A 72,089-nucleotide genomic window follows, 5' to 3' on the forward strand; every position below is an offset into this window, starting at 1 on the left:
GCCCAAAAAAAGCTGACCTTTGTTTATTTAGATTTAAAAGGCTGCCCTAACCCAAAGCTAACTCTGAATGATGTATAATTAAAAACAGTACAATATCTAAAAGCAAACAAGCAAAAAGCAAAATATCACCATGTAATAAGGGGAACCACTTATCACAATCAAAATCAACAAAACACTTCAAATGGGCATACTACCACCTGTCCCAGAGTTTGGGAGACAAATGTCTAAAGGCTTGCAGGGACAGGTCAGACTTGAAACCCAATTGCAACAGGTCCTGATAATCCATTTCTTCCAGGGTCTTCTGAGCTGTAGTCTGACCATCTTCTAAAACGGAAAAATTTAAGTCTGGGCAAAAATTGTTCAGAACTGTTGGGTCTAGTAATATCTTTCTGGGGTAGCACCCCAATGCCTACTTCAGGGCAGAGAGAATCACCACACTCTCAAGCATTAATTTACCACTGAATATATCCAACCACACATTACCTCCAAGGAGGTAGTCACCAACTAAGAGGAATAGGGATCCAAAGGCAGGTGACCAGGCTAACAGACCCAAAGATTCTGTACACTTCAGGATCAAACTTCAGGTATCACAGAAGCAAACACTTCCCAGATAACAAGATAGGGCCATGCCTTGGCCAATTCAATAGGACCTGCTCAATTGGAGTCTAACTCAGAATGCATCTAAACAACTTTGTTTCCTCTGAGTCCATTAGCTGCCTAGGATGAACTAATTGAATGGGAGGAAGAAGGCACCACCAGCAAGCTGAAAAGCAACCAGAGAGTCATCTGACAATGGCAAAGGAGTGATGGTAATGCCCCCTGCCTGTAGTATATCATATTACAATTGTCCTGAGACAAAAATCAGATCAAGCATGTAAACCCACTTGTGTTGAGCTATCAATAAATACCTTAGGTAAGATCGATGGCTTCCATGGTGGTCATGAATTACTCAGCAGCACCAGGCTTTACACTCTGTTGCAGAAAGTTAAAGTCTCCCAGAACTATCACTCTTGGCAGCTTCACTACCAACTCAGTGATGGAGTCAAGCAACTTAAGCAGGGATGTCACTAGCAAGGAGGCTAGTATAGCAACAATAAAACCAATTGCTGCCTACAGCCCAACTTTAACTACAGGGTCTCACACCCTGTTATTTTCAGCACAGAGTTTCTGAAAGCTTTTAAAGCCTCCTGGATGACAACTGCTACCTCATCCCTCACCATCCAATGGTGATGAGCTTACAGGCTAATAGTGCCTTTTCTTAGATGCAAATAACAACAACAACAACAACAATATAAGCTGATCCAAACCTTGAGATATTCAGAACATAGAGTAACTCAGATAGATAGCTAAGTTCACATGTCACATGTAGTTTGTTGAGTTTAGACCAAGCTACAATGGATTTTAAAATGAGGTTTATGGTTTATCATGTGATTTTATCATGGTTAAACAGCTCATGATTTAACCTGAAGAGTCTACCAGGTAAGTATTTCATATTTGTTCTGCAAAAATCCAGATGACCTCTAGATGGTGTTAAAGAGTTAGAGTTCCTGTAGATACTCTTGTGAGAATGTGTAAATTCCATTTTATCTCTGAGACTGTCTGCATAATTTTTAAGAAAACGAAACATGTCCAAATTTATTTGCAAGATATGTGATATGATACAGAGCTGATTTTAGACCAGATGGTAAACACAATTGATTGTGAGTTCTTCACACATAACCTTAGTTGTGAAAGTAAAATTTCCTTGTGGCATGTTCCAATCAAGGGCAAATTGTATCTCAGGAATTTTTCTCACGCAAGTAGCACCTCCTGCCTGATTAAATACCAATCAGATAGAAATACACTGATAATTGGATAGCATCATTCACATTTAGTCAACACCCCCATGGGATTGCATCATTGAAAACCTACTACTACTTCGCTGTCTGTCAAAGAGGCCATTGAAAGGAGATTAACAACAAATGAAATCAGCTAAAAACACACAACTTCAGCAATGCCAATTTCACACACTTTAAGCAAATTGCTGATGCGCACTCTTTGTTATAGTATGGTCCCTCAGTACATATATTTTCAATTATAGATGAAACAACTGTGAACTATTTTAGTTAAATGTATAGTTTACAAAACAAAATGCAGGTAACAGAGGAAGTAAATATATCTTGCAGGATATATACCAAATACTATAATGCTGGTTCCATTTGAAGCATGATTTGTTTTAAATCTTTTTTCACTCTCAGGTTGCTGGTACAGCTAGAAACTTAGATGAAACATTAACTCAGAACCTCCAGACACATCTATTCAAAACCTGCTTTATCTTCAATGGAAATTAATGGGAAACTAATTAATAATCTGAAGAACTCAATGCATGGCAAACACCTTTATTGATACTTTAAGGCTATAATCTTATAAACACTTACATGGGAATAAGTCCCAATGAAATCAGTGAGGGTCACCTCTGAATAACCATTGTACAGTAAGATGGAATGATAAACACAGATCAATGTATCAGTGATCAGGACAATTAAGGAACAATTAGTGGTAGGTCTAAGCTGGAAAAAATATATAATGGAGAATTGAAATGCTTAATAAATAGCTGCTGTTTCAGAAAATAAATATTTTATAAATTACAGCTTTTCTACATGAGACAATACCATAATGAAATGCTCACCCCAAATAGCCCCCCCCCCCAGTATATTACTAATACACCCAATGCACATTTTGAGGTAATAGCTATAAGATGCAGGGAAGCAGAATAAAACTACATTAGTTTTTTATTCTATCTACACTATCTATCTATCTATCTATCTATCTATCTATCTATCTATCTATCTGATACACATATTTGATGTATGTGTGTTTTCTGGCTCTAAAGCCATAATAAAGATTAAGATTAAGGAACTAGTGTAATTTATGAGTCAGCAAGCTAATAGCATTGCCTATTTATGGCAACCATTTTGTTTTTAAAATCCTGGGCAGAAAGTAAAATCACTAATACAGCATGTAACCCAACCTGGTGGGTTAAAAACAGAATCCTTGATATATGCTTCCCCAAATTAGGAGTACTTTGAAATGCTTGCAAGAGCTTTATGTGGAATTAATACAGACCACAACCACACAGCACCTTACTCTAGCATCATCCAGAGTGGTTGGAAAATACTGCAATTCCACGGCATTTGGAAGATGGGGAAATGGAAATCCACCCTAAGGGCAACACTAGGAAGAGAGTTACTGATAATTCAATGAGGTGTGAATAAGAGAAAGGACCTGCTGCATCAGACCAAGGGCCTACAGTATCTAGTTCAACATGCTATGTCACACAGCAGCCAACCAGATGCATTCAGGAAATGCATAAGTGTGGAAAGAAGAACAATGCAGTAGCTCTTTCACATTGTTGCTCTCCAGCAGATCACAGGATGTATCAAGAGATGTACAGTGGGTGAATTTTGTTCACATATTTAGTTTTAATATAAACTTGCTTAGTTCATTTCTACTTTCACATTCAAGTAACAAATTGTGCTGCCCATATTAAGCCAATTCAATGAAATTGTTTTAAGATCAAATAGGAGAGATGAGCAGACCTTTCTGGATCCCATAAACCACTTCCAGTTCAGAAGATTAATTTCCAGAAAACTGCCAGATTGCGCCCAGAAAGTCCATAGCTGGCATGGCCGAGAAGTGGAATGGAACACGCCTGAGTTTTCAAAATGTTCTGTTCCTGTAACAGTTAAGTGAACCCACCCCTTCAAAAAAAACCTTCTTGTCATTATTCATTGCATAGTTCAATTATCTGTCTCCACCTACAAGAGAAATGGGCTTTCCATTTTTTTTCTGTTTCCATTTTTTTTTGGTTTTTTTGTATGCAGAGAGAAAAACAGCAAAAGCTGACCATATTAGTGTATCAAAACATGTCTTATGCATTTATTTATGTCATGTTATATAATATAAGCACCTACATTTAAACCAGTCTACTTAACAAGAGGAAGCACTTGGGTAATAAATCTTAGTTAAACCTGCATCATATAGAATATTTAATTTTTACTTTAAAAATGGAAGTATATAAAGATACTGGATCACTAAAAAAAGACAAAGGACAAGTATGGTTATGTACATCCTTTGAAATAAATAAGTCAGAATGCGCAGAAGCATATATGAAGCATCTCTTCTTCAATCATTAAAACTGTCCTGTTTCATTCCAGGCTCGTGCAGCTATTTCAGAAACTACTTCCAGCCAACTTCTCATGTGTATTCAGCACATATGCACTTTGTTTCTATCTTTCCCAGTCTGGGGCAGCTTCCAAAACAGCCATGCAAGTCTTGAAAAAGATTTAGCTGCCTAAACAGTTCAGAACAAAGTCCTTTGCGTGCACTTCTGTGCATTCCAAAATACCTTTTTTCAAAGGTTTTAAACAATCCTGGTAGCTTAGCCATGTTGGTAATGGGAGGAAAAATTCAGAACTGTGGATAGATGAATGCTTTTATCAGGAACAACTAAAACGTCACAAAAGAGAATTTTAGCTTTCTGAATTATCCAGTGTAATATCACAATAAATCAGGGGTCTCTAATTCTCAGCCCATGAGCCTACAGCAATACTGAGGCAGTAATAGCAGGAGCTTTGTCTAGCCAGTCTTGTCTAGTTTATATAGATATATTAATGCCTCCAAGTCATTCTTGGCTCCTGGAGACTGCCTGGACTAGTCCCTGCCATTTTATTGGCAAGATTTTCAGAAGTGGTTTGCCATTGTCTGATTCCCAGGACTGAGAGAGAGTAACTGGCCCAAAGTCACCCAGCTGGCTTCATGCCTGGTAGAACTAGAACTCACAATCTTCCAATTTCTAGCCTGGCGCCTTAAACCACTATACCAAACTGGTTCTCAGTTTATACAGGCTGTTTATTATTTCTAATAAATCCTTCTATTATTTCTCCTTGCAAAAGAAAGCTATATCTCATGCATGTTCTTTCTCTTTCACACACAAATGTAGCTTTTTTTCCCATTTATCAGTGGTCATTCAACTAGTGTTCCCCTTCCTTGCTCTTAAAAGCACAAATTACTTCGGATAATGATAGCCTGGTTTATTGTACACACTTTTATTTAGAGTTATCCATGCTTAGGGAGTTCAGTAAAGGTAAAGGTAAAGGTTTCCCTTGACGTAAAGTCCAGTCGTGTCCGACTCTAGGGGGTGGTGCTCATCTCCATTTCTAAGCCTTGGAGCCGGCGTTGTCATAGACACTTCCGGGTCATGTGGCCAGCATGACTCACGGAATGCCGTTACCTTCCCGCCGAAGCGGTACCAATTAATCTACTCACATTTGCATGTTTTCGAACTGCTTGGTGTGCAGGAGCTGGGACGAGCAACGGGAGCTCACCCCGCCGCGCGGTTTCGAACCGCCGACCTTCCGATCGACAGCTCAGCGGTTTAACCCGCAGCGCCACCGTGTCCCTAGGGAGTTCAGTACTGACATGAATATCACATTTTATGTGGAAGTTTCACCTTCCAGCAAGGCCTCAGCACAGTGGTTCAGAAGTGAGGATTGCCCGCAGATAAATTTCTTCTTTGGAATGCAGTTTATTCCTTCTTCCTTTAAGTTCTCCATGGATCCTATTTATTTTTCAGGGAGAATATGTAATAATACTTCTGTGGATGTTAGTGTGCTCAAAAAGCACTGTTTGGAAATGGGTTACACCTTCCTTAAAACTGCTGATGAAAAACAGGCTGATGAAATATCGAACTGGAAGGTCAGAGAGGTGTAACAAAATTCATTTGTGGATAGGACAGTTTCTTAACTTCCCTAATCTCGTATTTGCTCATTCATCCAGTCAGAAAGTATGCATTATTTGGTATGTTTAGATTTACTATTTCTCAGTTTAAGCATTTAGTCAATGTGGGAATTTAAATAACTGTGGAAAATCCCCATCTGGTTCAGATCTGGATTTCATACATATGATATGTAGCTAAGGTAGGGCAGGGTAAAGGGTTTTTTATTTAATAGATTTAGATGTAATGGCATATTCTGATGCTTTTCATTTTCTTTGTGTTTGGCTTACTAGTGACTAATATCATTGTATGAAAAGACTTCACTGTTGCGGCCCTCAGATTAATGCAGCACTTGGAACAATTTTTGTTCGAGGTTCCTGGACAGGATCTTGTCCACAGCTAAAAGACAAATTAATCCATCATTACATTTCACTCACTTACTCTGCCAAATCTGGACCACCAAAATACATAAGATTGTTCCAGATTTCTTAGGTAAAATTGCTATACTACACTCTCCAAGGGATTCAACAATTGCTTCTAACAAATTAATTTCTAGGAGTCAATAATCTATGAGCTAAATCTGATTTTCTTTCTATCCAGATACTACCTATTAATGGGCAGCATCCTCCATACTCCCGCAAGCAGAAGTCAAGAAGCAATGATGAAGTAGTGCCTCTGTTATCAAACGTAAGTTACTGGTAGGCCATATCCTATTGTTTTTACATCTACTATTTTCGAAATAGTAGTTAGAAAGATGAATTTTTACCTTTGGTCCAAATTGTTATGGAATGTCTAACCTATATACACAATTTTAGACAATGTACATCTCTTTTTCTGGCAATACATAAGTGGCCACTCAACTCTAGAGTGAAGTCCATTGTTCTTATCACTTAAGACTAATAGCAGGATCAGTATACTGCTGCTTGCATATACCTTTTCTTATACATGCATATAACTGTTTCACAGGTTTGCAGCCCCAGTACACAACTACATGACTGACATTCATAATCATAATCAACAAATTAATCTTAACAACTTATCTGTGCATCAGACAAAAGATACTTAGAAACTAACACACTAACCAGAGCTAACAAGCTGCTTTTTAGAGGAGCCTTGCAGAAAGAAACAGCTTAAATCTGACCATTTTTTAGGATAAAAAGAAGAGGCTTTAGTGCACTTTAAATATAAATGAATTTCATGAGAAGTCTGTAATACCAGAAGACAGAAATTGAGATATAGAGTAAAAAAGGCATTGCTAAGTGTTATTGAAAATGTTATATTGCAAAAATATAATTGAGAAAATGATTTAGATTTATCATGATATAAAACTTCAGAACTTCATCTGTATGAGAAAGACAACAAGCCAGTGCCAGGTAAATGTCCTGGGGAAACAATTCCACAACTGGAGAACTGCCCTACTGAAAAGCCTCTAAAAGAAGACATCAGTCATCTCAAGCTTGGGAGATGTGTTCTTGTGGTCCCAAGTAATGAAGGCTTGTTAAGATCCAAACTAGCATCTTGGGCAGCTAGACAGAAATTAAGACCAGTGAAGATGGATAATAAAAGCTAATATTGTACACTCCTAGCTCCTACACTCCTACAGCTATATTCTGAACTGCCTAATGTCTCTGGACTAGACACTGAAGGAGGACAGAGGGTATAAAGTAGTCCCATTCTTTAAAGCAGCCATAGGGGCCTCAAATTTCATTTTCATAGCCCTCAGAACTTCTTTGATCAGAAAAAGTGATAGCACCGCTGCTTGCATGCTGAGGTAAGGAACAGATGAAAACTATTACATAAGCTAAGTCTACAAAATTTGGGATCCAGAAATCCCTATAACCACTGGATGGTGGCAAAGAGATACAGAAATTTACCTTTCTGCTGCCTTCTAGCATTCATCTGATTTTTGTAGCCCAAATTTGGTAGGCCAAGTGTAAGCCATAAAATAGGTTTATCACAGGTTTGGGGGTTTCTTTGTTTTAAGAAAAAAAACTTCCTCTAAAAGTCCACTCTTATTCTCATGTGTGATATACTCCCATCCATTTTGTGGCTGTCTGTCACCCAAAAATGTTAATCATGGTTCTTTGGCCCCAGAAGGTTTCCTGTTCCTGCTAAGGAGCATTGGACTACTCAGAGTACAGACCGTCTTATTGATCTGTCCAGAAAATAACATAAAATAGATTCCCAGTGTACAAGCATGAAACTTACAATCAATCTACTCTTACCTGGCATTCCATCTATGGCCAGTGGCAAACTAAATGTGCCTGCTAACTGGGTAAGAGACCAAAGATATCAGAGTGAAATTTCTCCTGATATTCAAGTGGCTTGAAAATTCAGGTAAAATGAGAAAAGAGAATATTTAAGTAGCTTCACTGGGTAGCATTTGATTATCGAAAGGATATAAGGCAGTCAGATGATCTAATATTCTAACATATGCACTTCTCTGCTTACTTCACAGCATGAACAAAGGAATGGACTGAATATAGTTCCACTTGCAACTATAAATAAAACATTGCTTAAGGTATAAATGCTTGACTTTGTCACCAACAAAATGCTGTCCTTTTAAAATGGTTATGTATGTAAATAGGACAAGTTTTTAAAAAGCAATGTTTTTATTAATAATTCAGACAGAGAAGCCCACGTTATTCCTTCTACTCCATGGCTGCCTGTGTTTATTTTACCTGACTTGCAATGAACCAGCAAACCTTTATCTTACATCTCACATTCAGGGTAAAGCATTCACAACCATTCATATAAGAGTTAGGGTACTGAAGATTTCATGGAAATTTTCATGTGGCATACTTGAAATGTTGGGAGACTTAGTCCCTGTCCAATTCAGCCTTTCTAACCAATCACAGACCAATTCCTGAACTACAATTTCTATCATCTATAACAGGCTGGAAGATCTGGACAGCAGCAAGATGGGGGAGATTGGTTTCCCTCAGGATGAAATAAAATATGTTTTTTTGGCACAATAAGCAATTGTGTGAATGCCTTTCAGCCTCTAAATGGCAAGGACCTGATACAGATGAGATCTTCTTGAGAGATTTATGAAGCTGCAACTCATTGTCTCCCTCTGTAGCCCCAGCCTGGCATAGAGGCTGCACTCTTGTTTGGGCCTAAATGGCTCTTCCCAATCTGTGATTCTGTTTGAAGTGAAATCGGAGCTTTTTTCTAATGGAAATAGCAGTTGTTGGAGGGAAGAACTATAGGAAAATGAAGCCTTAAGGTCCAGGTTCCCTCTCGTCACCTGCTATTTAAACTTGAATATTCATTTACTTACAGAGACCTAAAAAGGAGAAGGAGCATATTTACCCTCATTCCTGTGAAGCAGCCTTCACAAACTTGTACCCTCCAGTTGTGTTAGGATTACAGTTAACAGAAGTCCACATCACCAGTCTAAAGAATATACTGCCTGTAGTTGTGGAAGGTGCAATTCAATGCAACTGGAGGGTGTCAGATTGAAAAAGTTGTTCCAGGATAAGAGACCAGCTTAACCAACAACATATCCCTTGAACTGACATTTTCCAATGTCTACACCAGTCTGAATTCTGCTGTGGTTCCCACTTGCATCTGCTTGAGAGCCATAGCTGTTTGCAAAGACTGCCTTTGTAGACCTCAGCATCTGGCTGCAATAAACTGACTGAGAGGTAGAAGGGAGAAGCTAATTATGAAGAACAGACATGACTCACTGAAAGAAGACCATTCAAAAAAGGTCTTTCCTGGGTTGTCCTGTAATTTTTTCTAAATTGTTCAGTCTGCAGTCTATTTTGAGCTATTTGGTGTGATCCAAAATCCTTCAACACAAATCATGACCATAAGATAAAATGTATAAGGGAAGGGGAGGGTGCCCTGCTACCCTTTAAATACTTCATCCCTTACAACCCACATTTGCAAGGAAAAAAGAAATAAATGCTATCACAGTAGAGAGGAATTTCTTTTAGTCATTTTTTTGTTTAATGTTGAAAGTATTCATCCAGCTTTGATCATCCCACGCAGTCTATCCCAACTTTATTCTCCCCACCCCCCAAATTCCTGCTTTGTACTCTTGATAAAATGATAGGATATATATAAAAACTCCTTGCACATGTTCAAGCTGGAACTAATAGAAAGGAATGATTTATTAAACAACAGCTGTATAAATTATTTAGGATCAATCAGACCAAAATCATTAAGGTTGTCTTGCATACCATGGTTTGGGGTGGAAGGGGACCCTTCTTTTTGTACTTAAACTTTTTTGACAGGTCTTTATGAGGAACAGTTTTGCATTAGCTCCTGATAGTCTGTCCATTTTTTATATAGCTCTGGAACCAGATCTGGGCTGCAAAAATCTGGATGACCACTAGATGGCAGCAAAAAGATATAACATCTTAAAATCGTCTATATCTTTGCAGCCCAGGATTGGTAGCTTTGCGCACATCCCCAGTAGCAGCTTTCTATTTCTATCTGAAAATCCACAAGAAAGTTAAGAATCACTGAGCTTCAGTATAAACTGTTCTGACAATAACAATCACATGGCAATACAGAGTCAACAACAAATTATCAAAACACCAAGAATAATCAAGTAAGCAGCAAGTAAGTACAGATCACAGAACATAACAGGAAATAAATTATAGAAACTACAGGTTTCAGGTTTCAGAACTGATTTTGAAAGAGTTTTGGGTCTCACATTAACATAGCACCTGTTCACACACACTTCTTGACTTAAAAGAAAGGCAGCTGCTTTAAGCCTTGCATTGTCTTTACTGTGTCAGTTTCTTAAAGCAGCTTTAAAAACCTTTCTTCCATCTACTCTGCTTACAGAGTAAGACAAGGCAGCCAAACAAGGCAGCCAACTTACCACTGTTAGACAGCATAACTGAAGCTGAGAAATAAAAGACCCAGGACTCCAGGAAAATGGAACTTCACCCAGTGCCTTGGGCTTCAGGTAGGACCCCGTGGTGCAACCTGTCTGCTGGGAACTGGACAATTCAGGGGAGGCCTAGAGAATGAACTTGCCTGGATCATCTCAACAGCATTTTCACTTCTTTCTCTCCCTCCCTCCCTCCCTCCTTGGGTAACACGCACAAACTCATACAAGTCCGGCTCTCCCATCAGGTCAGCAATAAATGTACATTTACCCAGTTGCGTTGAAGGGACTAGGAACTTTTCTGCTTTAAATGCCAAAGACTAAAAGTGAAGACAAGTGGGAAAGCAATGGGAATGTTCTTAATCTCTCATTCTCCCATCAGTCCAAGAATGGATTAAAAAATGCAAGAATCAACATCTGTCCACCCCTACACTACCACCCCTTTTCTATTATTTCTTAGCCTTGTGACTTTCTTACTTTTTTTTCTCCTAATCCTTACATTTGAAGAATAGATGTTCTGCTTTTTGCAGTTTTTTTGGCTCCACTAAGTCTTTCACCCACCATATAACAATAAGTATATTTTAAAAGAAAAATGTGGGTTCAGAAATGGAGAGACATGTTGTCTGTGATATAAGTAAACAGACATCTCATGCTCTTAAATGAAATATATATTTCTCCACAACCAAAATGGTGGCTTTTCGACTTATCCTTTGTTGCACATGAGACAATGTGTGCACTCTGCTTTTTTTTTTTTTTGGCCAATCAGACATCCATGTGCACACTTCTTGGAAAGAAATAAATCAAGATATTGAAATAAATGCCTTGGAAAGAAGAGGATATGAAAAGGGAGAGGATCTTATTGTTCCTCAAAATAAGGGGTGAATGTTACATTATCTTAAATCACCCTTTTACACTCCAACTCTATTACTCATCTACTCAGAAGTTCCCTTTTAATGCAGTACACAAATTCCCTTTTAGGGTAGCAGTTTAAGCCTGCAGAACAATACTTACAGTGTCCTGGAAGAAAGTCCTATGAATTCATTGGGACTGGCTTCTGAATGGACTTCTATAAAAATCATGTGATTAGATTTGACTTTTGAAGAAGGTACACAAGAGAAGAGGCAGGCAACACCATGCTAGTCAATTTCAGCCTGGGTTGCTTTGGGTTAAGCACCAGCTGGCTAGTCAATTTCAATCTTCCAGAATCTTGGCCATCCTGCTGCTTTGGGTCACTTCCTGGCTTGGCAAAGAGAGAAAAAGGGTAAAAACCCTAGAGAATGGGGGGACCCATGCCCCAACCACAACCTTACAATCCTTTTGTGTATTTATGGGAATAGCTACCTCATGGAAGACCCACAATTAATCTTCTACAAGGTCAAAATTGCAGTGAGCAAACCACACACACACAAAAAGGCTGCACCAATGTGGTAGCCAGTCCCTCTGGCAGACACATAAAAATGGCACTGTAGGTACAGAATGCTCCACATAGACAGGATGGGGCAGTCCTGCAGAAGACCAATTGGAACATGGCAGATCATTGACCTCCAAAAGCTCCTTCTCTGTGTGCACTATAATGTCCTTAATGGGCAGTTTTGCACCAAAATAGCAAGGAAAACAGTTTTAGGCTGAAACAGTTTAGACTGTCTTCAGTCTGCCTCGACAATGGGATGGTGACAAGACAGATGCTACTGTGTGAGAACTTACCTTCAGTACAAAATTAGTGGGTCATCTTCATGCTGCAGTAACCAGGACATATGGATAAAACTAAAGAGGGGACACAGAGTAAATCTCTAGCTTCTATCTACACCCCGCTGTCCCTTTTGGTCAATAGGTTTTGAAGTAATGAAGATTCAGTGTTTCTTAAGTTATATTTCCAACAAAACAGACCTGACCAATTGGGCAGTCCAACTGAAACCAGCTCTGACAGTTCTCCTTACAGGTAGCCCTCGCTTAACAACCATTCATTTAGCAACCATCTGAAATTACGACGGTGCTGAAAAAAGTGACTTACAACTGGTCCTTGCACTTATGACTGTCACAGCATCTCCGTGGTCATGTGATCAAGATCTGGGCACTTGGCAACTGGCTCACAATTACGACAGTTGCAGTATTCTGCAGTCACATGATTGCCATTTGATATCCTCCCAGCTGGCTTTCAACAAGCAATGTCAATGGGGAAGTGAGCAGGAGATCGCAAGTCACAGTCATGTGATTTCTTGCTTAATGACCACAGCAAAAAAGGTCATAAAGTTGGGTGCCATCAGATGATGCCTCACTCAACTGCACCGCTTAACGACAAATTTTCCAGTCCCTATTGTGGTCATAAGTCGAAGACTACCTGTATTTCTTCTGGGATTTTTTCTACCTGAAGGACCAGTTGTTAACCTTCAGAGTAGGGGAGAGAGAGAGAAAGAGACAGACAGACAGACAGACAGATGGGATGGACCACCTCTATAGCTTCTTACGCTATTTAAGAAGCAGGTAAATCAAGACATGAAATAGAAATTAATGAATGGAATAGACATGTTTTATATTTCCCTCCCCGGTTAGTGAAGAAAAAATTCCATGTACTGGTTATGATGTGTGAGTGCAACTATAAACTCATAAGATGCAAGCTATGATTAACTTAAATGCTCTCTTATGAATGACCATTTTTCCTGCAGTAGCTTGTTTTTTGGTCAATAAATTGTCAAAAGCTGCAGTTTTAACCTGCACTTTTAGTCTAGGTTAAACAGAGCTGAGGTACTATGGGTACACATTGAGAAGTGGATTCAGAGAGCCACCTGGCTCATGAGTGAAACATTTTATTGACTGATTTGCACAAGTGTACTATTAGAGCTTAATTCCAAATGCTATCAATGTGACCTTGATAGAATTGGTTCTCTCTGGCTTTTAACATGTCATTAAGGAATGGAAGGAAAAGGTGTTTAGCTGTTGGCACAATACCTGGGTCTTCATGGAGTTAATTTCCCTTGCACACATGCCAGTTTCCACCTGAATACCTACAGTTATCAAGCATCTTTAGATGGATTCAGCCTTGTCCAGAGAATCCAATAATCAATTTACCTTAGGCATGAAAGCTGGCTGGGTGACCTTGGGCCAGTCACTTTCTCTCAGCCCAACTCGGTGCAATGTAGACTAGCCTCCTTGTGGTGTACCCCGGGCAACATGACTTGTCACGGCTAAATAGTCTACACATCTGGCTGATGGACCTCACAAGGATTTCCCAGCAAGAAAAAGCAGCATGAACACCAAACTGCTATGCCATACAATAAAAAAAAAAGTACACCCATATGCCAGACTTTTTTCTATGAATCCAGGAGCAGTGAATGACTATTGAATGTGGACATGTGAAGGGACATTTCAGATATTGTATCAGCTGGTAAATTTTAAAAGCACAGTGATCTACATACATATATTTTCCTATGGACTACTAAAGCCATTTCAGTTTCATCAAAATTAAGTCTAGATGAGTTCAGTGGATCTTGATCCCTTCAAAATTTTCTTCTCTACCACTTGTAAGCACTAATCCATTTAATATTTTTTAACTGAATTGGTATTGGACTATGTGCAGACATTGTTTAGTTTGTACAAGAGGAGAATAGTTGATTATTTAAGCATAGTGGTGTATGAGTGGTACTTTTGGGATTTAAGATGTTTATTATGTCAGATCAAGATTGCAGACAGCTGGCCACATGCACCCCCTCCAAACACCCCACATGTACCCCAAAGCACCTCAGGATCAAACTGCCTCCATTGCTGAATAAAAACTAAAATAATGACTTCTGGGAGGTCAATTCCTCCTATTTTCATCTTCAAACCCTCTTCCAAATTCCTCAAATGCTAAAAAAGGGTCCAAAAAATTTCAGCCCTGGGCCTGGGTCAAGAGACTAAGTTGCAACCCCATTCTGGAAAGCATTTCCCACTCCTGCTTCAAATTTAGGAAAGAGTCAGTCAAGACTTTAATTCCTGCTTGGTTCACAGGAAGTCTAATCCATTTCTATTACCAAGACTGTGAATTTATAAACTAGTTGCATCTTTCAGATGGCTTGTGCAGCTGTTTCTAAGGTTGTGCCCCAAGGGTTTATGCATAGGAGCACACGCATAAACCATTCCCACTGGGATTGTCATTGGAAAAACAGTCTTCAAAGCAGTCTGAAGAGTCTTCAGAAGGGCATAAATGTTTGAACACTTCAGGGAGAACTGTTTCATTCATGCTAACATGTTTTACATTGTACTAATATTAATAATCCCACTGCAAACTACTAATTCAATTGGTTTGGCCCACTGAACTGTTTTGAAGCGCATCTTATGAAATCTGTCTGCCATATATTTATCCATTTATCCATTCATAGCCCACATTTCTGCCTATCCCAAGTAAATGCTGTCCACCTGACTCAGATATTCCCTACTCACCCATGGAAGTGGGCATTTTCAGTGACTGCTCCCCTCCTTTGAAACAGCTTATAGCATGAGATAAAAAAGGCCTCTACTCTTACAACCTTCCAGAGAACAGTTAAAACCTGGCTTTTCCAAAAGACCTTTGGTGATAAGCAGTTAGAGAAGACACGCACCATTATTGATTGTTATTGTGTGGGTATATGTGTGTGGGTGTGTGTACATATACATATACATATTTACTGTTGTTTGTGCTGTGTTTTGATTTTGTGCACCCCCTTCAGCATCCAATGATAAACAATCCAATACTAAATGCAACCCATATTTCAGCCATATGTAGATGCTTTTATATGCCTATTCCAGCAACCAACATATTAAGGCATGTGAATGTATCAGTAAAGGAGATAGGGCCTTTCTAGGGCCAACAGAAACACAGGATGTGGCAAAAAGATACAGTAGCTTTGAGAAAAAATGCTGGCCCTACTTCAAATTAAGTAATTTGAGATGACTACTAAAGATCATTTTAATATACTGGAATTATTTCTGAAAAACTCTTGTGACTAACGTGTCATATGAGAAACAGTTGGCCACCTATAGGACAAGTTTCCGGAATTCGCCGTTTGCATTTTTCCCCTCACGGTCTGAAGGACTGCAGAGAACAAGTTGCAAAAACACATCAAAGCGCGTATTGAACTTTCACTGCCTCTGTGCTATAGGGCTTGACATCTCTCAAAACCACAAGAGCGAACGTGGTGACAATTTTTCCAAAGGCAATGTTGAAAGGGGGAAAAAAGAAATCCAAGGTGAAAGTTACCCTTAGCATCATGTTACAGCAGGAGAAAGAAAAGTGGAAACATGTATATCCCTAGAAATATCTGACTTTCTCAGACAAACATCTCTTGGCTCTTTATACAATAATTTAAGCAGGACAGTTCTTTTCATTTTACTTCTTCTGTCAATGCACAGGTACTGTGCGCACTCTAGTGGCCCACTGGTATACTTCGAGCCATTTCAATCCACCATCGTGGATGACTATATAGTCATAATGGGATTCTTTTGCCTATATTTTATGCACAGCTCTAATTAGGCTTTAACTAAATACAGTAGGTGAGCTTATTAATAATCAGGTAGTTGCTGAGTAGATACATTAACAGTTGAATTAGCTGGCTGTGATAGCAGTGACTTGCAAGTGCAACCGTGCTTTGGTAAGAATTCAGTTTTAATGAAGGTCACTAACTCCATCTTTATACAATATGTTTATTCATTTGTAATGAAGGAAGGCTTACGGAGGCTCTGGGGACCGAGCATTAGCTCACCTGCTCCATTGCATGGAATGACACCGGCATCAGTTCAAGGCCAGCAGCTGCCATTGTTGCTGGCACATCTGTGATGCCCCTGGGTGTGCACCTGAGGAAGAGATGGTGTCGTACTGCAAGTAATGTTTGTGCCATTCCAGCTAAAAGCCAGAATCATAGGGCTCAACTGCCTGTCAGTTTTCATTTCAAAATTGAATGCCTTTCCCCCATTTTTTTCCTGCTGTAATACATTCTTGGATGTTTTTATTTGTGCTGTTTTAGCTTGTACTGTTTGCTTAGTAGAAGAGGGAACCAAACAGCCTGTAAAGGCTTGGGAAGAGGCAATTTGTGCCACTGGGATTTTATTTTGTTCAAGCCAAACCCCAAAGTTGTGGTTTTAAAAGGGAGGCAGAAGAGGATGTGGGGAGAAAGGGACTGATGGTACAGAGCACATCAAATAAGAAAAGCTGTCTGCACTGCTAGCATCTGATGAGAGAAAGGGGTTTTAGCTTGTGTCACAAAAGAAAAGGCAACTATGTTCCAGCTGAACTGAGATCATGGTAATAAATAATACAGGGAGCCCTTGAAAGAACAGTTGCCTATCAGCTGTTTAATATCTAGCAACTGCTGCTGATGCTTAAATCACTACTTAGTGTTTTAATGGTAACAGTGACAAATGATAATCACTATTTGTCACAGTAGATATGGGTAATGTTGCCAGGATATGACTTGAACCAAAAGGGATCCAGGTACATAAATGGCCATTGTTCATGTTGTTGTTGTTGTTGTTGTTATTAATTTTCTTACACTGAGCACATTTCCAAGGAAAAGTTGGCTTTAGAAATGATTGAGTCCTTAAGATTTGACACTATTCTTTTCTATCATTATTTACAACGTATTAAGGCAAATAAATACCCATAAAGATACCATATAGGAAAAAAGGAAGTTTTGTTCTGCCTCCTAGAGTTTTCTAAGAAAAAAACTCTTTTTGGTGACAAACACGGAGCTCAAACTTTACCATACACATTGAGATAGGGGTCTGCAAGAGAAACAATGTTGTTCATGTCATTACACATGATGCAAATTAATGCATATGCATAATTTTCATCATAACAGAACTGATGCAAATTACATAATTTTCTCGCTTGCATGGTCATTTTATTTATTTATTTATTTGATATCCTGCCTTTATTATTTTTATCAATAACTCAAGGCAGCGAACATACCTAATACTCCTTCCTCCTCCCATTTTCCCCACAACAACCACCCCATGAGGTGAGTTGGGCTGAGAGAGAGAGACTGGCCCAAGGTCACCCAGCTGGCTTTCATGCCTAAGGTGGGACTAGAACTCTCAGTCTCCTGGTTTCTAGCCCATTGCCGTAACCACTAGTCCAAACTGGCTCAATGATGATATTATGATGAGTCTTGTTGCTTATTCGTTTAGTCGCTTCCGACTCTTCGTGACTTCATGGACCAGCCCACGCCAGAGCTTCCTGTTGGTCGTCAACACCCCCAGCTCCCTCAGGGATGAGTCCGTCACCTCTAGAATATCATCCATCCACCTTGCCCTTGGTCGGCCCCTCTTCCTTTTGCCCTCCACTCTCCCTAGCATCAGCAACTTCTCCAGGGTGTCCTGTCTTCTCATTATGTGGCCAAAGGATTTCAGTTTTGCCTTTAATATCATTCCCTCAAGTGAGCAGTCTGGCTTTATTTCCTGGAGGATGGACTGGTTTGATCTTCTTGCAATCCAAGGCACTCTCAGAATTTTCCTCCAACACCACAGTTCAAAAGCATCTATCTTCCTTCGCTCAGCCTTCCTTATGGTCCAGCTCTTGCAGCCATATGTTACTATGGGGAACACCATTGCTTTAACTATGCAGACCTTTGTTGTCAGTGTGATGTCTCTGCTCTTAACTATTTTATCGAGATTTGTCATTGCTCTTCTCCCAAGGATTAAGCGTCTTCTGATTTCCTGACTGCAGTCAGCATCTGCAGTAATCATCACACCTAGAAATACAAAGTCTTTCACTGCTTCTACATTTTCTCCCTCTATTTGCCAGTTATCAATCAAGCTGGTTGCCATAATCTTGGTTTTTCTGAGGTTTAGCTGCAAGCCAGCTTTTGCACTTTCTTCTTTCACCTTCATCATAAGGCTCCTCAGTTCCTCTTTGCTTTCAGCCATCAAAGTGGTATCATCTGCATAACTTGTTAATGTTTCTTCCAGCAATTTTAACTCCAGCCTTGGATTCCTCAAGCCCAGCATGTCGCATGATGTGTTCTGCATACAAGTTGAATAGGTAGGGTGAGAGTATACAGCCCTGCCATACTCCTTTCCCAATATTAAACCAGTCCGTTGTTCCATGGTCTGTTCTTACTGTTGCTACTTGGTCGTTATACAGATTCTTCAGGAGGCATACAAGATGACTTGGTATCCCCATACCACTAAGAACTTGCCACACTTTGTTATGGTCCACACAGTCAAAGGCTTTAGAATAGTCAATAAAACAGAAATAGATGTTTTTCTGAAACTCCCTGGCTTTTTCCATTCCATATTGGCAATTTGGTCCCTAGTTCCTCTGCCTTTTCTAAACCCAGCTTGTACATCTGGCAATTCTCGCTCCATGAATTGCTGAAGTCTACCTTGCAGGATCTTGAGCATTACCTTACTGGCATGTGAAATGAGTGCCACTGTTCGATAGTTTGAACATTCTTTAGTGTTCCCCTTTTTTGGTATGGGGATGTAGGTCGATTTTTTTCCAGTCTGATGGCCATTCTTGTGTTTTCCAAATTTGCTGTCATATAGCATGCATTACCTTGACAGCATCATCTTGCAAGATTTTAAACAGTTCAGCTGGGATGCCATTGTCTCCTGCTGCCTTGTTATTAGCAATGCTTCTTAAGGCCCATTCAACCCCACTCTTCAGGATGTCTGGCTCTAGCTCACTGACCACACCCTCAAAGCTATCCCCGATATTGTTATCCTTCCTATACAGGTCTTCTGTATATTCTTGCCACCTTTTCTTGATCTCTTCTTCTTCTGTTAGGTCCTTGCCATCTTTGTTTTTGATCATACCCATTTTGGCCTGGAATTTACCTCCAATGTTTCTAATTTTCTAGAAGAGGTCTCTTGTCCTTCCTATTCTATTGTCTTCTTCCACTTCCACACGTTGTTTGTTTAAAAATAATTCCTTATCTCTTCTAGCTAACCTCTGGAATTTTGCATTTAATTGGGCATATCTCCCCCTATCACTGTTGCCTTTTGCTTTCCTTCTTTCTTGGGCTACTTCTAGTGGCTCAGCAGACAGCCATTTTGCCTTCTTGGTTTTCTCTTTCTTTGAGATGTATTTTGTTGCCGCCTCCTGAGCAATGTTGCGAAGAACTTCTGTGCATAGTTCTTCCGGGACCCTATCTACTAAGTCCAGTCCCTTAAATCTATTCCTCACCTCCACTGCATATTCCTTTGGAATTTTAGTAAGCTCATATCTAGCTGATCTGTGGGTCTTCCCTAATCTCTTTAGTCTGATCCTAAATTGTACAATAAGAAGTTCGTGATCTGAACTACAGACAGCTCCAGGTCTTGTTTTTACCGACTGTATAGATGACCGCCACCTTTGGCTGCAAAGGATGTAGTCAATCTGATTTCGGTGTTGTCCATCTGGGGAAGTCCATGTATAAAGCCGTCTCTTAGGTTGTTGGAAGAGAGTGTTTGTTCTGCAGAGTGAGTTGTCTTGGCAAAATTCTATCAGCCTAGGTCCTGCTTCGTTTTGTTCTCCCAGGCCATGCTTACCTGTAATTCCAGGTGTCATTTGACTGCCCACCTTAGCATTCCAGTCTCCCGTGATGAACATAACATCTCTTTTAGGCTTGTTGTCCAGTAGGTGCTGCAGATCCTCATAGAACTGCTCTACTTCAGCTTCTTCAGCATCTGTGGTTGGGGCGTATATTTGGATCACTGTGATGTTAGATGGCTTGCCCTGAATTCGAATTGAGATCATTCGGTCGTTTTTTGGATTGTATCCAAGCACTGCTTTAGCCACTTGACTATTAATTATGAAGGCTACTCCATTTCTTCTGTGGTCCTCTTGTCCACAGTAGTAGATCTGGTGGTCATTTGATGTGAAGTGGCCCATTCCAGTCCATTTCAGTTCACTGATGCCCAAAATGTCTATCTTTAATCTGGACATCTCACCAATAACCACATCCAATTTGCCCTGGCTCATAGATCTTACATTCCAGGTTCCAATGGTGTGTTGATCCTTAGAACATCGGATTCGCCGTTCACCACCAGCACCGTCGGCCGCTAGCCATCCTTTCGGCTTTGAGCTAGCTGCGTCATCACGTCTGGGGCTAGTTGAACTCATCCTCTGTTCCTCCCCAGTAGCATTTTGACCATCTTCCAACCTGGGGGTCTCATCTTCCGATGGTATACTGACATATCTCTGGTTGTACTGATCCATTTAGTTTTCTCGGCAAGAAGACTGGGGTGGGTTGCCATTACCTTCCCCAGGGATCTCATTTAGTCTGGCTTCTCTGTCATGACCTTCCTGTCTTGGCTGGCCCTTCACGGTTTAGCTCATGGCATCATTGAGGTGCTCAAGCTCCAGCACCACGACAAGGTAACGATCCTTTGCTGTGAAGATGAGTCTATGGACATATATATGATGAGTCTATGGACATATATTCTGACCCTGAGTGATATATAGCTTTACAATTCTTCTAGCAGGATCTGTAGCAGAATTATTTTCAATAACTAATTGGGAAGAAGATGTAATGCGTTATTAATATTCTTGGTTACCTCCATCTATCATCTTTCTTGCTACGCACAGCACTAGAACCAGAGGTCACCCAAAGAAATTGAATCCCAGAAAAATCAGGACAGATAAAAGGAACTTTTTTTTACACAACACATAATTAAACTTTGGAATTCACTACCATGAGATGTGGTGATAAGCTGGTGGCTCGGCTGGCCTCAGAAAAGGTTTGGACCAATTCATGAAAGTCATGGGGATCACTGGCAGAGGCCAACCATCTGCACAAGGAAGTCCACTGGAGATTAGTGGACTTCTTTGTGCAGTTGGTTGGCCTGTGTCAAAACAGATTGGACTAGATTGGGTCAGGGGTCTGATCTGGCAGGGCACTTCTCTCAGTATGAAATGTAGGAATTAGATCATGTTTTTAGGCTTAATCCCTTTTCCCCAACACTGCAATTTAAAGTACTTCTAAAAATACACAATTCCAGTCTGAAAACTATATGATTGACTAATAGACAGACAGACAGACAGACCTTGAGACCAAAAGGCAAATTGCTTACACAGCTAATTCATCACCTTAGCTATTCCAGGGACTTCCAAGCAGCCTGAATCTCAGATGATGCGTTTCAAGCAGGACTGCTTTCTTTGGATTTTGAGTACTCAGTGGCACTGTAGTTAACACATCTACATGATTAAGATATGTAGATCTGAGATATTTTATTGAGTTTGATATTCTCAAGGCATCAAACCATAAAGTTGAAAGGGGGCTTGGAGGTCTTCTACTCCAACCCCCTGCCACAAGAAGGAATCCTCAAACCATATTGGAGTCCAGTTCCCATCATCCCATCCAGCATGGCCAACAATTATGCTGGCTGGGGAAGGATTTGAAGTTGGTTTAAGACACCTGGAAAACATCAGATCAGCTAGAAATGATCTGTGATAAGCATTTTTAAAAAACATTTAAAGCAATGATGTACAATTTTGGGGAAACACACTTCATCTTTGAGCATCTGTCTATAGGTATACTCCAAAAATCAACAGGGCCAGAACAAAGATATAAGCATGATTAGGACAAAAACTAAATTTGATTCAATTTAAATTAAATTTAATGTAATAAAAGATAGCTAACATCATCACTGCCTATTCTCCCTTTCATCACATCAAAAATTACAATTTGGTTGTTACTTTTGAAAGCACTGTCATAAGCTTCACACAGACCTCAGTGTACACCAGTCTCTTACTGGGATGATGGAATCAATTTCCATTCTACTTGTCTAATAATTTAAAGCATTATTTTTTGTGTACAATGGTCTAGACATACAGTATGGTCTTCTGTTCCTCATCTGAAGTCTTCCAAATCTATCAGCCATCTGAAGGTAGCAACTAGGAGCAGGACCCACCACTTCAGCTGTCCTGCTCCTTGATACTGCCTTCAGATGGCTTGGAATACCTTTCTGGGTGAGCACTGATCAGCTCCAATATAGGTGCTGTTTAGAAGCATGTTTTATTTGGTTGGGAGCGGAGTGATGTCTATGAATAAGGTTGTGCTATTTCTGCTTATTTTCAGCCCAAATTTGGGGTACTATGGACTCCTGTTTTTGCTACTTCCTAAAATTCACAAAATTCTACTACTTATTCTAATAGTATTGCCATAAATGTTTGTCGCTTAGCTTTTTATTGGCATGGCTCATCCTAATATGCTGATGCAGATATTGACTGCTTTTCAAAAATGTCATCAATATTTTGTCACTTCCCTGCCCTCTCAAATAACTAATCCACAGCAAAATTTGTGACTGATTGTGTTTCATAAAAAAAAAAACACCCTACACTCTTGAGAAAATATGATATAGATATTTAATTTTTTTAAATCTACAAAATAAAAACAGGTAAAGGAAAGTAATGATCAGACATTACCCAGCCACAATTAAGAATTTTTAAATTCCACTGATATAAATTTATTTATTTCATGTCCAGATCAAACTTTGTTCTGCCAAAATGTAGCCACCGCCACAGATATAAATGGAAAGATATAATAATTGGTATATAGTCATAACCATATACATGTCACCTCTAAAATTAATTTCATGCTGATTAATCATGATTACTTCCTAAGTGGTTACAGGATGTCATTGTAGGGCTACAATTCTATGCACACTTACTTGGATAACTGTTATCCAACTTAATAGAATTTACTTTTCAGTAGAAATAGACGGGTTTGTGTATGTATCTTGAACTGAAATCAACTTTGGCTATATCATGCTCATTTTCCCCAAGACAATAGTTTTAAAACAGTCTACATTTCAAGAGAAAGTTCAAGTTATCTGCATGATGGTGAATCTGTTTCAGAAAGTTAGACTTTATCAAGTTTGCTAAAGTAAGCTTTGCAAGATAAGTTTTAAATTAAAGCACACTCACTTCAGGTTGATGAATTGATTTGTATGCATTCAAGGCAGGACTGCTTTCTTTGGATTTTGAGTACTCAGTGGCACTGCAGTTAAAGCATCTACATAATTAAATCTGTATTTGCCAGCTTTATCAATGAGTTTTAAAAGACAGCAAGTATCCACTTGTACCACGGTTAGTACGATATTTTACAACAGTATTTCTTGTTTGAGTTTGAGACCTATCTATTAATGCAGAATGCTGCTTTGGAACTGCTTAGTATAGCAGGGATAAAGTAATTTTGTAGCTGTATACTTTCTTTTACCATTCAGATCCACATGATCTAAACTGGATACAGTGATACCTTTTTGAAACCACCCTTGAGCAGCAGCAATCATCTAACATATTTTGGAACTGCAGCATATTTTTATTAAATTATGTACTGTTGTTGTTGTTGTTTATTCGTTTAGTCGCTTCCGACTCTTCGTGACTTCATGGACCAGCCCACGCCAGAGCTTCCTGTCGGTCGTCAACACCCCCAGCTCCCCCAGGGACGAGTCCGTCACCTCTAGAATATCAGCCATCCACCTTGCCCTTGGTCGGCCCCTCTTCCTTTTGCCCTCCACCCTCCCTAGCATCAGCATCTTCTCCAGGGTGTCCTGTCTTCTCATGATGTGGCCAAAGTATTTCAGTTTTGCAAAATTATGTACTTGCAACTTTTAAAAAAATTATTAGTATTAAGACCAAAACATCTAAGAGGCTGTCATATCAGTATTCAGAAAGAGGAGAATTTCAAAAGAAACACATAAAATTAAATGTGAGACCCACATTTAATTTTGGAGGTGGAGGCATCATAAATTCAAACACTGGTTATGGCAGAACAAAAGGTTCTTCTCCACTTTCAAAGAAAGATAAAGGCAGGAATTATTAATGTTCAGACAACACAATGAAGGAGATCCTTAGAAAGTGATAAGCAGCAAGTCTCACCAGCTGATCATGGCAAAATCATACGGGAGGAGATAGAACTTCATGCATCCTATATCCATGCTTAGTGAAAATGAATGAATGAATATTTTTATTACAGTTACTGACCAGAGTTGCAAAAAAAAAAAAAACCATACACACACACGATAAAAATAAAGTTAAAACAAAACAAGATAAAATATTACAATTGGTGGTGGGTTCGTTAGTGGATAATCAGAATCTGCCTAATTTTATAGGCAGTATAAATAACAAAATTTAGCTACGTTCAAGGAGACTGGATCATACTGATCTGATAACAACAACTGTACATAAAAAGATCAGAACTTCCAAAGTGTTTTGCCAAGTAAGGAATTATAAGGCAGGTCCTTGAATCCTTATAAATGGTACAGCGTACAGGACACGAGCTGTAGTTTCAACAGCCCCTTGTCCACAGGGGCACAGTCTCAGCTCATAGGGGACTTTTTTGTATTGGCCCTCCAAAACTGCTGTGGGGAGAGCGTTGAAGCATGCTCAAGTTAGTGCTTTACATTTTGAACCAGCTGAAAGCTCGTGAACATTTTTCAAAAGCAGCTCTGTATTGAGTTCATTGTTGCAAACGAAGCATACATGTTGTAAACATGTGTGTTGTAAACACTGAGGCACATGCCAGTATGTCCAAGACCCTCTTCTCCAGAAATAGGCACAGTTGAGGCACCAAGCTAAGCTGGGCAAAAACTCTGCTGGCTGCAACTTCCATCTGAAAATCTGGGAGCAAAGCCAGGTCCAGGATCACTTCCAAATTGCAAACTTCTTTCTTCAAGAGGATTGCAACCTTGTCTATAAAGGTAAATAATTAAATTTTATGATCACATAAGCAAAGAACAAACTGAGATTTCAGACATTCCAAAAAAAATATTAGTTCACTGAAACCTTTGGGGGAAGAGCAAAATGACAAATAATATGTCTAACTTTATGCTTCTAGTGTTCGGTTCCCTTTACGGTGCCTACTTAGCAAAGCCAGAAGACATCTCACTGCTTTTGCTTAATTTGAAACAACTGATTTGGAATTGAACACACTTCTTTATCTGATTAATTTTGTACCTTAATATATTTTAGATGAGAATAACAGAGTTGTAGTCCCACACATTTAGAGGGTACTAAGTTGGGATACATTGTTATAAGAAATAATATCATCATTAATACACATTGATTTAGAAAGGCTTTTTCAACACAAGCTCTTGTCACACAGTCCATCAACCATTGATCATCTCTGCTTTGAGATACTTTTACAACAGATTTTTTAAAATGCAGTAGTGATTATTTCTCATTTGGATTAATTTTGTGTGCACTTAAGGGGAAAAAAGGCAACACGAGATTTATGAAGTGAAAATCTTTCAAGATCTATAGTGTGCCCACTCCCAGGGAGTCTAGAATCCATAAATGGTATGATTCCCAGAACTGTTCTTGTCTCAGATTTCATAGAAATTCTTCCAGAGGTAAGTAAACAGAATTTGATTCTATGGAGAATTACACACATCATTTATATTAAAAGGTAATGCAGCTATCCCCGGCTTGATGACTCCCAAATATTCTGAGATTTCAACTCCCAAAATTCCAGTACTAGCTGGCAATTCTTGGTAGTTGTAAAACCAACTTATCTGGATAGAAGCAGGTTGGGGAAGCTGGTATAATGGCACACATTAATAAGCATTCCAGAGTCTTTCTTACTTGATAGTTTCAACTCACAGAACACTACCCTCCAATTTTCATATCCCCTAAGTTTCATGGAAAAGGTGAATACCTGACAGTAAAATCCATATTTATATAAGCCTTTAAAAAGTAGGGGAAAGGGGCTGAAAAATAAAAAGGGCATGGAATTATAGTAAATGTGGAGTCTTTATGGAATGACACATTTATTAACTCATAGCTTTTTTCTCTCTCTGTCCAAAATCATTCTCAGCTCAGCAAACAAGAGCTTATTGTCAACTCCTCCCAAACTATTTCTACATTAGTAAAAGAGATTAAAGTCATTATTTCAGTGATGGAACCACTTCTCCCCAGATCAAATATCCCTTCTTCAAAAAGGAGACATGACTGCCACCATCCTGCCTCACTCCTTCAGCTCTCCCACTTAGTTAGATCCAGGGAAAAATCACCAACCTGCCCCTCACCTTCTCCTGCCCAACTGGGTCCTCTTCAGTAGAGCATGTGCACATTGACCAAAGATCAGTATTAGTCATCTTTACTTTTCTTGTGAGTATGGAGGAAAAAACAAACTACTTCAAGGAGCAGGTCATCACGCTTGCTCTTCAGCTGCAATTGTTTACATTCACAATCACATCCTGTATATTATTCACCCTTGTGTCTATAGACTGAGTAGGTTTGTGTCTTCTCCAATAGCACAAATCACCTCAGCATCTGATAATAGATTCTTCCAGAGCATGACTATTGTCTTTAATTCATAACTTCCAGAGCTATCTAAATCAAATTTTCTTAAAGTCAGTAAGTAGTTCTAATGATGCAAATCCTCATTTTAAAAAGAGAGTGTTCATGTATTCCAAACTTCTAAAATATGATGCAGATATAACACAAAATAATACACATCATGTGGCAGATTTGGATTTATTGAACATATCTGCTAGCATTTTTAAAGATCAAAAATGACTTTGCAGTTGAAACCTATTCATTTGCAATATTGTTGTGACATACATGTACAGTACACCAATCACTAGTCAGAACTGCCAGCTTCCAACTTGATAATGCTTATTAGTCCATTAAGATTTCATGGTAGTTTTTAATATATTCACTTGAATGCTATGGCAATCAACATTACTGTCTTAATAACAACTTGGAAAGCAGGTGAAATCATCTTCGAGGTTTAAAGATCAGATGCTTAGGACTGCTGACACAATACTGTCACCAGCACTTTTTCTTCAAAAAAAAATGAGACAGGCAGAGAGACCCTTCAGCAAACATGAACCATTCCCTCTTTCAAAATGCATGACTTACGATAAAAGATATTTTGTCGTTTATTCGTTCAGTTGCTTCCGACTCTTCGTGACTTCATGGACCAGCCCACACCAGAACTTCCTGTTGGTCGTCAACACCCCCAGCTCCCCCAGGGACGAGTCCGTCACCTCTAGAATATCATCCATCCACCTTGCCCTTGGTCGGCCCCTCTTCCTTTTGCCTTCCACTTTCCCTAGCATCAGCATCTTCTCCAGGGTGTCCTGTCTTCTCATTATGTGGCCAAAGGATTTCAGTTTTGCCTTTAATATCATTCCCTCAAGTGAGCAGTCTGGCTTTATTTCCTGGAGTATGGACTGGATATTTAGTTCTTATAGTCACCAATCTAAAAAAGAAATAACAATATTTTTAAAATAAAACATTTACTTGTAATTATTAAATAAAGGTCAAGCTGTAAAACAGTCACTTGTCTGAAAAATCCAAAACTGTCTGGAGTATGGTCTGAAATGACCACAAATGTGAACCAATTTTAGGAGTAAAGATATAGAAAAATAAAAGAAAAATCTTTTGACTCCTAAATCAACTAAATTGATTTAATTGTCAGTTTTATTATTTGGATTGTGCTTTACTGGTTCATATTAATTTTTGTAATCTTACTAATTGCAATATACTTAGCAAATTTAAATGTTCTTAATACATAAGGGTGGTTTGAAGAACACATTCGATTTTTTTTACCAAATTATCCACAGAATCCAAGTAGTTTTCTATATACAGTAATGAAACAGGCTGTCATCAGATACAGACTGCAGATGGAATCCATTGCCCATCACTTGGACTCTGGACCTGACTGTTTGTCTTCCATGCTGCTGTTAGCTGTACTTTGAATGAATAAATAGTAAGGAATGAGACAAAAAGTGCAGCAGCCTCCATTCTCTCTCCCTTGGAGTACTGGGCAGTAAGCTCAGATGAGGGAACAACTTTACTTGCAAGGAGAAAGGAAGACCACATGGAACTCCATGGATAGAAGGTTCCCAGCTCCATAGCCAATTTCATGTAGAGTCCTTGGTGCTCTCTGTTGTTTTCTTGCAGACGTTTTATTGCCAGACTAGGCAACATCTTCAGTGCAAACAGAGAGAGGGTCTTGCTCTCTGTTTATATACAGTGTATTTCATGCATTACAGCATATTCTTTGTAGCACAAATAAAGATATATCAATTGACCAGTGTGAGGAGATGTATAGGAACTATAATGCAAACTGCATATCTCAGCATCCTGTGTCTGAGTGAATCCCACTAGGCACATATGGCATCTCCTTTAGGAATTCCTGAATTTTGTCCCTTTCTAAGACATTAAAACATGTTTTCAGGTTCTTGGCAAACCACTTTACAAGACTGGTAGGATGTATTTTGGTCAGATGTTGAGCTAGCCTGCTGTAGCATGCCTATAATTCAACTAAATCAGTAAACTAATTGGAACTGTTACAATTTACATTTTACTGTTGCCAGTGACAAGACATTGTTGCTGGATCTGACCCTGAAAAATGTAACAATTTACAGAACTGACTAAATAATCATTTTTGTCCTTGTTTATATGTGACCTTAAAGATTAGACAAAAACTAATATTCAATAGATTCCCACATGATAAAGAAAATGCAATTGTATTTTTTTTAAAAAAATTAAATCATAAGAAAATGATGTTAATGTGTAAAATATCATTGGGTGTGATATCAAATGGTTTTTTTAAAAACCTTTTTAAGATCAAGAATCTCATAAGTTCACTGAATATAGAGAAGGATGAATTCATGTAACTAACATCCAATCTCAAGTACTTTTCAAGTTACCATTTTTACTTTTGGTAATAAATATATTATCAAAGGGACCATTAACATCTCCAAGCCTAATAAATTATTTTTTATATTCTATACTCTAAAATCTAGAATGAATAGGGTTACCAGACATGTGGCAAGGGGAGGACATGTCCTCTTTTTTGTGCTCATGTCCTCCATCTGGCAGACACAGCCTTAAAATCAAATATTGTCAGGCTTTTTGAGCATCTACAAGCTATCTCTTCCTGAGCAGCCTGGCATGGTGCTTCCCTAATAAGTGCTAACCAGCAGGTCAACAAGCTGACCTCAGTGACCTTAATTAGTTGCTTAGTACCTTGGGGTTGGCTTGCCCTGCTGCCTGAAATTGACCTTAATCAGTTACACACTGAAGGCTTTTGCCTCCTAACCCCTTCTAGCACATTCCTGAAGTTGAAAAACCAATCTTTCTGATGCTGGAAAAAGTAATTTCATATATATGTAGACCTAAGTTGTTTTTGTTTTGCAGTTTTTCACTGTAATTTTTGTCGCAGTTGCCAAGAAAATTAAACAGTTAGTATGGCCTCCTTTTCCCCCCATTTGTCCTCCTAACCAAATAGCCATGTGCTCCTTTGACCATTCAGATATCTGGTAACCCTAAGCATGAATGATTTGGTTATGTAACTCAAAATATGTTTTTAAAAGATGTTGATTTTACTGGAACACATTAAAATTACTAAAATGCACTCTTATTTGGTACAAAAAATCAGATTGAATGGCCTCCAGGCTGGCACAGCTCCATATAGGATAATTGAAGAAAAAGTACTTAATATGCAATCATTCTGCCTCATTCACTGGAATTTTACTTAGAGAATTGTTTTCCACCATTTCTTCTGTCTTATTATTTTCATAAGCATTGTTATGTGCAATGAATTTTTATTATGGGCATTCACATATTTGAAGGGAAAACCCCCACCCTTCATTAATAGTCACCATTTTCCCCAGTGTTACAGCCTTGAATAAATCAGCCCACTCTTAAAATAATGAAAATAATGTGAAGTTCTCTAGTTTGGCTGCAGTTCAATCCTTTTCTTTTTGTCCCAGGTATGAGATCAGAGGCCAAAGTGTCCAGAATTATCAGATTTAAAGTAGCCTTATTAAAAGTTAGTAAGGTAACCTAAATTAAGACTAATTTAAATCGGTCAGAATCCACACATAGCAAACAGGAAATATGTGGTTTCCATTTTTTAAAAAAAGATCCCTAATGAATTAACAGAGGTTTCATCTAGTCAGAGTCCTGCTGCCTCTGGGAAGCCAATACACAATGAAAGATTTAGCACAAAACTTAAAAGCTACTGTACATCTTTCTCTATTTTTTTGTTTCCACTGTTTTCAATAAGTTTCTGAGCCTTTTCTTTTTGAAAACATGCAAATTGTTATGTAGTCAACATGCTCCATCAGTTCTGTTCAATCACACGTTGGCTGCACACTGTTGTATTTGTTTTGGGTGGTTTAAGGAAAGATATGCTGAGGCTAATGAATTCACTAAGATTTGTTTATTTATTTTTCAAATTTATATATTTCAATTCTGTGAATGTTTCCATGGAAATAAATCCTACCACGTTACCTGAGGCTGCTAGGTAAAGGTGCCTAAATTTTCAGCCCTAGAACTGTAAGGAGTTTGCAAAGCAACAGCCAAGCCAAGTAACCGCTGCTGGTCGGGACAACTCTTTAAATAAAGCCCGTCTTTTTTGTTAAGTGAGGATGAGCATACTAAAAGCATCCGCATATGTCCAAGCGTGAACCAGTCTGAACTATTTAAAACGCAGCACTGTCTCTACGGCTGCCGCGTTGCTATTTCCGCCTACGGAAGAAACTACAGTTCCCAACATGCCCTTCGCCAACGCTTGGTGCTGGAGGCGTCTCCGGAAGGAAGTCGTGTAGGTAACTGCTACGCTTAGGTGAGGTAACGGAAGGTCTCCGAGGGATTTTCACTGCTTTGGGCTGGTCTTTCCTTTCCTGGGCCTAACCGCAGCCCCTTTCCTCTGGCCCCGGAGACGCTCCTCATCGTCCGTTCAACCGAACCCAAGTCTGCCGTTTTGGACCCCGTGGACCTTTCCTCTTCTAAGCCTAAACGTGCAGGCAGAAGCCTCTGTCAGGCGTACATTTCCGAGTTTCCTGTGGTGGGTGGAAGAACGAAGGGGAAGGTTCTTAAGGTTAGCGAAGGCTAAATGGAAGAAATCCACTGTATTGTTTCGGTCAGGACAGTTGTAACTGTCGGGCCAATCTGCAAGTTCCACTTCCAGAATTGGAAATGGGCTATAGAACCTCAGTTGACCTGGAAAAACTAAGCAGGGTGGGACTTAATCATACTGGGATGGGAGACCACGAGAAAATCCCAAGGATGTAGGCTGAAAGTCAACAGCAAACCTCTGCCTTATTGTAGCCAAGGACATTAGAAGTTGAGTTTCAATACATTTTTTTAATTATTATTCCAGTGTGGCTCCCTGGCTGGCAAATAAACTCACTAAAGGACTGGTGCATGTGGAATAAGGCCCTCGTTTGTTTGAGGACTGAGCCCTTGTACAGTGTTTTCAGACGCAACATGCAAGGTTGCTAGTGGGCAGGGGAGGTGGGGGGGCGTTGATTCCTTTGAGTCAGTTTTGTCTCCTGGTGACTTAGCAACATTTTGGAAGTGATTTGCCAATGCCTTATTTTTAGGACTAAGAGAGTGACTGGCCCAAAGCAACTCAGTTGGCTTCCATGCCTAAGTCAGGATTAGAACTCAAGTCTCCCTGCTCCTAGTCTTGCACCTTAACTGCTAGACCAAACTGGCTCCCTTAATAATGCTTAGCTGGAAGCAAATCTTGTAAAATCACTGTGTGCTACTGAATTTATTCCAATACTAAACATGTGTTAAAATTCTATAGAATTTTAAAAATAATACATCCCAATCTCAATAGTACATCTTCTATCTCTGTGGAACAGAATAAAGCATTTGAAGCTTGAATGTGCTGAGGAAGAAAAGCTTTCAATGAGAGCCCCAGAGAAGTACCAATAATGTTGTTCATTACACCTAATTAAGCCTTGTGAGTTACAAAGTCCTAATATTTTACTTCTGCATCAGTAAGTAATAGGTAGAACATCCATCATGGCTATAAGAGCTAACATTTTAAAGCTAATAGCTGCAAGAAAAGGCAGTTATCTTTGGTAGAAGTACTGCAGCAACCAAAAATTAATCAACATTTCTCTGGAAGCTGTGGCCCAGATTAAATGCCCTACATAGGAGTGGTAACCTTAAAAAAAATACAAATTGCAAGTGGTGCTTTTCAAGTCTGCTTTTGTTAGACTTTTCTTTACCACTCATTAACTGGAAAGCTTAATTACAGAAGAATCACTTTGAATTACTTTTCTTCTAGCTTCTCTTTTGTTGAATCATTTGAAGGATAGGTCTATTGTCTTTTGTATTTTGTTACCCTGTAAGACATGAAATCAGATCAATATAATGTACCTTGATCCGTGTTTTTCAGCCTGTGTTACATTTTTAATCAACAGATTATGGAGGATAGTGAAGGAAATCCAAAAAAGCAACTGATTTCCGAGCTTCACCATTTTGCTGCTGATGGAAATAAAGCCAGGCTTATAGCACTGCTAGATCATTCTCCATCCCTTATAAATGAAGCTGCAACGAACGGTTGGACAGCCCTAATGTATGCGACTAGAAATGGTCACTTTGAAATTGCACAGGTCCTTCTTGAAAAGGGGTAAGAGAAAATGAAAAATGACATTGTTCAACTTGTTTAAATTCAGTGCTTTCTTGAAAGTTATTTACTGCCCTATGGAGATGATTCTATTTGCTAGAGCAATTCATTCACTTAAATTCATAGTTAAAATGAATTTTTCTCTTGCATTCACTTAAATTCAGTTAAAATGAAAAAAGAAAAGTATATTTTGCCTTTTCACTGGGAACTTAAGGTAGTGTACATGGGGTTTCATCTCATTTTATTATCTTATCAGCAACAGCGTGAGTTGAGTTGAGATAGTGACTAGTTCAAGGTCATGATTGAATTAGGTGTGAACATGGGTTCACACGGAACTGAGTCCTGGAAAAGTGGAAAGCATGAGAAAGAAACTAAAATTAACCCCATCTTGATTCTGTTTGCTGTAAAGTGGGGCAGAGAAGAACTCTGACAGACATTCAATATTCTGTTATTATACCCTATAATAATAAAATAGAATTTCTGGAATCCTTATCATGTCTAATTGTTGACCTGGCCTACTAACATCAATCTTGAAAGACTGTCAGGGTTACTTAGAGCTTCTTTGTCATGCTTTCCACTTTCCCAGGACTAAGCTGTATTTTCACATTCTTTAGTAGTTCATCCATCCCTTTTCCATACATCCTTTTTTCTGTCCATTGTCACTGCTCAAAAATATAACTTGGCATTCCTTATGTTCTGCAAGGAAAATTTGCAGTAGTTCAAAATCCTACCTGGGCAGTGGTGTACTTCTTTACTGTGTTCAGTTTTGATATATCACCTGTGAGATTAGGATATTTTTATGTTACCTGATATAATACGACATTCTGTCTGAAAATATTACCCCAAAGTAACTTCTTTAAATTTGCTGTTTCAAAGGTGTGACAGATCCAGAACCAATACTTCAAACCAGACTGCACTGGATATTGCTAGATTTTGGGGCTATAAAAACATAGCTAATTTATTAGCTAATGTGGAAGATGGATTGGAGCCATTTTTCTTGACTTGTCAAGTCAAAGAACATGAACATTATTTTTGCAGGACATTTTTGGATAGGAAGAGTGAGAAGAGAGCAGATTCAAAGTGGCTGAGCATGAAACAGAAGGAGCCAACAACCATATATATAATTCTTTCAAATTTAAATCCGTTGGTTACATCAGATGATGGTGAACATAGTTTCCATTATCCAAAGGTCAAGCTTTGTAAATTTCACTATAAGGATATAAAGAGATACCTGGAGCAGCCTGAAGCTATCACTACAATTTTTCTGGGAGTAGAACTTCAATGTTTAAATGTAAAAGATTCAAATGCAGGCAAAAAAGATGAGGATGGCCTAGTTACCTGGTTTGCTCTTGGAATAGATTCTGCAGCTGCTGATAGATTTCTACAAGAGCATCAAGGTTGTTATTTCCTTCATCCACCAATGCCTACACTGCTGCAGTTATCTGAAAATGAAGCTGGTAAGGCTCTACTTACATGTTGGGGCAAAAGTAGGGAAGGCCTTTTTGTAACATTCCTAATTCAGGTTGAATCACTTTGTGGGTATCTCACTGTACTTTGTGCAAAATCAATCTAAACAATCCCTGATTCAAGTGATTCTGATACACATCCTTAGTTGTTTCTAACTGAACTACTTGTAACAAGTATTAATTTATGTTATCTCTATGTGATTATTACCGAAATAGTGCTATCACTGTGCTAAACCTTACTGATTTGAGTAAACAATGGATTGTCTTCATTTCTAACTTTACTTGCAAGTCCACAGATTAGGCATTGATAATATATTTTACAGAAATAGCTAGGCATCTTTTTTGCCTTGTCTCATTTTCTCTGGTTCATTAAATTCACTTTCTTTTTAGTTTTTCTTATTAGTTAGGATTATGTTTTTGTTGATAGCTGAATGTCAGAGAAATGTTCTGATTACACTTCTAATGATAACTTTGGCAAGATAATATTTAAGGTCTTTCAGGGGTCCCAAACATCACAAATGTAAAGGCAGTGACCAAAAAACCTCCCCCACAGCATACAAACAAGTATTTAAACTGGACCAGTATTATTAGCAAGACATAAAAGCTATTTTTTGTGTTGATTTTAATTATAATTTGATGTCGTGGTATCTGCAGAAAAAAAGCTGAGTATTGAATGAATGTTTTGGGTGACCATTCTCAGGAGTCATCGCGCAAGCTAGGTCTGTTCTAGCATGGGATAACCGGTATCAGTTTTGCCCAACGTGTGGCAGTGCAACTAAATTAGAAGATGGAGGCTACAGGAAATTATGCTTAAAAGAAGACTGCCCCAGCCATCAGGGAATTCATAATACATGCTTCCCAAGAGTTGGTAAGAGAACTGCAAGTATGTTGCTATGTCTTTGCTAATAGCAGTAAGAAAAATCAGACTATTAAATAGCAGTATGGATTCTGAAATTATGTCTCTGAACTCGTGTGTTAACCTGAAAATTGCACCTATATGTATAGCCTAGCAGAGCTGCATGTTAGTAAAATGGAGAAAAATGGATAGTCACCGGGTAGAATAACCACGTGAAAGCATGGCTTTTGTTGTTTTAATATTAAAACACTTCCATTCACTGAATACATTTTCTTTTTCTTTATTTATATTAATAAATCTTTCCATAGACAAATAAAAGAAAAGAAAAAGTTCAAGAAATGAAAAAGAAAGAAACTAAAGCTGAAGAATATATTAGTGAATCCTGACCTTCTTTTCAACAGATAATTACGATCTTATTGTCCTTCCTCCCTCTTAGATGTTATACAAATCCCTTCAGCCCCTCATTTAATCCATATCTTTCTTAATCTTCAAATCATCATATCTCCTTCTTCTTTCAGCAAAAAATCCATATAAGGTTTTCAAAAAAGTTTTTGTTGTTTTTTCTCTGACCAAACAGATCAGTTTTGCCATTTCTGCGAATTCTGACATTTTCACAATCCATTCCTCCACTGTGGGGATTTCATTATTCTTCCATCATCGTGCATACAATAATCTTGCTGCAGTTACCATGTACAAAATCGATCTACCATGCATCTTTTCTAATTCATTGTCTATAAGTCCCAATAAAAAGAGTTCTGGTTTCTTTGCAGTATTAACCTTTAAAATCCTTTGCATCATTATGTTAATTTGTATCCAAAATTTCTTAGCTTTCTCACAAGTCCACCATGCATGATAAAATGTCCTCTCATGTTTTTCACATTTACAACACTGGTTTGAAATACCTTTATACATTTTTGATAATTTCTCCGGTGTCATGTACCAATGATACATCATTTTATATATATTTTTTCTTAAATTATGACACAAAGTAAATTTAATACCAGTTACCCACATTCTCTCCCAAATGTCCGTCTCTATATTATACCCAAAATTAATAGCCCATTTTGTCATTCAATCTTTAACCTGTTCTTCTGTTTCAAATCTTAACAAAAATTTATACAAAAGATTTTGCTATTATATGTTCATCATTTGTGCATAATTCAATTTCAAATTTTGTTTTGTGTCTTTCAATTCCAATTGTCTTTTTATACCTATTAAACCTTTCTTTTAACTTTGCATATAAGAACCACTGAAAACTATGTCCTTTTACAGTCAATTGCTGTCTTGACATCATCTTAATTTCCCATCTTCCTGTATTAATAAGTCTTGATATGTTACCCATTTCTCCCTATCTGCTCTGTCTCTTCATAGAATGCTGCTTGTACTGAAGTCCCTAAAGGTATCTTCGGGCACAACCTGGGTTTACATTTGTTCCGTACTCTCAATATAGCACTTCTTACATAGTGATTTTTAAAATCCACATTAACTTTAACATACCATAAAAAGCCATGCCAACCAAACCTCAGATTATGATCTTCCAATTCTAACATTCTTTTATTTCTCAGCAAGACCCATTCTTTCATCCAAGCTGCAAAATGCACATTTTCTGTACATTTTCCATAAATATTGGCAAAGGCCAAAATAAAGCAATAAACATCATTAAAATTATTCAGATTCTCTCTTTTTATTAGTCCTATATGCTCATGGATAAACTAAGATTGTTGGCTGATGCAGCTTATTGTTAACAAATTGTACACTGATATTTATGTCATTTCAATCCTCTACCCATCAGAAAAATATTCTGTTATACCTTCCTTCTCTGGAGTTGAAAGACAAGATTTGTTTTGGTGCTTCCAAACATCTCGGGATTACAAGGTTGTCTCATGAGTTCTGGATTATGTTTGGACTAAATGTAAGATCAGGCATTCAGATGTCAAAAAGCAAACATTTTTTTAAAATGTGTTTAGCCACCTAATTGTAGAAGGAGTAATTTGAGAGTACAAGGTACAGTGGTATCTGCAGGTAGGCGGGTGGGGGTCAAAAAAGGCAATCTGTAGAAATGGATATGTATATGTGTGATACTCATACACAAGGGACCAGCTTATATTCCAGTACAGCTTCCACCATCTTGCCTTTTTTTATCCCCACCCCCACCCCCTGTGGATGCTGATTTACTATTTTGTATAAACATAACCACTGTGTTCTCTCTAGAAAACTTGAATTCTCTCTCCTTCTCTCTCTTGTTTATAAAGCACAAGAGGTAAACATTCAACAGGTGCAATCAAGTTTAAAGAATTTAAATGATGATTCTACTATATATATCCTTGCCTTGTTTCCATCCTTGTATGTTTATTTGCAATTCATTTAAAAAGGTACATTTATAACTTAACACTTTTACATAGCTGCTTACTATTAATTTATTTCTTATTTATTTTTTGTTAACTTACTTCTTCACCTCCTTCTCATGGTATATTGTAGGTTTGTTCCTTATCTTTTCCTTTTATTTTCCTTTTGGATCTTGGTTGATGCAAGTTCTTTACATTTCACTGACAACTTAGTTGAAGCTAGGAATAAATAGCTATTATACCTAAGGAAAGAAAAAAAACTGTGATCAGAATGAGATATGCAAGATTGCTGAGCCAACAGTTGGTATTTCCAGTGAAATTTCTTTAACAAAACAAGTAGTCAGCAAGATTTGAAACTCCTGCTCAATACTTTGCAGCATATAGATTTGCCACAGGTCATCAGTCTTTGAAACATATTTACCTAATGGGATTGTCATATCTGTCATTTTGAGAGAATAAGATGAGAAACCAACGAAAAGCTAAAAATGAAGCAAGAATATTGAATATCAAAATATGAAGCAACTGGGTTGTGAATCTATACTTTAAAAAATTATTAAAAATGCAAGCTCAGAGACAGTGTATAACCATCGCATCTCACATTACATTTTTTCACCAGCCTCTTTGTCTACCTTCTCTTACCCCACCTGCAAATCCTACTGATAGGCAGAAGAAAGAGTGGACAAAAGGAATGGTCTGTGTAAGGATCACTGGTTGAAACCTCTTTCAATGTCTTTATATTTTTTGGAGGACAAATGTCAAAACCTGACAATAGAGACAGGGCAGTGTAGCAAATACAGGTATTAAGACTGTAAAAAGAGATGGTTAGGGCAGGAGAGAAAAAGTGGGGACAATACAGAATAAGAAGAACCAAGTAGAAAAAAATCATACAATGCAGAGCTGGTACATTTAGCATGTTTTAGAAAATAATATAGTTGAAAGGACTGCAGTGATGGAGGTGCAGCAGCTCTGATTTCAGTTGTGTGTTTCCAGCCAGTTGTTCTTGGGTTCCACCAACTCTGTTATGGCTATGCCTATATAAACAAGCAGATTGTCAAGTTTTTTCCATTTTTTCCTCTCTTTATTATTAACACACCACTTATATGTTGCCTTTTTGCTTCAATAATTAATGTCCAAAGACTGGACTGATTAAAATCACCATTAAGGGAAAGTTATGAAAGCATTTGATAGAACTACAGACTATAATATAATAACTAAATCTTCTTGTCCTTTAAACATAGCATTTGGAAATAAATACATACCATTAAACCATTAATAACTGAAAGAAAGCAAAAATTCCTGCTGATTAAATCGCTGTTATATATAACTAGGTAACTTACTCCAGTGTTTTTATCAAAATCATGCGGCAGTTCAGGCAATTTATCTCCTGAGTCTTGCTTTTGGTCTATGTAGGTACCTTCCCAGAAGACGTCAGTGTTACATAATCACATAAATAAGTTTTTGTTTTGTTTTTTGTTTTGTTTTGTTTTTAAATCCTGCAGTACGTTTGCTTAGCTACAGGGCTTTTTCTGAGAATTGGGTTTCAAGCATTGAAAGGAGATAGCAATGCTAGGTGAGAATGGGTAGGTTTATGCTTCTTGCTGCTTTTTTAAAAAGGGATTTAAATATTTATGACTCTCCTTAACCTCTATTTCAGATCCTGTAGTGATAATGCAAGTCATTCATCCAGAAGGCAATCACTGCCTTTTGGGAAGGAAAAAAACATTTCCCCCAGGCATGTTTACATGTCTTGCTGGATTTGTAGAGCCTGGTGAGTTCTCTTTGTGTATATAAAGTCAGTTTAAAAAAAAAAAAATTACTTCTTTTTGGGGGACCGGGAAGGAAAGTATTGAATTGATTTCTAAGTAATACCTTCTTTGACAGAAGCATGTTACTACTTCTGCTCCTGAAGCTTGACTAAAGCTCCAGTCACATTCTAACATGCTTATATATTAAGGATCTTGGCAGTAGATGTATGTCCTACTTTTTGTTCAGGAACTCAAGGTAGTATACATAGTCTTCCCTCCTCTTGTTTTCCCCAAAGTGACAATTCTGTGAGGTACCTTGGCCAAGGAAGATGACTGGCTACCAGTTACCCATATGGGTTGCTGTGGGTGGACTAGAGCCTGGGTCGCTCTCCAGTACTTCATTCGCTCTCTTATTAAAACAGAGACACGCAAAGAAGCATATAAGAGCTCAAGTATTCAAAAGATTGAACATTATAGAGGAGAGATGAGAATTCAAGTTAAAAGAATACAAGACAAAATTAAATGCAAGCAGTATAAATTACAATTAGCAAATAGAAAGCTAATGTTTGGAACTCAGGCAGGAATTAGATGAGCCCGAATCACCAGCAATTTGAACAGGGATTCCTAAAGAATCTGGTTTCAGTCAATTTGTGAGCAAGGACAATCAGAACATACAGGACAATGAAGAAGATTCTAAGAAGGATTGCCATCTGTTGGTAGGTTGCTCCTTGCCTGAAAGATAATGAAGTAGCAATTGTGAAGAGGAGAGGAAAGAGGTTGACCAAATGGAGATGAATTAAAGGAGGAATTTAGAGGAGGATCCATTTTGCACCAGGGTCTAAAGATTAGGGATACAAATACAGACCAGAATAGGTGAAACACAGATATTTTTGTTTGGTCATGGACCATCCAAACCTGGATATTCCATGCACAGGGGAGTTCATGCTTAGCCCTTTTGCACATCCCTAAAATGTATATTATTTGATTGAAGAACAGTGCACAGAAGCATTGAAGAGAGATAAAGAACATATATGGTGAATTTCTACTACTTGGGCCCATTGAGAGATGGGTTTGGAATAGTCCATCCACTGCTTTTAAGGGGCGTGAGGGTAGCCAGCAGTATTTCTTTGAAGGTTACTAGACCAGGATTATCAGCTATGGGAGAAAGTGTGTAGGAAACAGCAACCTCTAGAATAATCCTGTAACTACTAGATTGTTTTTCCTATTCAGTATATCAGTGCATGCAGCCTCCAGAGTCTTCCCCATATAATGTTATTAAACTTCAACAGTGTGCTGTCAGAATTCAGTTGGAAACTGCCATTTTAAGTACTGTACTGCTTTTCTTGTTCTTTTTTATTTATGTTTGCTTTTATTTAAATACAGTTGTGTGTGATTTTTTTTAGATTTAAAAGATTTCCCACCCTTCCTCCAGCTATGTCTACTTTTTGAGTGCCTAACACACTTAGTAGCACAGTTTGGATCTCAGCATGAAAAAGATTGTTCAGTTCTGCTATATATTAAAAGTACCATTAGTGAAGGACCATGCGTATCTAAAAGGATTTCCATTAGTTTGAATTTAATAGATGCCCTGAGCTAAACATTAAATAAATATTAAAATATTTGCATAATTACAGTCTGTAGCTGTTATTCTCAAAGCAGTTTGCAAGCCTTCCTTTCTTTATTGGAACTGTTGCTGTCAACATGCTTTGAAATGCAAAGATCCCAACTGTCAACTCTTGAAAAGTGATGTTAAGATAATTAAAAATTAGGTTTGAAATTTATAAAGCCAAACAAGTAATTGAAAGCTCACTGCAGTCTTTAATTAAAATTAGCATAAAAATCTATTACAATTTCCATTAATTCAGTTTTTCCACATCTTTTTCCAAGATGGGCCTGTTCTTTGGAAATTCAAATTATTAAAACTTACTCCAAACCTTAAGATGTTGCAAGACATCTGCTGCTCCAAGTAACCCCTCCCCTTCATAGGCACATCCTGTTACTCTCATTTTCAAAGGATCCCATGAGCTGTGTGATTCAGTTACTTCATCTTGCCTGGATATGAATTATCTATGTACAATAAAACTGAGGCAAAATGTATGAAAACAATTTAAACTTGAAAATATGTTCATAAAAGCAGTTGCGGGGGACTAGAGAACTACTGAAAAGATATGCAATCAATTTACATCCTTTGAAATTATTAGCTTACATTGCTTTGACATTATTTTGCTTTTTGGGGACACATTTTCCGGTTGGAAGTATTTTATGCTCTGATTGAATAGCCACAAACGATTGCTCAAGAAAGTTTTATATCTTTTGAGATACTTTAAAGCACAGGATATAATCCTTGCATTAAGCTTTGTCAATTAACTGTTCTGCTCTTTCTTTGATTAGGTGAGACAATTGAAAATGCTGTTCGAAGGGAAGTAGAAGAGGAAAGTGGAGTTAAAGTGGGCCATGTTCGGTATGTCTCTTGTCAACCATGGCCAATGCCCTCCTCCCTAATGATTGGATGCATAGCAGCTGCAGTGTCTACAGAAATTAAAGTTGACAACATTGAAATAGAAGATGCCCGCTGGTTCAGTAGAGAACAGGTAAAGTTCAATTTAATTTCCTTTTCTTGTTGATTGTCCTCAGAATGCATTGGTTAGGGCATACAATATGGATGTGCTTTTTTCAGTCAGACAAATTAGACTTCTTACTCTCCTTATTCTACAGTGATTACACTGAAATTGAAAATTATATGTTGGTAAAAGAATTGATACAAGCAATTGTTCCTCTGTTCTGCCCCTAGATCATGCCAGTAAGTTCTGTAGGTACATTTCAGAGAAGACTATTAAAAATACATGGTTTTCTCTCCAAGTATAATGATCATCCTGATACAAGTTTTACAATATTTTCTCCTTGGAGATGTTAGATAAATGAGGTGACCATTTTTATTAGAACAGTTTCTGTTTCCATAAAATATTTCAGGCTGTTGTTACTGAGGTGAATATCACTAAAACAATTATTTCATAAAGTGATTTGTCTCCTATGTTTTTCCACTCATATTTCTTTTTAGTTGTTTTCATTACCAATTTTGATGACCTGGCAGAGTGATCAGTTAGATTCTCTGGTTTAAATTGACACTTTACATCTGTTCATTTTGAGACTGAAGAATTATTAGCAGACATAAATTGTTAGCTTATTGCAACCCAGCTTCCAAAATAGATAAAACTATGAAATAATATAATTATTTTGATATTTCAAGAAAAGGGAACGGATGCTTTTAGTCTATAGCTTTTCCTTCACCGATTTTAGAAATAAAAAAGGGAGTAGATCATTCCAGAAATAGTAAACCCTACCAAGATGAGAAGTAATAGAAAAAATATGAGAATTGTTCAATGTCAAAAACAGTTGGGTATTGACCTTAGCTACTGCCTTTCAATTCCTGTGTAAGGTGAGCTTCTTGTTCTGATTTTTTTTTTTTTTTTGCATTTCAGGTAATAGAGATCCTCAATAAAAAGAACCAAAATATTTTTGTACCACCACATCAAGCCATTGCTCATCAGTTGATAAAGCACTGGATTGGAATGAATGCTAATCTTTAAATTCAGCAAATTGTATATTTAACTTGTATCATAGCTGTATCTTTTAAGATAAAATTAAACTTAATGTAACTATGATCATAATTTTAGAATTCTAATTCTGTTAGCCCCCACACCCTCCCTATAATATTTGTATTTACAGTTCTTTTAACAAATTTTGCATTGTCAAATATTGCCTAGTTTCTTGATAAATAAGCTGATAAAAGCTTGCTTTATTAGGAAATAACTTGGGTGTTTTGCTAGCAAGCACAGTATATATTATTGGAATCAGTACCTGTGATAGCCCTTGACTACATCCACTAACCTCCAAACTTTTTTTTTAATGTAATTAATATTTTAAGTGAAAAATGTCCAAAAATTTCATAAGTAGTAGTATCTTACTCACTAGTTGTTCAATATGTGTAGCAGAATTGTCAATATAATATCAGTATAATATTCTTACCAATTTACTGTGCAATTTTTAAAATGCAATTGTGGTAAAATCCTATTTTAATTGTGGGGGGGGATGGTGTTGCTCCTCTGTTATACCAAGGCAGAAATGTCCACTAGGGGTTAAAAAAAGTCAAGATGGCAGATGGCCATGATCACACAATCAAACATCTGCCCAATTTAGAGTCTGGGTTAGATCATGCCAATTATGGACACCATCTTGACTTTTTTTACCCTTCCATGGATGCCCCAGTGTAAAAAAGCTAAAGTCTACACAGCAGCAGTTAAGTATGAATTGGCTGCTGCTTAATATGCAGTATTTAAATGTTTCTGGGGGGAAAATTCCTTTTGATCTAATTTTCAAACATGTTGCAAGAGAAAATATATTTCTTTTGTTCTGAATCTGCTTATACACGTGAAGGATGACGAAACTAGGTATTAGTAGGCTGACTGAAGGCAGGCCATTCTTGATAATCTCTGGAATTAAATACATTAACCCAATTCTGAGTTTAAGGAACAAGAATAGAAATACAAAGAAGTAGAGCAAGCCAATCAGGCTTAATAAGATTAGACTAGTCTTCTCTCTGTTTGAATGCAAAGTCTTTTAGCCTTTTCAGAAAAATAGGAAGACGATAGAATTTGCATAGGTGAGTTGCTTGCCCACGGCTTATTTTTTGGGAGGGGAGGGAGAGTATAATTTAGACTGATAATAATAATATTGATAATAATAATACACACTTTTACTCCTTTATCAATCCAAAAGCTACATAGTTACCCCTATGTGTGGCTATTAGCGTTCTGAACTGATAATACAGAAAAGAAAAGAATAAATGAAAAGAGAAATGAGGTGAGGATTTTGAACTGTGTGTCCTGTTTTATATTCTTTATGGTAGCCCAGGCAATTATTTTGTTCTTTCAAGTATGGTGATCACAGCTGTACTGTATATTCCAAATGAAATTGATGTTTAATGCTTAGCCTTTACAAATACTTACATGAATCTATTCATTTTATAGGTTATTAACAAAATGCCAGCTATATCTGCTGTAATAAAATTTCAAAAGTTGTGTTCCAACAAAAAAAGAAATATTCTATAATGTTTTTCTCCCTCAAAATAGGCAAGATTCTTTATCTTAGCATTACTTGGGGCCATATGATTCTAAAGTTACAATCCTACTCTACCTGGGAGTGATTCGGTAGGATTGATTTCTGAATAGAGACGAAGTTTATGCTAAAGATCAAATGAGGATAAGAGTCACTTAGTGTTTTTTTCATATATATATTTATATATATATATATATGAATGAATGAATGAATGAATGAAAGAAAATACATATAGATACACTTGGTCAAATTTAAATTATTTTTAAAGTACAGGATCAACTAAATATATTAATTATAATCTGAGATTGATTTTTTTAGGTGGGGGTAATCTTCATTTTTAGTGGAATTCATTTGTGAATATATGATCATGGCTTCACTTCTCTTTCCAAAATATATTTACTCTGAATTGAGTAATTTATTTTGAACGTATAAGATTATAGTATATCAGAGTTCCTCTGATTTGGTTCCTTTATGAATATACATTATTGTAAATATAAATATTATTATTATTATTATATAAATTATTAGTAGCAGTAGTAGCAAAATTATTTGATGATTTTGCTAGCCTGAACTATATTTTCTCAGAGAATCTACTATTAGAAATTATTCAGAATTTTACCTTAAGCAAATTCTAATCATTTAAGAAGTTACAATTTTACCATCAAGAAATACTTAATTCTAATTCTCTTATACTGCCTTTGATGACTATTTATAATACTAAGGTTTTTTATCTTATTCTAACACGTTCTATATCCATAATTTATTTTTAAATGAAAAAAATAAATTGAAAACAGATTCAGATTAATAATTAAATTGGAAAGGATGCTTAGTTATTGTCTAAAGAGATGATGATGATGATGATGATGATATCACCATCATCATTGGATTGGAGTCAGTGGAAGGTCAAAAAACACATTTTGCCAATTTATCCATCTCTTTGAAATCCCCACTGCCAACTGTCATTACATTAAGGATCTCAAAACTTTTTTTGAGGTCATTGAAAGCTACAGGACCAGGGAAAAACTGAGTGAATTTGTTTTGAATCAAGCTACACTTAAATAAAAATCAGTATTAAAAAGCATATCAGCTGATACAAGTGACATATAGGTTGAAAAGAAAAGGAACAAAAAGTGGATGTAATAAAAGGAATAGAGATTGGTAAAATTATGTGCACTTCCAAGCTTAAGGTGATGGCCTCTCCATTTTGGAATAGCAAGAAACCTTTGACTGTTAAGCCTGGCTGAGTTTATGTTGTATAATGTTGGAAAAATGCTTTACTAGCTTGATTTCTCCTGCTTAGCAAGGTCTCTGCATCACAACCCAGTCAACATAACATCAATAAAGAGACATATCAAATGGCTATAGATTTTTAGTGATAGAGCTTGCAGTCCGTTACAGGCTTCTCTTCCTTGGGTGGCCTTTACTAAACTGAATATAACGCACAGCTCATTTAGTTTCCTATTTCTCCCTCAAGGAATTTTGTTAGTTTGTTTTATTGTTAAGCAATGTCAGTATAAACTGATTATGCTATATTATTTCATTTTCACCTGACCTTGATGACATGCATTTTTCTTGATGTACATTAGCAGTTCATTTAACATCAACATCTCTAAAAACAAACGTTGAAAATATAAAACCAGAAATGTACATTATTTCTGCTTTCACTTAACCTTTTTGATACATCCATGTGTTCACTCAATTTGATATACTTTGAACCTATAAAAATGCAGTGATAAATTCCATCAACTGGTTTTTGATTCAAAATCTTTTGTGTCTGTAAGATTTGTATAGTTAACCTTCTTTGGTATGTTGTACAGCCCATTTAAAATGTTACTGTCATGAGCACGGATGGTGAGCAGGAAGGGGCCCCTATCCAGGGGGGAAAACGCATGCGTAGTAGCGAGGAATTGAGCAGTCATTCAAAGAGACACAGAACAGACCCACCTTGACTTTTGGGGTTTATCTGCATGGGTTTTCTCACGCTTCTTCAGTTTGTGAAGATTTTCTATCTAATGTAGCAGTAATAAAACACTAGAGACTTATTCCTTGTCTCAGCATGGTTCCTGCTTGTTAGGACAGTTATTTCCAGTTAAGTACAGGTAGTCCTCACTTAACAACCATTCATTTAGTAACAGTTTGGACTTACGAACTTGTGGCCAGTCCTCACATGACCGTCACCGCATCCTTGTGATCACATGATCACAATTTGGCATTTGGCAACCGGTTCACATTTATGACCGTTGCAGTGTCCCATGGTCACGTGATCGCCATTTTCAACCTTCCTGGCCAGCTTCTGGCAAGCAAAATCAATGAGGAACTGCATGATTCATTTAATGACCACATGGTTTGCTTAAAGGCCACAGTGATTTGCTTAATGACAAAAAAGGTTGTAAAATCAGGTTGGATTCACTTAATGACCGCTTCACTTAGCAACTGAAATTCCAGTCCCAATTGTGCTCATTAAGTGAGGACTACCTGTAGAGTTAAAAACATTTGGGAAAAGGGGTTAAAGTATTAGTGTGGCTCTGCACTGTTATTTATAAGGAGTTTTCAGAGTTGTCAATTTAAGTTGGTCCTTTTAAGATAGCTCTACATTCAGGACATATATATAGTCATGTGCTGTGAAACTGCTATTAAGATTTGTGTTGGTGTGTGGGGAACCAGCAAACTGTCTTCATTATCTGACAGTTTAAAGTGTTCCATTTTTAAAAATAGAGATTTTCTAAGTGTCATGTCAACACACGGGACAGAGCTAAAAACTTCCTATCAACACCTTTCAAAAAAAGATATCTTGTCTGCTCCACTGCTGTAATACACACATGCACACGCTATTAAATATTTTATCTTGCAATACTATCAATTAACGTCTTTTCTATCTCAGATTTTAAAATTGCACTGCCAGCACATGACCCTAATGATCTTCTCAAGCAACAGCCGGGACTGCACTTGGCAAGCCCTAAGCTTGTATGATTTTAATCAGTAATTTTAAACACTATATTCAGCACTGTGCAAACAGAAAGGTCAAAAAAGACAGTAAGAGCCCTGCTGGAATTATCAAGATTAGACAAAAAAAAAGCAGGTTGTTCATCTGAGAGTAGTTATTCATAAGCTCTCAAGGCCAGAGATGCCTGATCTATGATCATTGCCGCCTAAAAATATCTTGAACAAAAGAGCAAAGCACTGTGATTTATTTCCTTGAGCTGTCGCAGCTTCAACTCAAATCCTGGCTTGTGCTGTTAAAGTTCAACAACTTGCCAATGGCAAGCTTAGGAAACCAGATTTTTCCATTTTAGAGTTCAGGTATTCTTCATCACTCCCAGCCATGGACATCTAGGCACCATTCAAGTCCTGACTGAAAATACAGGTCATTGATCCTGATCTTAAGGAACAAACTGTATATTGCACCATTCTGATCTTATTCAGAAATGTGCTGTTCTGTGTTTGTAGAATGTGGGAGCAGGTTTAAACCCAAAGAGTCCATTGCCAGCCTGCTGCCCTTTGTACCTCATCCATATGTTCATTAATTCCCTATGTACTCCTCCTACCAATTATACAGAGATGTGATTTTGTATTTTTTTATGTTCTTAAATCTGATTTCAACAGATTATAATTTTGGGAAAGAAGCATAGAGAAATTTAAATCAATCAATCAATCAATAAAGTTGACTTTTTCCTGATTCAAATTAAAGCAATGTGCTTTCTCAACTTGGTGATCTCCCAAGGTTCCAAGTTGTTAATTATGCTAACTGGGAATGCTGGCAGTTATAGTCCCAATGCATCTGGGATTTCCTGTTTTTTCCAAGTAAAGGCTGATAAAAATATATTGGGAATAAACTTAGGAAAACAATTAGCATGCATGGACATCAGTCACGGTTGTTCCATACAAAATAGTTAAGTAACGAGATGTTATAGAAGAACCGAAAACATTTACATGGAGTAATACACTCATTTCCAGAACATAAAATGTAAGATACCAATTGCTATTATTCATTGTTGAAATACTGGGGTAAAAAAGCTGCTCCTTAAGGCAATTGTTTGTGTCAGGATATTTATTAGGTCATGGACAGAACACTGTAAATGTTTTGCTAAAAATGTTATCCAACAGACTTGTCCAACTGTGGGGTAAAAAAGTGAAGATGGTGGCCATGGTCATGTGATCAATACCATACCCCTTTCTTACATGCATTGCAATAACACACATTAAAAGGTTGCAGGGCTTTGATCATGTGATCATGACCACCATCTTATTTTGATTTTGAACTCCCTGTGGACAAGTCAACCAATTTTTAAGGGTATTGTTGCTTCAGTAGTTTGTACATGAGAACATTCCAGAGCTTAGATTTCAAAAAATCTGAACATATCAAAGAATACCAAAGAGCCAAGACAGGGATGCCTCCTTCCCTTCCTGGGCTTAATTCATGCTTTGCCAACCTTCCTTCTCCAAGGTCATCTCTGTGGTTCTCAACAAAATCTGGCTGATAGCTTCAGGCATTACTGCAATTAAAATCATTCCAAGCACAAAGTGTTAGCAGTAATCTTGTGAACCAGTTTTGTTAGTGAGGGGGAGAGATTTAGTTCTAGACTCCTACTGTCCAGGGCTCCTTAGAGATTTCCACACTCTCCTATTTAACATCTACATGAAACCACTGGATAAGGTCATCTTTCAGCACAGGGTTAAGTATTTGTATAGCTGATGATACGCAGCTATAAATTGCTATCCTGGTCAGACCAAGCAATCCCATCAAGGTTCTTTCCCAATGTCTGGAAGATGTAGGGTTGTCAATCCAAATAAGACCAAGTGGGCCATGGGGGTTTTAGGACAATCTGGATCTGGGGACTTTCCATCTTTGATTTTGGATGGGATTGCACTTTCCCAGATAGAACTGGTGCACAATTTGGGGTTCTTCTGATGGCTTCTGCTTAAAGAGCAGGTGGTAGTCATGGCCAGAAAGGCCTTGCACAACCATTTTGTGTACCAATTGTGCCTGTTCCTAGATTGGGAGGATCATAGTCATTCATGCCTTGGCCATCTCCTTGAACTATTACAGTGTGCTGTACATGGGCTGCCCTTGAATATGATCTGGAAACTACAATTGGTCTAGAAAGCAGCAGTGCAAGTAGTTATGAGCACACCACTTCATGCCACAGAGCTGGGTTATTTGCAGAACTGCCTAATTCCAATTGTGTCTGCTACTCCCATGAAATCTGATAGAGTGGGCAGACATGCTTTGGCTTCGCTCTATGAAATGATGTCATCTAAGGGGACCCAAGAGGCATGCCTTCTCTGCCATGGTGCCTGCCCTTTCTAAAGGCGTTCCCCTGAGATTCAGATGGCTTTGACCCTGTTGGCCTTTCATAAAGCTTTAAAAACTTGAGTTTCCCCTGGCACTGGGCCAGGAGATTGGATGAACCATTTGGTAAATGGATTGGGGAATAAGGAACATATTGTGTTTTGGTCACATTTTGTGTTGTTTTATATTGAGCCTTGCACTTTTTATATTTACTGTCTACTACTATTTATTACTATTTTGTTAACTGCCCAGAGTCACAATTTGCTAGTGGGGTAACCATATTAAACTATTTATTTTAAACTATTTTAAAAGTAAGCTCTTCAATCTTATTAAAGAGTATTGATCTTATTAACGATTGAAGAGTCTGCCACTTTCTGCACACTTGCTTTTCTGGAGTGGCAGACTTGTTGGTATGACTCAACAGCAAGACCACCCTGTTCTGCGACTGATGCCCTCCATGCTGCTTGTGTAGATATGATTGTGTTATCACTATTACGTATATAACTCACAGTGATGTAAAACAAAGCAGACTAGGTGTTTATGGTTTACAAGCAAATACAAACCATACAATGAAGATCCATTCATTTTATATAAGACAATACAGGGACAGAAAAACAGTGAAAAGAAAACCACCATTATAAAATATATTTATTAGCGAAAATGAAAACACTGGAATTATTGGGCAGTGTAGACACAGAGACTCACATTCTCTAATTAAGGTAAGACAAACTGAGCTAAGGAATAAGGATAGAAAAATGTGGATTTAGAGAAGGTAGAGAATCATATAGGATCATGAGCTTCTCCCTCTCCCTCTCCTCTAAGCAAATCTGCTTAAACAGTGTCTAGAGCAGGCTTTCTCAACCAGGGTTCCATGGAGCCCTAGGGTTCCATAAGAGGTCACGAGGGGTTTCCTGGGAGATCACAATTTGTTTTAAAAATTATTTCAAATTTGGGCAACTTGACATTAAAAATATTCTTTATTTTCAATTTAAGAACACTGTTAATGAATATATATGGGCCTACACATGAAACGAATATAATAATTCTGTAACTTCTGGTTACATAATATATTTGAGCCTGAATGTGCAGGGGTTCCCTGAGGCCTGAAAAATATTTCAAGGGTTCCTCCAGGGTCAGAAGGTTGAGAAAGGCTGGTCTAGCAGAAGAATGCATTCCCCCAAGCAGTCTGACAGACAGGGTCTGCAACTGGCTGGCTATTTATGCCAATATCACAGAGCCATGCACAACAGTCAACCTCTCCCACTTCTGCAAAGCCAGAAAATTTACCGAATCTGCAAATCACCTTTGAATCGTAAAGTGATCTGAAGGCATTTGGTTTGTTTTGGTGCTTGAATCAGTTCACTGAAGTTTCAATTCAAATGAAGGAGTGATGTGATCAAACATTTTACCCCATTCTAATCTACAAGTGGTGGCATCCTAATGTGGTAGAGGGGACCATACAAACTGTATCTGTGCTGTACAGGCTGTCAGCTTCAGTGTGGGATGGTTCCTAGACCTTTTAAAAGGAAAGCACAACACCAGCAAGTTGTAATTATTAGAGTTGCAGTGGAATCGGGATACACTACAAGCATTGTGTCCCTTTTTACCCCACAAAAAATTATCGCTGACCAGCCTAAAATGTTAAAGCAATCTTACTTTCAGAATAGTAACAGAATTCTTCCTTTGTTTTTTACTCTTCAGATGGCTATTTGCCAATCATCTGCTGATGCCAGCAGAACATAGAAGCTGTTGAAGACAGGACAGGTGAGGAGCCAAGAACAACTCATACTCATGAAGCAACGGATTTGCAACATTTGACTGAAATAGAAACCATCATTCTTATGCAAAGAGGAAAAGAGAATAACACTGATGTTTTTGAAGACAATATATGATCGTGCAAAAAAGGAAAGCAAGGATTAAGATTGTCCTGCTTGGGCTCTTTTCCCTCAGCAAAATGATATTGTAGCAGTGTAAATACTGATGACTCAGAAAGTGCATTGAAAGGACATACTACAAAGGAATACAAATCTATGGACTCCAATCAGAAAATGGATGTATGGAGAAGGGAAATGTGGTCCCTTGAATAAGGAAATGAGAAAAGATTTTTTTTTTCTGATTATAGAAATTCTGTGACTTGAAAATCGAAAACCTTTTTGAAAAAGATGTCATCGCAAAAACACTGTTACAGGTAGCACAAAGCCACTCATTTCTTGACTGATCTTTCTGAAAAATCTGAAACACCCAAATACACAATCCAAATTACGAGTCCATCAATGAAAATAAGTATTGGAGGGAAGGAAAATATACTTATGGAAAGGAGTTATTGGTTAGTTTTGAGCCTGGTGACAAAGGAAACATGGTCGGGCTTGCAGTTCATGTAGTTATGAAACTATATGAAAATACTGTGTTTCATATTACTTTGCCATGAAGGTGTTTTGCCATCCAAATTTTGAGTAAAATTTTGGCTTTCGGAAGAAATGTTTTTAGTTTGCCTAAGTTCCAGAATGATACATTCTTACATCTCCTCCAGCTTCATTTGCTAACTCTGAGAAAGCTGCTTAGATATTACAAGTGAGATTATATTCCTATGAAGAAGCAGCAACATGAATATATCAGATACATACTCAGTTGCCTTAAACTGGGAAAAAGAAAATGCTTCCAGTGAAGAGAAAATTAAAGACTGCATAAAGGGAAAAGATTTCTATAAAGAAATGACTTTTTCAGAATTTAGCTATTCTGGGGAAACTCCACAAGAAAATTACAGTTCCAAAGAAATCCATTTTAGAAAGAAACGTAATGAAGAGATGAATAATGTGCTACAAATAAGGAACAACAGCTTTCTTGAAACAGGGACTGCTATGCTAATTTCATCCAAGAAACCAAAAAGCATAAGAAGATATTCTTTCCCAGTCACTTCTATTGATGTATTGTCATTGCCTCAGCTTAGAAGAGACTCAGGTTTTTATTCCATGCCATCTTTATCTTTAAAACTCCTGTCCAGACCAGTCAAAGCAGTGACTACTTATAGAATGAGTACTAATACACCTATCAGCTGTACAAAAGCTTGTTCAAGTTTCACATCATTTGGTAATCTCAGAGATCTTAAATCTTCATGCTGCTATGCTTTTGCTTCATATGATCATGACATGATTGTTTATCATGCTAAACAAGAAGGAAAACTGAGCAATACTTTTTTAATGGGCAACTATTTAGAATACATGGAGAGTAGTAAAGAAATTGGTCAGGAGGAAGTAAAAGACTTTCATTCTATTGTGAATTCTTGTCAAGCTGAAAAGGAGAAATATGGACCCATTGAGACTCCAACAGGGCAAAAAGAAGGTGAGGAATACTTTGAAAAAGATGGCTTTGATTGGGAGGTTCTAAGAAGCAAAGACCAACAAGTTCAAACATTACCAAACAAAGTAACTGTACATCAAGATTCTTTGCTTTCCAAAAGGCTATCAAGTGGCTATAGCAATAATAACATTTCTGCTAAGGTTTCTATAGAAGACATTCAAGGTCAACAATCAGTAATACAGTCAAACAAAAACCTTCCACTAAGTATTTCCAAGTCTAAAGGAATGAAGAAGAAGCAGAGAGAATCAGTCATGACTGTAATAACTGGAGAAGTGGAACAGAAGCTCATCATTCCAGGTGATGTTAAATCTATGGCAAATTCATTTGGCTTGGCAATAAAAAAGGAGACCTTATTGCCCAGCAGCAAAAGGGAAAAAGTATTTCTGTTGCCTCTTTTGGATACTGAAGAATCAAATCAAGTTAATGACTTCCAGAGTTGTATTGACATTCAGAAAATGTCTGAAAACATTCAGGAAGATTCTGATTGCCAAGATTATTCTGCCCAGTCTGAGCATCTTTTCGCTAGGAACTCTTTCACAGATGCTCCAGAGATGCTCTCCAGTGAACAATACATAGGTCTCTCTCATCATTCTGGAAATAATTTAGCAGCATTCAAACCCAGCTCTGAAAATCGAGAAGAAGAAAGAAAAACAAATATGGATGTAGTCCTTACCCCAGCCACACTGTCACCAGTAAATCATGCTGAACAGATAGGCAAGTAATTTTAACCTTCCCTGAAACAATAAAGGCAACCTTTGCAAAGGCAAAGGTTGACAGTGACAGGGGACGGGTTGATCTTAAACTGGTTGTCACATTTTTGATACACATGCATAATCTGTTTAAACATAACCTGTGCAGTTTTCAATGCTATTCCTGATGTGGTGAGCTATATATTTCCTCCCCCAACTATTAATTTATGCTAATATTTTTCAAGAAGTTCTAAATAAATTTTACTCTAACAGCAAACTTACATACTGCAAAAATTAAGTTGGCTTTAAGAATATTGACAGTGGTATGATGCTTCAAAATAGTTTTGTTCAAATTTGGCCCAGCTTCAATATATAAATTATTTTCTTAGATTTTTTTGTATTTAGAATTTGAGTGCTATTTCTTATGTACCTAAAACAGTACAATCAATGCACAAAGCAGACATGGTGAACCCCGAAGTTTTGAAACAGTTCAAGAAATCATTGTTATTATTTAAAAAATAATAATTGGTGGGACTTAACCCCCCCAAAATAAGACAGCAGTACAATAAAAAGTATACATTTCATTTCCAAAATTAATAAAGAACACTTTTCCTGGAACAATTTTTTAACCCTCCCCCAAACATATCTCCCCTTTACTCTCATGGCATCATATGCCCATGCTTTCTTTTGTCCATCAAAGTCAATGACCCAGGAATGTATTGGGAAAACCCAGTTACTCAAATGATTGTTGGGTTGATATTTACTGATTTCTTTACTTCCTTGAACGAAAACTCTTCATTTTTCTATTCATTTCAAAAACTGGAGATTCTTTGGATAAGGCCCTACAGCATGGCTCTCAGGGCAATTGCTCCTTAGTACCCCTCTCCTAAAACAGAATCCAAAGTAGGCTTAGTCTATATCAGTGAAGATGGAATAAAACCATTGAATTGAAAATTATACGCTGGTGAAGGGATTAGGAGGAAGATTAAGTCATAAATTGATTTCAACTTATTTCTGATCATCTGTCAGCCCAAACAGGTAGGCCAGACCATGAATCAACTCCACAGACACTCATGTGAGTGTCACTCATGTGAATTAGGGAGGTGTCTGTCTGAGCCTCTTCCACACAGCTTCTGTTTGTGGTGAATATAAGTTTTTCCCCTCATTGTTTTGGTAAATGAGGGGAAAAACTCTTTTACCAAATGAGTAAATATCTCTGTCAAGGTCATCTTCCTTATTCTGGTATCCTAGTAGAAAATATAGTTGTTTTTATCCAATGGAGCAGAACTTCATACCCTCCATATACATTTCTATCTTACTTCCAAACCTGGAAGAGAGCAAGACTAACATACAGGTAGTAACATAATCTATGGGAAGATTCACATGCTTTACACATGGGAGAGAAATTCCTTTTAGTATGCTGTGACTCCTAATACATCCATATTTTTCATCTCGATCTGACATACTTTCCTAAGCATAACCAAACAAAACACAAAAAAACAATGAAGCTATAATTTAAAGGTACAATCTAAAAATTTGATCATTAGTTATTGTAATTGAAACTGATTACTTGATAGGAAGTAGTGAATTCAACTTAATATCTTTAGTAAGAGGGGTAATCTAAAGGCAATCTAAGATTCCCTTAGTGAAAAAAAAGTTGTCATTTCTGGAAAGTGCATGCTACACAGAAACTGTTCCTCAAAGCATTGTTTCACTGTGAAAGATACAGCAAAGTAAATAATTTGTGATGCACATAACAGGAAGAATTTCGACCATCACAGCCACCATCTTGACTTTTCTTAAACACATCCTTTGGATACACCTGACCAGAAGGGAAGTACAGAACTTAAATCTTTTAAAGCTTTTTCTTACATAAATTATACATTTATCTTATGTTAGGAACCATAATTTTATTTTATGCTATTTCCAGAATGTCTTTTAAAATATTCCAAGAATTATTCTTTATATTACAACATTAGGAGAAGGAAGAAAGGAAGAATCAGCAGGATGTATAAGGAGAATATGAATCTAATGGCTCTAAAATGTTCTCAGATGAACTGGCTTAAAAGATTTCCTTCCCATTATTTGCAATGGTAGGGTTTTTAAAAAAAAATAAAATGGCGGGTAAAGCAGTGAATGTCATACCTTCTTGACCTCTGGTTGGTGGTGTTCCTGGTAGAATGTCGGAAACTGCTTGTTGTGTTGCTCTGCACATCTCAGATATTGAATAAATGGAACCATTGTTCCAAAGGGCCGTCACTCGTAACTTTCACTCAGGTTGAAAATATAATATTTGGCACATTGGAGCTCCATGTGAGATGTTACTTTCCCATTCTTCTAAAAATGCTCCTTTACTTTGTATTTTCAATAATTGATATTAAGCTAACATATCTGCAACCTGTATTAGGTAGAATATTTTCAAAGGCAGTCTGGCTTTAAATGTTAGGTGTATAGAGTGTTTCTTTTTTCCTCCCACAAAACATAGCTAAATCGCTAAGAGACATGAGCTCAGTATTATTGAGTGAACAAGTGCTGAAAGATGCAAGAACAAGCAATAGGTGTCAAGAAGAAGCAGCAGACCGTTGGGCTAGACGAAGGAAATGGTTCAAAAACAGCAGAAGGTACCCTTCAGCTGGAGAATGCTCTATGAACAGTAGCTTCACTGAAGGATCTGGTAAGTACTGCATTTAGCTGAGAGATAAGGAGAAATAATTTGCCAAAGATTTGCAGATAAATTCTTCCAGTTGGGAGAGGTGTCATTACAGGATATTATGTTTTCTTATTCAAACTTTATCAAGTCTAGAGGGAAAGCCATAAAAAGCAACATGTTCAAACTGAGGGCAAGGGCCATTTTAGCTCTGCCCCATAAAGAGCTTACTATGACCCCAGATACCTGCAAAATTGGTTCCTAGATAGATAATAATTTTATGAGAAAATGACATAAGAAGATGATTAAATACAAGATAGGAGAGCAATCATATTAACTATTTTAAATTTTTAGTTAAATTTAAATGTTAATGAAATCAATTGTAGCTTTAGCCCTGTCCCAACATCCCAGCTATGTCTCATTTGGGTGAGCCCTTTGGCACATTACCCAGAGCCCAGGACACTTCTTGACTGGAAAAAGTTGCATGTCCCAGTTTAAATAAACCATCACAGAAATCCCCAAGTCATATGTGAGAAGAGGTATGATCAGAGGAAGAAACTGTGGGCATGACACTATTTCTCACTGTGATAAAACATAGTTTCTTACACTGCAGTAATTGCACATGAACAAGTGAACATGGTGTCTTTTAACATGGTCCAGCTCTTTAGCGTACTTGAATTTAATTAGGAAAGTTTTAAGCTGAACCTTCTCTTAAGCAGAATGAAAAGACTGTCTCAAACAGCTGATGCTAAGGAATATAAGGAAAGGGCAACAAATATTAATGATTTAATATATTATTAAAGATTTGCTATATTTTTACCATCACAGAAAAAAAAAAATTGTGAGATTTTCTGTCAGAGATTAGGAAAAAACTGTGTCACATTAAAAAAAAACTGTGTTCTCCTCCCAGTTCTCTATTTCTATCTATAATAAAATTAAATAAAATTAATACAATCTATAATAACATACTTTAGTACTTTTCCAGGATGTCTACTGATTAGACTGAACTTTCTGTAGGCCTTGGCTAAATGTTTTGAATTTTTCTCATTATTATTCCAACTTGCCTTTCACATTTTAAAAGTATTTAAATATACCAGTTAAAAGTCTTAAAAGATAGCCTTCAACTTACAATGTTTAATGAATTTATAGTGCATGTTGATGAATTCCCCAAGATGGAATGTTAATGTCTAAGGCAGAATTAATGGTTCACATAAATCTACCTCCTGATTTGTCACCATAGTACATAAGTAGTTAGTCTAAATGAGGGGAAAAATAATTAGATGTTTTTAAGATAAATATTTAATTTTTATTCCTTTCACCCAAATACAAGGTTCATAAGTGTCTTTGAAAGGCATAATTTCTCCAAAAGAATATATTGCTGAGGCTTTCTATTTATTTGCAGTCTTTGCTTAAACTTGGCTAGTCTTGACTAAGTCATACATGCTGTGACATGAACAATAACTTGTTACTTGGAAGTGCTATATCATGAATGCTGTTGTCCATTATGTAACACTGTGTTGATGAGTGCTTTCTGGAGTGATTGAATTAACTGTGAATCACTCATCCATATGATCAAAGCTGCTCCTTGAAAACTCCTCCCCTCCTCAACTGTGGAACTATAAACAATATTCACTGAGCTTTAAAAACCGTGGATTTTGATAACGATCAATGCATAACACATGGACCTTCAGTGGTCAAAAGGACAACAGAAAGGTAAGTTCACCTGGGCTGTTGTGTGAAAGTCTGTTTGTCATTTTCTTTTCTGTGACCCAGCAATGGTAACATTGAGTTACTCATTTGAAGGGAGTTAATGGGAAGAAAAATCCGAGCTATGGAAAAAAAAATCCCTTCTGTTTTTCTGTACCATTCTGTACTAAATAAGGGGAAATTATCAGATATTTTATACTGTATTGGTCAATAATGAAAGTAACACCATGTTCAGTATTAAAAAATATACATTTGTAAGGTGACGGTGTTGAAACAAAGAAATTAATAAATATTTCTAAACATGATATAATAGGAAATGGGTTAATATGGAAGGAATATTGATCTGAAATCAGAGATTTTGATAAATTGATGTTTTAATCTACATAGAAAAATCAAAGTTAATATGCATGTTCAAATCTCAGGAGCATCACTTGTGATATTACTTATTTTAGACGCTCCTTTTTGCTTCCCACACAAAACCTGCAGCTTGGCAGTTTCTATTCTTAACATTAACACGCATTCAGAATATTGGCTCATAAAACTAAACCTTCAGAAACTCATCTGCTTTCCTAAGCAATAGGAAGGTATCTGAACAAAAACATTCCTTACAAAATTAGTAGAAGTTCAGTAAGTTAGAACAAACTTGGAAAATGTGTTTGTGATCAACTTTATATGTCTTTATAAAGTCATGAAATTTAGTATGTGCCAGATTCTGAGTCCAGAAAATAGCAACCTTTATTGTGTGATACACAATAGCTATCTTAAATGACGATGGCTTAAATGATACATGTAGCTATCTTAAATGAATGACATGGATTGATATGTGCCTTCTGATTATCCAGGTTAGATGCACTTGCTTGTCAAGTTCACCAGAATCTTGCTAAGCCTCCTGTTTTGGCTGCTTACTTGGGACTGCAAAAGCAATGGGCACTAGCCAAGATATAGCTGGGTCACAAATTAAAGGCTTAATTAGGGAACAGGCACTGAATTATCAAAGCAAATCTCTTTTACTCCTCTCTCTCCAGTTGATAGAACTGGAGCATTTTTGGATACTCCTGAGGCCTATCTTTCTGTGAAGGCCACAGCCACTGCTTTGAGTCTCGTAATCAGGTTCACATGTCATTTCTAAGCATGGGAGCACTGACATAGCACAAAGTGGGATCAGCACCATGCCTTCCATTCCCTTCTGGGCACTTGTGCTGGTCAAATCTAAAGGGAGAAAGGGAAGCAAGTAGCTATAGTGATACAGAAAAGGAAGATTCACTTATGAAGGGGAGCAATTAAATCCTCTAGCCTGGAGCTGACACTAGTCCTCAAGGCAGCTCGTGTTAATGCTTTCAATATTTATTACAAAGTAATAAAATATTTTTTTAAAATATTTTACAAAGTAATAAAAGAAGATGGCATAAGAACAGGATGTAGGTTGAGCTGCGAGGATGTTTGGTCTGGGGGGGGGACCAAAAATCTTCTTTTTAACCATGTTTTATGGATTGTTGTGAGCCGCCTAGAGTCATTGTATGAGATAGGTTGCTATATAAGCCCTGTAAATAATTTTTTTTTAATCCATTCAGTCATGTCCAATTCTTGGAGACTCCCTGGACAAGTCCCTGAAGGTTTCTTGGCAGGGTTTTTCAGAAGTGGTTTGCCAATGCCTTTTTCCTAGGGCTGAGAAAAAGTGACTCATGCCTCAGGCAGTACTAGAACTCATGATCTCCCGGTTTCTAGCCTGGTGCCTTAACCACTACACCAAACTGGCTCTCTAAATAATATAAATAAATAAACAGAACTAAAATATAATTGCAAATAGAGGAAAAGAACAAATAATTGAATATTCAAATCAAATAGTTTATTATTCATCGTAATGATGCCAAAAGTCATGATCAGGGCATGAATGGAGGTAGATGAGCTTTTTTTTTCTTTTTAAGCATCTTTTCATTTCTTATCAATAGATTCTAATTTTTTCTCATATTCTTTGCTTTTTATACCTTTGTCATTTTCATGATGACAACAACAACAACAACAGCAGCAACAACAAAATCTGGTCTTTCCAAATCTGTCATTTCCCAATTCTTGTCTCTTCCCAGTGAATTCAGAAGATAGTTGTTCCTTGGATCTGGGACTACACAAGGAAAGTGAAGAACGAGGCTTCTACACAGAAATCTTCCACTCAACTTCATGGGTGTTTCAAGGGGATGATGCTAATGCAGATAACCTCAGATGTCTTAGCAAAAGGCCTAGGCCAGTCACTAGTAAGTATAAAAGAATGTAATATGGTAATGCCTTCAGAGAAGGCAGGTTATACACTTTTTGTCATTATCAACTGCAAGATACTATTCCTTATAAAAATAATAGCAATTGATTGATTGACTATATGTCATCAAGTCATTTTTGACTCCCAGCAACCACACAGATTGAATTTCTCCATTACGACCTATCCCTAACCTTTTCTTCAAAGTCTTCCAGTACTCATTGCCACTGTAACTGAGTCCATCCATCTTGCTGCTGGTCATCCTCTTCTTCTCTTTCCTTTCACCCTTCTGCCTTTTCCAGAGAGCTGAATCTTCGCATAATGTGTCCAAAGTAGGATAAATTGAGACTTGTCATTTGTGCCTCAAGTGAGAACTCTGGGTTGATTTGTTCAATGATCCATCAGTTTGTTTTCTTGGCTGTTCACAATATTCTCAGGAGTCTTCTCCAGCACCAAAGTCATCAATACACTTCCTATCCTGCTTCTTTAAAGTTCAACTTTTGCTTCCATAGTTTGTCACAGGGAATACCATGACTTGCACAATTCTGATTTTTGTAGCAATAGCAGTTGAACTAACATGAATCTATTCAAATGGGATATATTTTTTGAAGCCCATTTAGTGGCCTGCTAGAACCACTGAAATGGAGCAGAGCTTATAACACAGCTGAGAAGCTAGCACAGAAAAAGAAAATTATCTTAGATAGCTTCAGTGAGCATGCCAGAGAAATACAGGTTATGAATCTTACACACTCAGCCCTCCCAAGCATAAGAATCACACGCTTAGACATATTAGGTTAAGAAGTAAAAGAATTTCTTACTGACTTTATTGTTGTTTCTGCTACATCCATCTTGGTGGAAAAGATGAGGTTCCTTTGTTCTCCTTTCCTTTAGTTTTGCCCTAAACTCTCAGCCCTACAGCTGCCAAGTGCTGCATGGAAGAAAGGGGAATTCCAGGCCCACGACATGGTGCCCAGAATGGAGGAGAGCAGCACACATCCGTGTGCTTGCTTCTGGTGGAGAAGAAGGAAGAAAGAAAGAGGAAGTGGGAATGGGAGTGGCAACAAACAGCTTCCTCGGAGTTGCATTGTGGGACAGTTTAATTTACATGTTAATTCGCACGCGAATGAGACATGCTGGATTTGCCAGAACTTCCAACACTTGTAGGCTAATTTCAAACAATCCAGTAAAAATAGTCCAAGAACAGGAAATTGACTATTCATTTTATGCAACAAAAGCATTTCATATCACACTTTAAATGGAGTTATTGATGTTCTTCAGTTGGGCTAATCATGGAAAGTCACCTTTCCTGGGTTGAAATGTTCTGACTAGGAGTTCAGAATGCTGTGCCATTTTCTTCCCACCACCACCTCGAAGTTGACAGCAGCAACTGCTACCAAACTTATAAGGTGTGTATATACAGGGAGAATCTTGTGATATTTTGCACAGTGCCTTACAGGCTCTGGACAGCATGTTATTGCACAGATGAGGACCTTTAGGGGCTTTAATTTCTTCAGGAATTTTAAAGCAGAAATTCCCTCTCTCTGAGGAGCCACCCTAGGTATCTGTAAGGAGATTTTTTTTTTTTTAAGGAGTGGAAAATCTGAAAGAGGAGAGATGGGAAGTCAGTGAATAAAAGTTTAGAAAGATCAGGTTTATCACCAGAGGCTGGCAGCTATGGACAGAAATAAGATAAGATATTGTAAGCCAGCTTTCCCCAACTTGTGTGTGGACTTCCCAGCCAGTATAGTTATTGCTAAGAGTCCTGGCCCATACAGCTTGTTGTGCCCAAAACCTGGCTCACCTAAAGCAACCAAATTACTTTGAAGATAAAACATAATTTTATTAGGCATGGAAACAATACAGTATACACTGGGCTCCCACTGGCAGCTTGCTGGGCAGCCCTGAGCAAAGGCAGAACCATAGCTTATATACAGTACATTACAAAGACAAGACAAAGCAAAAAAGCAGACACAGTGGAAATGACAGCATGACATTGGAAAGTTTTTGATAATCCCATGTGAGTGACCTTATTTACCCCTTCCTACTACATTGGCATGTCAGCTGAACTATCTCTGAGTGAATATGAACCATTTGGTTTACTGGGCCACAGGTTCCTGACTGATTCCTCCCCCTGTTGCCACTTAGGGTCGATTCTACTTACAGTAAATGTTTTCTTACAAGGGCAACTCAAGCAGTTCACTGGGGGTGGAGGCGGAGGCATCTCATAGGTTTGGTAGTGAATGCGGCTCACATGTGTGTCTGGGGCGGTATCTTTTACCTCCACAATCTGAAGGATGCCAATTGAAGGAAGACTGCCTCAGCATTTCTTAACATTGGATACTGTAAACTGACATTGGTTTAATGGAACTTAATATCTAATAAGTCAGAACCAAGCTAGAATCTTCATTTGCAATCTGTTCCATTCACCATGTGTTGTAAGAATGCTGTTCCAGTTGAGAGCTTTCTATTTATGTATTTAATTCAGCACAAAGAAGAAATCTCAGTATGTCAGGAGGGACTGTGTATAGTCTATAAAAGGGTGTGCATGCATGTGGTATGAAGGGGATCTACAAGGGATAGGAGGAACTTAAAAAAAATCAAAGATGGCAGCCATGACTCCACAATACAGCCCCACTCTTTTTACATGCAGTGAAATGAAAAAATGGGCAGAGGTTTAATTGCATGGTCAACTCTATCATCTTGACTATTTTTATAACCCTTGCAGACATTCCTGTGTGGTGTATATCTGTACCCAACCATTTGCTTGAAAATTGTACCTAAAAAAGTTAAGTGTGCAACTTCCGATGAAATCATGATTGTCATTCTGTAACCTGTTGCTTATACCATTTGTCTCCTAAGAATGCAAATTGGAGAAATGGGATTGCCATCCCAGTAATGATAAATGTCTTTTTCCGATGTGGAAGAAAAAGTATCAAAATACTTGCAAAATAAGACCCCTATAAAGCCAAAGTTAAGTTGAAGTAAGTTTCACACAAACAGGAAACTGAAAGCTAAGGATGATCCCTTAATAAAGGGATATCACTTTACATGATGCACAGTCAATAATGAAATTAAAACAGAAAACATCACTCTGTTCCTTTTCTGCCCTGCCAGGTTGCAGCTAATGTACTGTTGAAATTATCAAAGCACCCTTATGATGGCTATTTTATGTTCTTGATTCTTTCTTCAGATCTATTAATACTGTACAAGATTAATATTTTTTTTAAAAATCAGTTTAAATGCAACTCCATAACAAGAAGTACTACATGCAGAATTATTTCTGGTAGTCAACAAAAGCCCCATAAAAATATGAACTTGAGCATTTTACTTCACTTTTGTTTTCTTTGTTCCTTTTAGTTCGGGAACGAACTGTAAGGATTCCCAAAGGAACTGGTGACTATCCTTGGGGATTCCGAATCCAGTTCTCAAAGCCCATCTTGGTGACTGAAGTGGATTCCAGTAAGTGACATGATCATCCCCAAAGATCACTTCCCTCATGAAGTGATTCAAAGGAGTTTTGAATGGTATGGTGTTTAAAATAGCCAGCAAAGAGATAGTGGGTAGTTCAATTATTCTCCTGACTTCTTGTTATTGTGATGACAATGTAGTATATTTTCTAGTATTCTATTATGTTTCTACAATATGGAAGAAAATTCTGGTGTTACTCTTGCAAATAGACCTACCATTGTAATAAAAATGCATACGGGAACAGATTTCTTCTCTTTTGCCGTTCACTTATGGATGAAGAATCTTCCTTGATTCTGATTTTCATTTAATCAAACTAAAAGGGTCATCTGTTGCCTGAAGCAATTACTTCCCCTCTGCTCTGCTTTATACTCTACTAAGACGAGATTATGATAATGACAAAAAAGGTCAGTGCGTCTTGGCTGTTAGGGAAAAAAAACTGTAGATTGCTTGTATTTTTGTCTGTCTCTTTTTTGAATAAGATCATTTTTTAACACTTGACCTGTTCTTGTGATAATTCAATTTGACAGAGAGAATTATTAGTTGAATACCTGCCACCCTGGCATGTATTTCTTTTGGAAATATTTAATATAGGGCATATACGTTTCAGAGTCATGTCCTCTTTCTTCTCCTTTCCTTCTCCACATGCTTTTAAATACTTCCATTTCTGACTTACTGGAAGCGGAACCTTAATTAACCATGTTATCTTAAGCCCATTAAATACAGGTTGTGTGCACTATAGTTTGCCCACCAACCCTGATTTCAAGCCACCAGTTGCCCTTTTTTGCACTTTCATGATGTGTGGAAATTACCTTTGTAGAAATCATTGCTTCTAGAGGTTCAGCTGAATTAAGTTTTATTTGTTCCTAAACCAAGAATAGATATTTTTAATTACTATACATGAAGGGAAGGGAACATGACGGAGACTCATGCTTTACAGCACAGATAGGCAGTCTAGTACTTTCCAGATGTTTTGAGCAGGTTCTACGTGCGTTGTAGTCCAGGATATTATTTTCACTTTAGCATTGCATTTGAGTCCACCTATAATTCTATAGGATACTATATCTGAGATAGAAAGCTTGCTTTGTGAGATCCACTTCCTGATTGTGCTATTGGTATTTACCTTACATTATCCACACACACATCTGAAACGTGCTGTGTGAAGAATTTTCTGTGGGTTATAAGAGTTTTAGAGGTTGAGAAGGAGTTTCAAAAGTCATTCACAAGTAAAACCCAGAGAAGTTCGAAGTATATCATACTTCCTTTGAAATTCCTTTTGGCATTTTTTAAAACTTTCTAAAAGGCAGGAATCAATAAACCATGAGCCAGTTCCATCAAAATGGCTTCTTTTCTCCCAACTGCAGCAAATGGAGATGGTGATAATAATAATAGATGCAAAAAAAAACCCTTCAAAAATATTGAAATGGCTTTGGAAATGTAATGTCACATTTCTAGATGTATCAGTCAAATGCAAGATATATTATTTGATGAGCCATAATCTGCCATAATGCAAGATGTATTATTTGACAAGATTTTATGAAAAGAGTGAAAGCTCCCAGAACTCCTGTGCCTATCATTTCCCTGCTAGCTTTTGATTTTTCCTTCCTCTCCTTCAGAAAAGAGCTTTATATTGTTCAGATGCACTTTTTAAGTCATAGAGTACCAAAAAATTTAAATTACTTATATTAATCAAGGAATTGTGTGTATGTATTTTATGGAAGAAAATACTTCAGAATACATTATGGCATGTAATTGCATGCTGCAAAGAGATACAGTGGAAGAACATTATTCTGAGACATGTAGAGTTAGGATTCAAATCATTGTGAATTTAATTGAACACATTTTCTGCTTATGTACATTCTCTTCTGCTCCTAGCCTGTCTTTATATAGAAACAGACTACATACATCTATACCACATATACAGTATGTACACACTGTAGACATGCAGTTTTTAGCTGCTGATAATAGACCAAAGGAGGATAAGTTAACACTTCTGGATCACTCTGAGCCTTGTTGTTTTCTTACAGACGTTTCATTGCCAGACTAGGCAACATCTTCAGTGTGAACAGGGAGTGGGCCTTGTTCTCTGTTTATATACCGTGGTTTGTCCAGCTTGTGTTGGTGAAGGTGTTGTTCTCTTCTTGGGAGTTCCTTGATTGGGCTGTTGTTTGCTGCTTGGTTGATTGCCCAAGTTAACAGTTCCTTGATTAGGGTGTATTGTGCTGTTTGATGGTTCATCTGGTGTTAATCTTTGTATATCTGGGTGTTGATTGCTAGCGAGGAGGTGTTCTGGTCTTTTGGTTTTTCTATTGTCTCTTTTGAATGATATGTAAATGTCGTTTACCTCTATGTGTCTGTTGATGGCTGCTTTGTCTGAGTGCCAGGCTTCCAGGAATTCTCTGGCGTTTTTGGATTTGGCTTGGTTTAGGATGCTCACAGTTTCCCAGTTGAAAGTATGGTTAAGTCTGTCCATGTGTTATGAGATTAAGGAATTTTTGTCATGTCTTCTGACTGCTAGTTGGTGTTCGTGGATGCACTCTGCTAGTCTTCTGCTTGTCTGTCCTACATAGTGGCTGCTACAGTCCTTACACTGTATGTTGTAGATAACTCCTGTTTTTTCTTCTTGGGCTACTGGGTCTTTTGGGTTACTTAGGATGTTTTGAAGAGTTTTAGTTGGTTTATGTGCTATGGTGATGCCGTGTGGTTGTAACAATCTGTTGATAGTTTCTGAGATGTTTCTGATGTATGGTATCACCTTCCACCCTCATCATTATTTCTTGTGTTTGCTTTCACAGCAAGTAAAAAACAAAAACAAAAAATCCTGCCACTCTAAGGGGAACTATAAGGATATTGTGGCCCTAAGGGAGTTTACAAAGGGGAGGAAGAAGAGCCAAACAGGTGGGAGTTCCCAACAATGGGAAACATCCCATCTCCGAAATATGTGGAATTCCAGCACTGCAAACTGAAAACCAAGGTTTTTGTTTTGTGTTGTGTGGTTGCTATTAGTGCTGGTCCACAAAATGACTTCCATCCAGCAGAGAGCAGAGTCACCAGGATGCTTTTTATTAATTCAGTTCACCTGGTATTTCTGGGCAAGCGGCACATTTCCTAGCAAAGCACTGTGCCATAGCCACTCATCACTTTGCCTTCTAAGTATGTATATGGGATCCAGAGAAATTTCTGTAAACAGAGATGATGTTAGAGCTTGGAGCTTTGCTTTGTAGCTTGCCATGGGTTGGGATTTGGAGATTGGTGAAGAGAGATTACTTAAGAATATTAGGAAAATTCAGGAATTACCCCCAGAAAAAATAATTCCCTCTCTACCTGCTTTTTTTCTTCTACTATTGCCTTTGCATGAATAAGTGTCTATTATGTCATAATATAAAATGAGGATTGTGCTATGGAGCCAGAGGTCCATTGTCTGTATTCTATCTGCCTTTCCAGATATTCCATGATGTCATCATGTAATGATTTCATGCACTTAGAAATCAAGTGGATTCTGTTCAGGTTAGACTGCCTGTAAGTGTAACCTAATTTAAAAAGAGGGGGGAGAATCTAAATCCCCTCCCCCTTTTCATTTAGGCTATTTTAATCAGCCTCTAGCAGAAAACAACAGACAGCCATCTGCATGAGCCCAATACCTAGAGAAGCCCAACTTGGATGACCTTTGCTATATCCTGCAAAGCAAGGAAAAATCTTGGGATCTGTAGGGAAAATGACTTTTCCCACTTCTGAGGATGTGGATTGCACCAATGCATGTAATGTAATGCTGTCTCCTTTGGGCTGATATTATCCAGATATTCCTAAATGATTATCATTTTTCCATCCTTTTTTCAGATAGTGCAGCAGAAGAAGCAGGCCTTCAGATTGGAGACATTGTGATGGCTGTCAATGGCACAGATGTCACCAGCATGCCTCATTCAGAGGCAGCAAATCTAGCAAGAAAAGGTAACACTGTTCAAAAACATGAGCTTTTAACCAATGATTTGTAAATGGTGTTAAACATTTCTTAATCTGACAGTGCTAAAATAAAACAGGCATACCACAACACAACAGGTCCCCCAAGTGGGGGAGATTGGTGGTAATAAAAATATGATAAATGAATAAATGTGGACACCACCAACAATAAAAGACTTTGGGTTTATGCAAATTTAAACAAGGAAAAATATCTGCAGCATAGAGTTAAAAAGTCTCTTACATCTTAAACAGCCTTGCCCAACATTAAAACTTTCACCCCATATTTTAGGAGACCACAATCCTGAGAAAGATCTCTTTTTTTTTTGTTTAAGACATAGCCCTATGAATACTGTTTTGACAGTGAAAAGTAGAAATACAAAGCCAAATCAAGAAGTAAAATAAATAGGTGCATTAGTAGGTGTGCCCTTGGCTTTTCAGACTGTGCTACTCACCTGTCAGGATTTTTGACATACCCAGTGAAGGGATCACAGTCAAGAAGAAAAGTCCCTGGTTTAGCTCTGACTGTGCTTACTCAAATTTGGTGCATTATCTTCACCTCAATGAAAAAAAATGCACATTTTGCAAACATAGAAAAAATGGAGGAAAGGGAGAAGAAATTTTACTTTGCAGCTAACTCAACCACAAATACCAGCATAAATAATAAATATCTGGCAGGCAACTCCTCAGCAAGGTCAAGGTACGGTTAATATTAAGTTACATCCAAAGGCACTTTTTTTCTTACTATGTGCGATATGACTAATCACATCTAATATATGCAACCTGCTTCAATTCAACACAAAATTCTTTTCTTCAGCCTTATATATTCTCAACAAACTACCATGAAGAAATTGCATTCATGGCTCTTTCCACTCTGTGCCTTCAAGCTCTATTTGTTACAATAGTAAATGAAGTCCCATTGCATCATTTTTGGTTTCCTACTTTTCTAAGATTTCTGTCCTATCCACATTCTCCAACCACACACTTTCTAGCAATGCCTTCTTTGTGGATCAGTTCCATGCTTGCCAAAATATGGTTTCTCTATTTGCTGTGAGAAAGAACATGTGGTTCTTTCTCACAGCATATAGCAGCATCCTGCTCTTAGTTCCTAACCAAAAGCCACAAATAGCCAAATTATTACAGCACAATGTGTTTCTGAATTTTTAAATAGTGCTTAGGAGGCCATTTTCTGAGTCCTCACCATTTTAGGACACAGTAAAAATAAGAACTTTACAATAAGATTTTATTGTAAACTGCCCAGAGTCCCTCTTTTGGGGGAGATGGGCGGTAATTAAATTTGAATAATAATAATAAAAAATAAATAAGAATTGTCCATAGACGAGCCAGGGTGCTCTGTTCAGTGAAGAATGCGGTTAATGACACCAGCAATTGGATGACCAGGCTGCAGCTTTCTTAGGCTTCTAGCTAAGAGAGATATGGTGGTATTCATAATGGAAAGGTACATTTTCCATAGAAACACAGGAAGATCAGGGATATGCAGATTAGCTTTTACCCTATTTGAATTCTCAGTTCAGTTGGAATGTTAATTCAGTGCTTTTCAATATAATTATTTTCAAATGGGGGAGGGGGAAGCAGTTTCAATGCATCTGAATCAAATCCCCAAATTTCATATAGCCCTAGCAAACCTATTTCTGATATACCATTGCCTTAAGTATTTAAATACAAGTAATTTTGCTCAGCAGTTCATTAACTTTTCCTTCTTCGAGGTTTTTTTTTTCCCCCAAAATTGCAACAGAGGAAGAACATACCAAAGAGAGTTTTAAAAAAGATCAATTGCCATTCCTATTGTCATGGAAGTTGAAATTGCACGCTCTCTTTATATGTATATGTATGTATGTGTGTGTGTGTGTGTGTGTACAGACACACACACACACACACACACAAACTCTTGAGAGAACAAAATTATCTTTGAATGTTATCATTCTGATGCCCTGAAATAGCTGACTTTGACAATTAGGACAGGTTTAGACACATGGAGACTGATGTGATAATATGGTAATAGTGATCCAAGAAGAAAACTTGAATTATATTTTAAACAAACCCTATTTTTCTGTATGTGCCAGTGATGACTATTGTAACCTTCCTACAGTATCACTTAAATCTAGGCCAAATGTCAGACAGAAAGAGCACATTTAGTAATATTGCTCTTGGGCCCATGACTCAAAGATAGATGAGTCTTGACAAAGGTGTCCAAGACATCAATCTACTATTTATGTCTGGTATTTTCTCAGGAGGAAAATTCATAGTTGGCTGAATTAATGCATTGGCTCTTAGTATAAGAAACTTTTTCTGGTAGTAAGAAAAAGGGCATTTTTCCACCGGCAGAAGCACAATAACATTCATGTTAATATGGATTTTCTTTTAGGAGGTATATTTAAAAGTCAAACTGTATTCTTGAGTGAGGGCTAATTATACCCATGAGGTATTAACTTCTCAGTAACATTGTTTTGACAGAGATAAAAAAATGTTTAACAAATACAACTGATTTCTCAAGATACTGACAAATTTATTTTAGGATATGCCAGATTTGTAATTGTAGAGATGGAGTTCACACTCTTTCATTAGAAAAACTAGAATTCCTTCTCTATTTATTAAGAGAAGGTTTGAGAATTCTCTGCTCTTGTTCCCCAAACCTGAATGTTAAAGAAGTCTTAGGGGGTTTTTTAAATAAAAGAATGCATCCTTATTCAGAAATCATTTTAAATAAGAACTCTGAGATTCTGTCAAGGCTGTCCTCAGGCTCCTGCTCCTTTTATAAAGAAAGCAGCATTTGGCCAGAAGCTCTGTGTGTGCATTGTGACAGCACAATGCTATTTTGGTCAGACCCCCTCCCCACACACACACACACTGCAGACATGGCAGGGTTTCGTTTAAAAGAATAATTTCCACATGACAGTCACAGAACACTCAAAGTATATTTAGAGAGGCTTAGAGAAACTCTTAGAAATATTCAAACATGTACCTCAATTGTCATTTTTTAATTAGGCATTAATATTTTGTATTAAAAATATCTATTAGGCTGTGCAAAATATTCAAGGGGGCCCTTCATAAAATGCGTCAAGCACCAAAGCAGCTGAGCATCACACATCTAACAGCTGGATCTTCTGGAAGGCTGGTTTGAAGATTTCTCTCAGGTTGTCAGCACACACTTGTACTTGTGTAGACAACTCTTCTACTGAAAATCCTGGCAAAATGAAGTAGCTGTGCAGGCACTTCTAGGAGATGACATGGAAAACCCCTCAAAGCAGCCATATACAGGATGAAGCTACCTCAATTTTTGAGGAGAGGGGCTTCAGTCATGCCAACCCACTTTGTGAAGCACCCCTTCAAGTATTTGACCCACTATCCAACATTTTTCACTTTCTGTCATGTGCTGTTGGGAAAGCCCAACAAAATAATGTTCCATATAAATAATTGAATACAAAAGCAAATATTTCTGTTGGCAGTAAACATTAAATTACTAGCTCCACCTATATACTACTAAAACTCTTGTGTCTGTTTGTAAGCTTCAATTGGGTGAAACGGTGCATCATAGGGCGACAGTTTTTGAACCAAGGAACCTCAAATTGGCTAATTTACAGAATGCATCCAAAATCCAGGACTCATTACTCCTGTGGGATTGAAATTTGGCAAAGTTCTGGCCGCTTCAGCACCACCACACCTTCCAACTACACTTCCAAGAAACCTGTAGGTTGTGTGGTACAAAGGAAGATGGAAGGGAGATATCCCTGTCCTCTTTCGCATCTCCTTCTGGCCCCTGTGCCCAATCAGCTGGCAGTAAGGCCCAACAGGCGAGTGGCAATTGGCTGCTTTGGAGCTGAGGCCGAAATTTGAAATCTCTTAAAGCAGTGGGCAGTGAGGGAAGGATGAGGGAATGACTTAGATGTCTGCTGATGAGGTAGGGCTGGCTGGGGGGCACTGGCAGCCCTAGGTAAGCCTTCTTCCTCCCTGGAAGGAGGGGGCCCTTGGGGACATGCCAGCATGGGGAGCTGGGGTGCAGTTTTCCTCTCAGTCCATGGCTTCCTTTGTTCTCCCTCCCCCCAGCAAAGTAGAGGCAGTTCCAGGGGTCAGCCAAGGAGGAGGAGGAGTGATTTCCAACACTCCCTGCCAGCTTCCCACAAGGAAAGTCAATCAGGAATCTGGCAGGAAGTCGGAAGTCGCTCCCATTCCCACTGCTTTTTTACCTGCTTGTGGTCATTCTGTTTCTCTGTTTAGGTAAGAAAATATCTCTGAAAGGATGACCCAATGGGTCGTGGATTGT

The 72,089-nt window shown here is 37.7% G+C and overlaps 1 protein-coding gene across 2 annotated transcripts; it reads left to right on the plus strand.

Annotated features, from left to right (window-relative positions):
- Positions 1 to 31,105: 31,105 nt before the first annotated feature.
- On the plus strand, positions 31,106 to 43,395 carry NUDT12 (nudix hydrolase 12). Of its 2 annotated transcripts, none has more exons than XM_063295369.1 (7): positions 31,106 to 31,623; positions 32,718 to 32,926; positions 33,800 to 34,380; positions 35,090 to 35,272; positions 39,245 to 39,358; positions 41,727 to 41,926; positions 42,815 to 43,395. In XM_063295369.1, the coding sequence occupies exons 2-7, from the start codon at positions 32,721 to 32,723 to the stop codon at positions 42,920 to 42,922; spliced, it is 1,392 nt and encodes a 463-aa protein (XP_063151439.1). In that variant the 5' UTR covers positions 31,106 to 31,623; positions 32,718 to 32,720; the 3' UTR covers positions 42,923 to 43,395. The 2 variants fall into 2 exon arrangements, with proteins under 2 accessions (XP_063151439.1, XP_063151440.1); XM_063295370.1 differs by having other exon boundaries at positions 35,090 to 35,257.
- Positions 43,396 to 72,089: the final 28,694 nt, after the last annotated feature.

Source organism: Candoia aspera, chromosome 2 (assembly GCF_035149785.1).
Source record: "Candoia aspera isolate rCanAsp1 chromosome 2, rCanAsp1.hap2, whole genome shotgun sequence".
Classification (NCBI taxonomy): domain Eukaryota; kingdom Metazoa; phylum Chordata; class Lepidosauria; order Squamata; family Boidae; genus Candoia; species Candoia aspera.

Excerpts from the sequence above, each read along its gene's own strand:
- NUDT12 (XM_063295369.1), top strand. The coding sequence starts at position 32,721 with ATGGAGGATAGTGAAGGAAATCCAAAAAAGCAACTGATTTCCGAGCTT. Across the intron at positions 34,381-35,089 it reads GTTATCTGAAAATGAAGCTG|GAGTCATCGCGCAAGCTAGG; the intron begins GTAAGGCTCTAC and ends GACCATTCTCAG. Across the intron at positions 41,927-42,814 it reads GCTGGTTCAGTAGAGAACAG|GTAATAGAGATCCTCAATAA; the intron begins GTAAAGTTCAAT and ends TTTGCATTTCAG.